The sequence below is a fragment of the Nicotiana sylvestris genome, chromosome 1, assembly GCF_000393655.2.
Source record: "Nicotiana sylvestris chromosome 1, ASM39365v2, whole genome shotgun sequence".
NCBI lineage: Eukaryota > Viridiplantae > Streptophyta > Magnoliopsida > Solanales > Solanaceae > Nicotiana > Nicotiana sylvestris.
This window is the reverse complement of record NC_091057.1, coordinates 183,968,807-184,040,895: the sequence shown is the minus strand read 5'-3', so window position 1 is coordinate 184,040,895 and position 72,089 is coordinate 183,968,807. Positions and strand designations below refer to the sequence as shown.

Sequence of the window (72,089 nt, the reverse complement as noted above, 5' to 3'; positions counted from 1 at the left end):
CACAAATACGCATAAATACAACGACGTTAAACTTACAGCTCGAACCAATAATCGAAAATACAACGGAATTTTTTTTTAAATACATGCAAACCTGATAGCATTAGACCTATCAACCCGAAATTGAAACCTGTGAGCTATAGCATAATTCTCCATCACCCCTTTCAATGTAGCCTTATCCTTATAAACTTGTCCAGCCATAACCTCCTTTTGATTAGTTTTTGAAATTATCAAATCCTTGTGGAGTTCGAACACTCCAATCGCTTCTCCTGAATTGACAAAATCTAGAGCCAGTGTATCATTTGTATCGGAATCGTACCTTTGAACTCCTTCGTCTATTTGTACAATGTCGCCTTGATTTAAACTACCTCCGGATATAAGATGTTTTTCAATAGTTGTTATGCACAAAGGATACATCCCAAATTCTCTGTTCTCTTTTTTCAATTCTATATACACTCTGTAACCCATATCATTGTGTATTTCCATTGGCGTGCAATTTCCTTCTACTTTGTATTAATTGGAGCTCAAATCTATACCCAGTTGATTAGAAATTGAAGCAACTAGATCATTAAAGGAGGCACACTCCTTTATCAGTATTCCCTCAATTGAAAAATTGATGTATGCCCTCATCGTTCCACTTGCCAGAATGACGCAACAAAACTATTAAACTTGCCATATGTATAGAGGATGAATACCTTATTTTGTATATAATTTGTATCAATCAAAAGAAAGGAGAAGAGAATGGAAGAAGTTCGATCAGATGTTGCTCTGTTTTTTCGCTGTATTCATGTTTCTGAGTTGCTTTCTTTGAGTAGAATACAGATTAATGCGTACTAGTTTTAGTTCGTTGAGTTAATTTAGGAGAATATCATGTGATTTGATTTCCTTCCGTTTTTAACCAGTTTAACCTTCCAGATTTTGCGCAGATACATTACTATATTTCATGTTATGCCGCTTAAATACAGCTAAATACATATCAGACTTAGCTGGAATTCCCCTTTTTACGCCTATTTTTTTTGTTGTATTAATGAATACAACATCTTAAATACTTGAAATACATTGTATAAAAATATAAAAGGTAACTATAACATGTAATATAGTAAAGTGTATCTATAAATGGCTAATTAGACCTAAAAGATGGTTCTTTATGAAAAATTCTCAAAAAAAAATCCAAGTATATAGGTATCCAACCGTGGCCCAATTAACAAACAACGACTAAATTGATAACAAGGCCCAAATAACATGAAACCCAATAGATCCTTGCCCTAAAGATTGGTCGAGGTATTGGAAAAAATGCTAAATTGTGATCTTTGCTAGTACTTAGTTATTATTTTGCATATTCGTTTCGTGTGCTCTTTTCCGTTATATCGTAGTATAGTTCTATTGCTATTTTATGGTACAGGTTTTATCCGTGAGTATCTTTTAATTAAAAAGCCTCTTCACTATTTCGACGAGGTTAGACAAGATACTTACTGGGTACATGGGGTCGATTGTACTTATACTACACTTCTGCACCTTGCATGCAGATTTTTGGAGCGGAGCTGACTCTGAATATGTTCGTGCATTTCGGAATAAGCTGTCATTTGTCCTTGGTAGTTTTAGATTTTGTTAATCTGTTTATGTAATTTTCAAACAGATCATGTATTATTTGTACCAGCTTTGTAATTTCTTGGTCTTAGAAGCTCATGATTCGTACTACCAGTCATTGTGTTAATATGTAAATGTTCAAATAATTCTTCACCGTTTTCAATAAATTTCATTTGGATTGTATTGACTGTTAGCTGGCTTACCTAGCAGGTCGAGTTAGGTGACATCACGACTAGTGATTTTTGGATCGTGACAGTCCTTAACTCATTATGTATACAATAACATGTGGGTCTTTTATGTGTACAATAACATAAGCGGAGATAAAGTGTTGTTGCTATTTTTGAACTTGTGAAGCACTCTCCAATATGGGAGCTTGATTGTGTTGAGCAAAGTAATATCAAGTTTGTATGTCAATCTTAAATGAAATCCACCCGAGTTACTTGAACTTGGAGGATATGTAATTCTCAATGTATTATCTGCTTATGTCCTTGAATTCTTTTCTTCTTTCTAATTTTCTTTTGTATTGAAAAACAGGTGCACCATGAACCAATTTTTTGTGTCTCCGGAAGTAGAAAAATGGGAGTGTTTGCAGGGGTTTCTGCTTTGCTTTGTATATTTCACAGACGCTCATCAAATTTTACTTTTGGTAATTGGTCGTCCTCTATTAAACTTTATGTGATGTTAGATTTTGGTGGTATCAAGCTCTTTGAAAGAGACTGCTATGTTAGGACCTCAAATCAACTTCATAATATATTGTTGGTGATATATCTTGAGTAGATAATACATGTCTTGTAAAAGATTAACTAGAAATATTTTTCCTGCACAAAAAATGAATTAGAATCATGAATCATCATCAATGTTTGCATAACCAAAAATTAGTAGTTCTTTTGCATTGCTACCAAAAAAAGGTTGTTTGCACATGCATTTTAGCAGCAATGGAATGGCTAAGACTTCAGCTACTGTTAAGCTTGGTTTTTTTAATTATGGGAAAGTTGTTGACAATTAAGGGGTTAGATCTATTGAGCTTCGTTTTTGTTGATTATGGAGAAGTGTTCAAGGGCTAGGTAGTTATTTTATGGGATACATATTTAAGGAGGAAATGATATGCAATTATTTTGGAGGTTTGAGAACTGAAGGTGTAAGAACTCTGTTAAATCTGATTTAGTTTCATATAAAGTGATTAACGATTGAACAACAATTCTACTACTGTGGTAAGAAGAAATAGCAGAAGATTCTAAAACAGAAATAGAACAAGAGTTTAAAAATCCCACAGGCTGCGTAGTACACCAAAGAATTAATAGAAGCTTCATTAGGAAAAAGGTAGAAATCAACTCATATCTCCATCATCAAACTAGGGAGAATGACTACGCCCACAACTGACTACTTATTGAAAGACCGAACAGGAAATGCATACCACTTTCCCTTTTATACAATATTATAATTAAAACAAGAGAACCTTATAAATTGACCTTTGAGTAACTAAGATAGATACTTGCTATGTTAACTTCAAACTTATTGTTAATTTTTAATTGAAATTCCCCTAGAACATGCTTTAAAGAGTTGGATGGCATTACATGGATTGTCCCTAAAGAAGATATTGATGCCTAGCTAGCGCGTGCCAGAGAAGTATCCAATTATTAGATGCTACCAATGATGATAAGAAAAGCTTGTGGCTGCAACATTCAACAATAAAGTAGCTGCCATAACTGCTGCTTCTTTGGGATGGAGTAGATAGAGGTAACTCTCATCTTTTTTGCTCACTATACTTTGACAAAATTACTAGCTTTTATATTTTTAGTTGAAGACTTATGCAAGCTTGGTTTTAGTATCTTAAACCTCAGGCATCTGTAACTGCATTTGATAAGTATCGTTGTATACTCGCTTTCTCTATTAACTTTATACTAAATTATCAAATGATCATCTGATGGAAGTACAAAAACTTTGGCTTGAAATCTCCCTTTCTTTTCAGACATTTATACATAATTTTGGATATTTGATGACAATGTTGTCAAAGGTCTATTTAAGGCGCGCTTAAGCCCTGAGCTTCAGAAAAGCTCACGGAGGTCGGAGGGTGCTTTCCTTCGCTTAATGTAACGACCCGACCGGTTGTTTTGAGCTTTTTCACTTTGCTCGCCAGTTTTTGGGCATGACAAGCCCCGCGTGGTGTATTATGACTTATGTAAATCGTTGGTTTTGATTTTCAAGGTAATCGAAATGAATTTGAAAAAACAGTTCCAATTTGAAAAGTTTGACCAAAATTTGACTTGTTGGTATATGATCTCGGATCGGAATTTTTATGATTTGGTTAGCTCCATTAGGTGATTTGGGACTTAGCAGCATGATCGGAATGCATTTTGGAAGTTCGTGGAAGGTTTAGGCTTGAATTGGCGAAATTGAGATTTTGGCGTTTTCCGGTTGATAGGTGAGATTTTGATATAGGAGTCGGAATGGAATTTCAAAAGTTGCAGTAGTTCCGTTATGTCATTTGGGATGTGTGTGTTGCAAAATTTCAGGTCATTCGGACGTGGTTTGATTGGTTTTTTGATCAAAAACGGAATTCGAAAGATTTTAGAAAGTTTGGCTTGAATCCAATGTATTTTGGATGATTGATGTTGTTTGAGGTGTTTTGAAGGTTGGGTCAAGTTTGTATAAGGTATTGGATTATGTTTGTGCTTTTGGTTGAGGTCCCGGGGGCCTCGGGGTGATTTCAGATGGTTAACAGAGATGTTGGAATCTTGTTACAATAGCTAATATTGTTGCTTCTGGTATTTTTGCACCTGCGGTTTGGGGGCCGAAGGTGCGGCGCCGCAGAAGCGGGAGAGGCTTGAGGAACAGGAAACCGCAGAAGCAGTTAATGGGATCGTATCTGCGGAATCGCAGATGCGGAGGGAGGATCGTAGATGCGGTTTGCGGCTGGTAAGTGAATTTCGCAGAAGTGGAGGATTAGACCGCATATGCGGGTTTTGGACCGCAGATGCGGAAAGGCCTAGCATTACATATAAGTCATTTCATTTCGTGAGATTTAGCTATTTCACCATTTTTGACTTCGGCTTGGGAGCTTCTTGGGCGATTTGAAAGAGGGATTTCAAGAGAACTCCATTGAGGTAAGGAATTTGGACCTAAAACTCGTTTCTATGCTATTATTTCATGGATTAGATCTAGAAATTATGGAAATCAAAGGTTAAAATTGGGAAAACTAGGGTTTGGGAACTTAGGCCTTTAATTGAGGATTTGAAGGACCATTTAGGGTCGGATTTGAGAACTTTTGATATGTATGAACTAATGGGGAGATAAGGAACCTATTGATGTAAAAATTTCTAAATTTCGAGATGTGGGCCCGGGGGCCGGGTTTGAGCAATTTCGGGATTTTTGATGTAAATTGGATATTTTCGAGTGGGTTTTGTTCCTTTAGCATATTTTAATGATTATGTACTAATTGTGGCTAGATTTGGAGCATCCGGAGGTCGATTCGTGCGGGCAAAGGCATCACGGGCTAGAGTTTGGATTGGATCGAGGTAAGTAATAATTGTAAATACTGTCCTGAGGGTTTGAAACCCCGGATTACACATCATAATGTTACTTTGAGGTGACGCACACGCTAGATGACGAGCGTAGAATTGAGCACCGTTGGGGATTGTGACTTCGTCCGTCCCGTACGACTGTTAAGTCGCGTATTTTATTTGAAATCTTATGATATTCCATGTTCTAGAGATTTATATTATATTTTGGGCTATATGCCATGTTTGGGGCCTTGTGCCGACCTGCTGAGACCCTTAGAGGCATTTTCACTATTTTTTCTCACTCTATTTGTTTTGAAAGTATATCCTCAGTCATGTTTTACCTGTTATTGTTTAAATTTGGTTTTATGACTTTACTTCTTAAAATGTGAAAACTGTTTGGGCTGAGTTTCCTATTTTACTGATTGTTCGAGTGATTGTGAGGTTGATGACTGAGATAGACCGAGGGTCTGATTGCGAGGGTATTGACTGAGATAGATCGAGGGTTTGATTGTGAGGTTAATGACTGAGATAGACCAAGGGTCTGATATAATGATTGAGAGAGGCCTAGGGCCTGGTTGTGAGGATTATATATTTATGGATCAGGCTGCACGCTACAGCGATATGTTGGATCGAGCTGCATGCCGCAGCGATATAGCGCTTGGGCTGTAGGAGCCCCTCCAGAGTCTGCACACCCCCAGTGAGCGCCGTCGATGAGATATATGAATCGGGTTGCACGTCGCATCGATATATGGATCGGGTTGCACGCCACAGCGGTTACTATATGGTACCTATTGAGTGTGAGTGCTAAGTGTGAACGTTGATTGGTAAGAGTCGAGTCACGAGTGACTGAGAGGCTTGCCCGAGGGGCTACATAAATATACATGTACATGAGTGATGCTTTTCTTGAGGGGCTGGTCTATGAACTTACTGATTTCACTCCTCTTTAAAGTGAGTTTCTATTGAACATGTTGATTTGATTACTGCTTTCACTCATCTTTAAACCGAGCCTCTATTGAAAATATTGAACAAACGTTTTAAATAATCTCCCAGTTAAACTAAAGTTTCTAAGTTATAAAAAGGGTTGTGAAATTTCTGTTTTACCCGAGGGACTGTATTCGAACTATGTTTTGCCTGAGGGGCCAATTATGGTTTTCATCTCTTTTATTATAAATGATACTGAACCCCTACTGAAACTGTTGGAAAGCATTTCCAAATGATTTTTACCAAAAGCTGGATTTTAAATGAGACGATTGATTCGTATACCGATTTGAAAGTCTGTTGTGCTTTATTGAGTTTATCATAAATATGGATTCACCGTTTCCTACTGCTCAATCTTTATTTACTCTTATTACTTACTGAGTTGGAGTACTCACATTACTCCTTGCACCTCCTGTGCAGATTCAGGTATTTCAGAACCCAGTAGCGGGTGTTGATTGCTCAGACGCGGAGTCATCAGAGTTAGCAAGGTGGCTGCACGACGTTTGCAGCACTGCTTCCATCCTCTCATTTTTATCACTGTATTTAGTACATTTTTAGACTCTTGTTGTATTCAGACCTTGGTAGATGCTCATGACTAGTGACACCCCGATGTCGGGCTTGTGTAATTATTCCGCATTTTTCTTTTAAATATTCATTATGAGTATATTGGTTTATAAATGGTATAAAAATAACTTTTATTGAAAAATTTTGTTGATTTGGGAATTGTGTCGGGTGACCTTGTCTTCACGAGAGGCGCCATCACGATCGGATCCGGTGTGGGGTCGTGACACTTAAGCTGTGGTTTAGTGAATGCAAGGCACTAAGGCGTGAATACTCATTTTTCATGAATTCTATCTTGAATCGAACAGTACTAAACAATAAATATAATTGGCAAATAAGTGTATTAGTTATTAAGGAAAACATTATGAATGAATTTGTTATTTTTTCCTTAAATTACATATATATTTTTATTTTTCTTCTTCATTCCGCTTTTTTCTTACTAAAACGCACATTTAAATTGCGCTTTGTGCGTGAAGCCCCAATACACATAGAACGCTTTTTAGAACTTTTCGCCTTTGACAACACTATTTGATGAATGCAAATCTTATTTTGGGCAATCAAACATAATACCCTTTTCCTCTTCATTTTTTGGGGATTTCACTTCTCCGTTTTTCTGAATTTATATTCACTTTATTCCTTCCGCATTTTTCTATTTTTATCTAAATTTTGATTAACATATGAAGGTTACGATTGTTTTTAAAATATGATATGTGCTCAGGGTAATATATCGTATGCATGAAATAATGTATATCCTCAAACTGATTTTTACCCCCCCCCTCCTCCCAAGAGTTCTCCAAGTCATTTAGCGGTTCGTAGAGTATGTTGGCACATTAAGCAGCAGTAAAAGAGTCCTAAAAGATCATAGAGTCAAATTCAGATATGTTGAAAAAGTAACCATTTGAGGTATACCACATGCAACCAAAAACCCTATCCTATCCGAAGTTTTAAAAAAGGAAATGGCATGACTATTCAAACTCTATGTGTGTGTGTGTCTTGTTAAGGAATATGATTATACTTCAAATTTGGTGTTTCCTCTTTTGTTCACTTTTATTATTTTCCTTTGGGCTTCATTATTGATTTGTCTTCTATTTGGAGTTTTTTGTGCAGGAATATGCAAAAAGGGCATATTGATTTATTTTTTCTTCCAGATATATTGTGGTAAAGTATATAATTTATTGACAGAAAATTGCATTATCCTGTATCATCTTATGATTTTATATTAAATTTTGTAATCCACTTCATGTGCGTCAAATATCTAAACATACATGTCATAGACAATACCCGTTCCGAAACGAATGATGAATTTTCTTATTTAGCACATACACAGTGAAAAAACAAAAAGTAATCCTCAGAACATAGTAGTTCTTAGCGGACAAAGGGCCTCTACAAGGACATAAAGTACCCTCTGCAAGGGAAATAAAGAGAAAACAAAATGAGAACTACATATTGAGAATTACCCCTCATTGCAAGATTTGGAATTGCACCAGCTGCTATTCAGCGAATAGTTTCATCCTCTGAACTAAGACCATCAGTTTCAACTATCTTTTCCTGATTCATTTCTGCTGGTATATTGGAAGCAGGATAAAAAATGTACCAAACCTACGTCTAGGCTCTCAAACTTCCCTTTCCGATAGTTTTTTCCTATATTGATTATCTAATCAAATCTTCTCAAACTTCTCTTCTGATTTTTTCCCTAATCACATCCATCCAATTATTAAGTCTTTCCATATCTTCATGATTAATAGAAACTCTATTATTTTTCCTTCTTAAATATGGTTTTTTTTTTTTTTTTGCTTATTGTAGCTTAACGGACTTTCATGCTCAGTTAACACAGAGTTAAAGTGATTTCCTTTTTGCAAGACTTAGAGATAGTTTGTTTTTGCGAAGACTGTCTACCTTCTGGAATCAACGGCAAGTAAGAAAGCAAGGTAGTTTTTAATTCAAATTCAGTGCTAGATTTACTTTCCGGTTGGTCATTCTTAAATTGCCTCTTTTGCGACGCATTCGAAGCTCTTTATCCATCTAAAATCTATAGGAATCGAGAGGCGATGTAAAATAGTTAGATTTATAGGCCTTATTTCATTCATGTTAAAGCTATAGAATCTGGGAAGTGCTTGCTGTCGTAAATCGAACATCTATCCATTTTTCCTTTTTTAACCAAATGAATTTCTAATTGTATCATTGTTGCAGTGAGCTGTGAGCTATTTATATGCCTAAATCAATTAATTTCAGAGTACATATCTATTTAGAAATTTTAATAAGCATGAATGTTTGTTATATCTCTCAAGCATATAGTCTAATTTGCCCTCTTAGTAATAAGGAACACTTGAAATTAAGGGTGTACTCATGGTTGGTTTCTGATCAAAATAGGTTCGCTTGACAAAACACCTCCATTATTAAAAACTTCTTAATGTGCCAATCAGAAAATTATTTACTTCAATATGCTGACTAAATAACTAAGGAATTTTTTTTCTAAACTTTTTTCATGAAGACAATGACGTGCCAGGCTCCTCCTTCAAAATACAGAGGATTTTTCATCTTAATATCTCTTCTAAGTTGCAATCTACCTAGATGTTGTCATTCTCGGTGGAGACCATAAAAATAAGAAATACAACCGATGTTCTTCAGCAACACGTTCTCTTGTTACTATGTCTGAATAATATGACCCCCATAGAAGGGGAATTCAAAAGTATGCTAATGATGTCAGTTTAAATTTTATAGTTACGTTCATTCATGTAATATTAAAAAGTAATCGAAGTTCAAAAATTCAAATATTCTCAAATTGTTCATCGCATCTTTTAGTAACAATTTTATATGATTGGTTTTTCCTTTTTCGAATGATTAATTTTTACTTTTTAAATTACATATTTTATAGTAGTACAATATATATATATATATAGTACTTTTATAATATTGGGCACGAACCTCCTAGTTTCGTAGAAGAGCATCATTGGTGTTATAAGTAACAAGCAAATATTTCATTCTTATGCATATGTAATAAAAAAAATTCCCGTTTTACATTGATGGAATTATACATAAACATACAATTTTTTGAAGTATGGAATCATACTTTAGTTTCGACGTAAAGTCAATAGTCAAAAGAAAATTACAATTAAAAATTTAAAGCTCTCAAAATGAACAAACCAAGGGTTAAAGTGTGCATACGATGATCCTCAGCGTAAATTAAGTGGGCATTTGGACATAAGAATTGTAAAATTCCAAAAAAGGGTGAAAAAAATTTTCATGTAAAAATGGTATTTGAAATTTTGGTTGTCTTTGGATATGAATATAATTTTGGGTTGTTTTTTAAGTTTTGTGAGTGATTTGAGTCAAAAATTTCAAAAACAGATTTTTGGAGTTTTTAAATTTTCAAAATGAATTTTCATGTGAAAATTAGAAATTTTATGTACAAACGCTGATTTCAGAAAAAAGTAAAAAAAATTTAGAAAAAAAGAAAAATTTTCTTATGTCCAAACAGGCTCTAAGAATAATACAAGGTGTGAAGTGTGCACGAGACATTCTTCACCCATTGAGGCATTAACTTCAAGAGACGTAAGCATGTATTAGAGTCTTGAACATTCTGAAATGAGATGGATGTTGTTTGACCAAAAAGTATGAGACATTTTGTTAAACTAATTAAAAAAGAAGATAGAGGGTAAATTCTAGCCAAAGATAATTAACTTTAGATCAATGAATGCTAAGTAAAAAAAGTTGGGTAAGGTTAAGCTCATGAACTCATTAAGACAATGGAAAAAATCCAATGTATATGATGAGCTTACATTCATTTTCGACATTGTTACTCTACAATGTAAAATAAAGAAGAAAGAAAGGATTCACCATTAATAACCACGGGGTACCTCTCTATTTATTCCATAACGATGGCTACAGAAAATGAATAGCAAGGTTCTGAACCTTCTCTCATCAGTCAAGAAGTGTGTGATTTGTGAAAATCCCTTTTTCTTCGTTCTCTCACCTAGTATATATACTAGGTATTCTCATTTACACAACAGTCCTTAGCTAGAGTACCTAAGTCATTTAATTATTTTACAGATTGACCCTCCGAAATGCCGTAATATCCAATTCACCGTACAAGCATTCTGAGTACACGACCTAGGTCGTGGCCGAGGTGCTCGTCGCTATAGCGTTGTATGAATACGACTTCGGCCCAAGTGACTTTGTCGTTCCTCTTCACACAGATTCTTGTTTGGTCAGATTTCGACCCATACAATTAGTCCATCCGCCTATTGGGGTCGTCTTTTGGCGAATTCGATGGGCGAACTCTGTCGATTCGAAAGTTGTGATCTGAGCACGTTGGTCAATGGGCGAGTACCTCGTGGCGAGGTAGCGACGTGACATTTTGAGAGTTGCATCAGACCATTATGTCAGTTCAGAATGTCATTAAAACTCTTCATATATCATTATGGCGCACGTTTCTATGCATTGCGTCGTTTTCCATGCCCTTTCCATTTTCAAAATGGCGTCGTTTGGTTTTCCCCCTCAAGGTATTTATATCCCTATAAATAGGGGAAAATCTTACATTTGAATGTTGTGCTTCCTAATCACTCAAGAGAGACTTTCGCAGCTTTTCTTCTTCTCCTTCAGTTTCTCACATTTCCCTTTCTGTTTAAAATTCTTGTGGCCGCTACCTCTTTCCCTTATCATTACCGATTTTCACAACCAAAGAAGAGATGGCTAGTGCATCCTCCAACCCTGATAGAGCCGTTGGTGCCCCGGTACCAAAAAATGATATACCCCCACTCGAAGAGGGAGTGGCTATATGGTGGAGGATGAAAGTTTTGTGACGGTGGATAAAGTGGTCCCCCGCCCACGGAAGGCAAGGACTGACTTCAAGAGCCCTGCTGAGGATGAGTTTGAACCTGTTATTTCTACGATGGATGCCGCAGCGCTCACAATGTTTAAATCCAAATGGAGAATCCCTGATCACATTGAACTGGTTCCGGCGGGTCTAACATAGTGCATATACACCGCTTGGGCTACTGCGAGTTTTATGCATACCCATTTGTCATCGGATACACGCTTCCCTTCCTTCCTTGGCGCTGGACTTCTTCCGCTTCTACGAGGTCCGCACCCCCTCTTCGGCTAATGAAAGGTTGAAGGGCGTAGTGGTAGATGATTATGAATCTGATTCTGATATCGATCCTGAGGATATGAGGATGTTCGAGGAAGGTTTTACCTGGTTGATATGAGGGCGGAAGGCCCTTATCGTGTGTTCGAAATTCCGTACTTTAACCTGTTAGAGGACACTGTGGACTTGGTGCCCCAATTCGACCTTCTGTGCTCCGCCGCCAAAAAGAGGTCTCTTCGGAAGATCAGTGATTCTGGTTTGTCATGCAGTGTGGGTAGGTTGGCCTTGAGGGTGAGTTTCCTTTTTTTTTCTTTGTTTTGTGCTATTTGCTTTCGCTTATTCTTCCTTTTTTTCCTCCTCAGACTTACATGTTAGAGTTAGAGAGTGTTGTCAGGCTGAGACACGGGCCAATGTCTTTCTGAAAATGGCCACGAAGTATCGCCGGTATCACGACAGGTGCCGTGAGATGGACGCGCAGCTTAGGGCGGATAGTAATACTCAATCCCTTAGGGAGGAGTTAGAGAAGAGGAACGAGGATCTGATGCAGTCTATCCGCAGATATAGCGAGCTTGAGGGGTTGCTTAGGGTCAAAGACGAGGAGCTCGAGGTTGGCAAAGGGGTTGCGGCAGAATGCGAGGATCTTCAGACGAAAGTGTTGTCTTTGCGAGCCGAGCTTGAGTAGAATGCCACTAGAGTTTCCAACCTAAGTGCAGAGTGGACGGAAAAGGTGACTGAGTTAGAAAGGAAGGTGTATGAGTTAGAGAGGGACGAGGGAGACCGAGTGGCGGCTTTGGCGAGGGCAGCAACGCTGGAAGACACTATCTGCATCCTCAAGTCTGAGCGGGAGGCCGAAAGGGCGACGTCCGCACTGAGGGAAGCAAGGCTCGAGGAGCAAATCGGTGAGCTCGAGCGGGATGCCTCGAGCCTAGGAGACCAAGTTGTGGCTCTCGAGGCCGAGAAGGTGCAACTGTTGGCTCAGGACCCCCCAAGAATTTGCCTCTGTTGCTGTCTCCCGTCATTTGTATGAGATATGGGTCCATGCTGAGGCCCAATGAGATATATATAAGGATTTGTGGGCGGCAGAAAGCGATCCTGAGGTCGTTTTTTAAGACACTTGGGTTAAGGCACGCGAGGCTCATCTTGCCTGTGGTTATGACCCTACGACACCGGAGGCCAGTGGGGGCGCTGAGATCGGAGATGGGCTTCCTTCTTATGATGAAAATGCTGGCAAGGACGGTGGTGGAGATGAGGCCGAGTGAAGTTTTTGTAGCTTTTTGTACTTAGCTTTTTTTTTTGTTCTATTGTTGTTGCTTGTTTTTCCTTTTACGGGGGCCTGCTTTTGGCCTTTTGCAAGACGTTGTTGCGTATGTATATCTTCTGAATAAGATAGTTGGTTTGCCTTTGATTGCATATCTCTGACTTTCTTTCATCATTTTTTATTTTCATTTTTCATTTTTTTTTTGAAAAAGATCTTCAGATTTTCCCGTGATGAGTCCCTGATTTTTAGTTGGGAATTCGAATGAGGTCGAATTTAACTCGCTGATTCGAGCAAGGCCGGATCTTATCTCGTTAGTTTGAATGGGGTCGAACCTTACTTTGTTAGTTCGAACGAGGTCAAACCTTACTTTGTTAGTTCGAGCGAGGTCGAACCTTGATTTGTTAGTTCGAGCGAGGTCAAACTTTATTAACTTGAATGAAAGTCGAATTTTACTTTCTTTGGCGATGGCCGGGGGCCGTATGGGTGTGAATTCAAGCGAAGTCGACTTGTAACCCATTATGAGTTCGATCGAGGTCGAAATTTTGCATATTGATTAGAACAAGGTCGAATTTTACTTTCGCTTGGCGATGGTCGGGGGCCGTAAAGGTGTAAATTCGAGCGAGGTCGAATTGTAACCTGTTATGAGTTCGAGCGAGGTCGAATTTTACTTTCGCTCGGTGGCCTGGGGCCGTAAGGGTGTAAATTCGAGCGAGGTCGAATTGTAACCCGTTATGAGTTCGAGCGAGGTCGAACTTTATTAACTTGTTAATTCCAACGAGGTCGAATTTTACTTTTGCTTGGCGATAGCCAGAGGCCGTAGGGGTGCAAATTCGAGCGAGGTCGAATTGTAACACGTTATGAGTTCGAGCAAGGTTGAACTTTGGCTTGTTAATTCGAACGAGGTCAAATTTTACTTCCGCCTGGTGATGTGCGGGCTCGGTGGAGTGGTAAGAATGTTGTATGCTGCCTTGCTTTTATTGGAGAATATTACTCGTTGTTATATCATTTATGCATACGTCGGGGTGAGTCCCAGTTTATCTAATCTTGCTTTCATTGGAGAATATCATGCGTTGCTGCATAGTTTATGTATGCGTCGGGGTGAGTCCCAGTTTACCTAGTCCCTTCATTGCTCAGCCTAGAGAGACCGTTGTCGGGATGAGTGATGAATTTATTGCTTGGGCTTCTGGGCACCCTGGGATTCGACTAATTCGGAGTTCAGAAGTGATTCGTAGTATTTAGTCGGTTAAATTGGCATAGCATCGCCATGGCGAGCATACGGGCAAGCTTTTTGTGTTCATGTTCTGTCTGTGTTAGGGAGACTGTACGTTCCATGGTCTCACCACCCAGTCCCAGGTAATGGAAATTGTTTCTTAATGATATCGGCTTGTTCTGAGCCGTTCGTCTGTTATTCGTAGTATGGTACGGTGTGAGGGGTTTTCCTAATTTGCCATTTGCCACAGGGAGGAACTTGGAGCCTGTATGTCGGCTAGCCTTTGTTCGTGTATTTGGGAGGACGTCCCTGTTCTCTGTTTCACTTTTCTTTTCTTTTTTAAAGAAGGAATAACGGGTTAGAAGTACATGGAATCATTTGTTACCTTGGTCGGCTGTTTAGCTGATGAATGAGGGGAATGGCCATGTTTCCCTCAACGGTTGCGCTCTTTGGACCTGGGAAGCTCCCTCGCTTGGCAATGAACTAGGGATCGCACCGCAGGGCGGCTCGCCTTGTTCTGTATTCTGGTACTAGTTTCTGGCATGATGTCAGCTCCGATTTTGCGCTCAGCCTCGTCACTAGTTGAGCTTTGGAATCTCGTGAGTGGACGGTCCACTCCCACCCCCATTAGGGTCTCGAGTTCGAGTCCTAGTTTGTCTCAGTCCCAAGCGCGCAAAGATGGCAGAAATGTAAGTCATACCACAAACATACGGACGAGGAGTATTTTAGTTAGTAAATTACACAACAAGCATCGTCTCATATAGTAGGAGGGAAGGCGATATGCGCAGGATATAGGAGGTGTTGGGTACTAACCTGGAAATGGGATTACGGACGCGTTTGGTGTGCGTAGTTGTAGCCTCACTATGATGGCTCATGTTCACAATGCATCAGGGTTGCTGATGTGGCGCAGTACCATACACAACGGTCCTTAGCCATAGTACCTAAGTCATTTAACTATTTTACAGATTGACCCTCTAAAATGTCGTAACATCCAATTCACCGTACAAGCATTCTGAGTAGCTATAGCGTTGTATCTTTGCACAATAGATACATCCGAATATATATATATATATATTATACAAATTTATTTTTAAAAATATTAAATATGAAATCATAATTTTAATAGTAGAAGTCGTCCGAGATAGTAGAGTAGCTAACATGGTAAATGAGCCCAAATTTCAATAACCGGATAAGAAGATAATTGCACTTAATTCCAGAAACACTAAACGGATATTCTAAATAAACCGGTTCCTCTCAGCTGGGTCATCTCTACAACCCGATTACCCGAAAAAGCTCTGTAATGCAGCACCTCGTAATCCAAATTCCACGTTTACGTCCTCTCCCGCCGTCCACACAATGCTTCTTTCCGGCAACAGTGAGTTCGTCTCCGTCGGTTTTCACGGCGAAGCCTCTCAGTCTCCGGCAATTCAACTCGCCAGAGCTAATAACCAACAACAAGAGTGTAAAACTTCGGTTCATTAGATGTATGGCGAATCCTCGGAGAGTTAAAATGGTGGCTAAACAGATACAAAGAGAGCTCTCCGACATGTTGCTTACGGATAAGGTGTTACAGTACGCTGTTCTACCTGAAGCTGCTCTTGGTGCGGATCGATACCTTTCTTCGCTTACTACTATCAGTGATGTTGAAGTTTCAACGGATTTGCAGGTTCCTTAATTTTGAATAATTTTAGCTTAATTTTTGCTCGAATTTGCGAAATCTTTTAATTTAGGAAGAAGGTTAGTTACCTGTGATATTGCAGTAGTTGCATTTGCGTTTCGTTAGCCGTAGGTGAATTTTTTTGAGAAAGTGTAGCCATATGATAATTGATTACAACATCCTCTTAAGTTTTATGCATTCTGCCAGTGGAAATATTTCTTACACTATCACATCGGTTATAAGGTAATAGGCCACTTATAAGGTAATTACATGTAAATCTCTTATAAACATTACATGATAAGTTGGTAAGTATAGTAACTAACTAGCTATTAAAGTTTAAAAATTAAAATCCACTGATAGTGTATATATACACAATGAAATAAGGAGAAAAAGGCATATGAGAGGTTATTGTTGAAAGGAATTTGTGATAAGCTTCTTTTTATCGTGTTAAATCCTGTTTAGTTAATGCCAAACTTAGAATATTATATGTTTTTCGCTTAACTGATAGTGTATATATACATAATGGAATAAGGAGAAAAAGGCATATGAAAGGTTTTTGTTGAAAGGAATTTGTGATAAGCTTCTTTTTTTCGTGTTAAATCCTGTTTAGTTAATGCCAAACTTAGAATATTGTATGTTCTTCGCTTAACTGAGTCGATTTATCGGTTGAAGAGAAAGTGAAAAGCTTCATTTTTGGCTGGTTGAAACAAGCCATAGTCTTTTATCATATTGTGAAATCTATGCATAAGATTTTCTTGCTCTGAGCTTAATCCTTGCAGTAACTGTACTTGTTTAACCTGTTCTTATAATATTATTATAATTCTGTTCCTTCTCAATTGCTTAACGAACCGAAGTAGAGAAAGCACTGCTATCTGAAAGTTTTTCTCAATTTACTAGGCAAGGAAGGATTAGGTAGATCTGTTTATATACTTAATATACTAGGGATAATGGGAATCATTATCTCCGTTATGAAGAGATCTTATTTGGTAGTATTTGATAGGCTTTGCTATGCCACTACATTCTGCCTCAGTGCACCACTTTTTTTGTCCTTCTTTGACTGAGTGCATATATAGCATCTGGTTGTTTTGAAGAGGTGATCTTAATCAGTTCATTTTAATCAAACATGTAGGAGTAAAATAAAGTTGGTATAGAGTTTTGTCCATATATCCTAGTAAAGTTGGTATAGAGTTTTGACCATATATCCCAGAGCCAATAAGCATATTTTAAGCATATTTGCGCCTCATATGCACTGGAACACAGACGATCAGCCTCCTTTTGTAGAATGTTACTACTGATATTAAGTTGTGGTTGTCTCCCGCTACTGATCCTAATATCTGGATTGACATGGATGTACTGTTTACAGATCAAATGCTTTTTCAACGTTATATCTAAAACTTTCAGTTGCTGAAGGTGACTTCTTCAGAACTCCTGGTTTAATTGAGTTTTCCTATAATTTCAAAATTTAATTAGCCTAAGGGCGTTGCTTTTAAACAGACTACATAGTATGTTAAGGATGGTCTTATGGTTGAAACTAGAGGTGACTGTTAAGAAACAAGAAAACATCCAAATATTGAATAAGATATGTATGGCAATCCTTGGCAGGACAAGGCTGTGGTTACCTTCTCCCCTAGGGTAAAATTTACTCCATTTGATTTTGAGGGTACGATTTGCTGAAGAAGTGATCAAACCCCTATCACCATCCACTAGCAACTTACAAGAAGACCCCAATCTAAAATTTCATCTTTCTCAGAATAAAGTTGTCATTTGTGCCTCTAATGTATGTGACTATGTAAAGTGATGTCTGCTGTCGAGGCAAGCAAAAATGAGAAACTAAGAAAGAAAATTTTTAGGTGTGTGTGTGTGTGTGTGTGTGTGTGTGAGAGAGAGAGAGAGAGATGTTTTCCATTATTAATAAATTGCATCCAACTTAGTACAAGACAACAAAGAAAATGATTCCTATCACTCTTATAAATGACAAGCTTCTCTCCTCTGATCACTAGGATGATGCATGCGATTTATCATATTCTAATTTGGAGGCTCAAAAAATATTTTTTGCTACTGTAGGTTGTAAAGGTCTATGTCTCTGTGTTTGGAGATGAAAGAGGTAAAGAAGTGGCTTTGTCTGGCTTGAAGTCAAAAGCAAAATATGTAAGGAGTGAGCTAGGGAGGCGAATGAAGTTGCGACTGACTCCCGAGATTCGTTTCATTGAAGATGAGTCCATTGAACGGGGAAGCAGAGTGAGTAATTCTAATCTATTTTCTTGTTAGAAAATTGATTGGTTTTGGGGGATCTTTAATGTTATTTATATCTCCAACAGCGTTACGCTCTTTGCATTTTCTTTTGAGTTTTCTCTCTTATTTTACAAGTCTGTTTTTGTTTCCTGGCTACTAAGCCTTCTATATTTTTGCTTCCATAATTTCTTAATATTGAGGTTAACCTTTGTCTTTGACTTTCCCCTACTTAAATGATGGCCAAGTTCATTGACAACTCACCAAACTGACTTGGATTTTGAACGTATCAGATGCCTGTTAAACACTTCTCAGAAATTTGTCACTAATTTAGGAAGAGTGAAGTTATTAGCCTCAACGCCCGTTTTTATCGTCAGTGATCTCTCAAATAATCCACGGCTCAAACTGATTCTTGCATTTCCAAGTTGATCCAGTAATTCTTTTGCTTAATCAACATGACTTTTTGGTTAGGTTCTTGCTTAATCAACATTACTTTCTATCCAAGTAAAAAATGACTTATATGGCTTTTGGCACTAAAATTTATTCTTGAGACCAATTTAACCATAACCTCTTTTTGGAATGATGCAGTGAATAGGCTTTGTGTCTTCTTTTGCTAGCATTAGTACTGAACTTGGAGTAGATTATAACTATATGATCGATGTGCATTTTCTGGCAGATCACTACCTTAATGTCCCTTAATGCCCTTCAGTCATACTTATTGTTGAACCAAATCTTGCAGGTACTTGCTATATTGGACAGGATTAAGGATGAGAACGAGAACAAGAATGCACCATCTGGAGCTTCTGATAACAATGACCAAAGCGATGATGATGGGGATTGGGAGGGCGACGACCCTGATGAGGAAGGCATTATTTATGTGAAATAGCTCTCACTACTGCTCTCTAAAATACACCGACTTTGGACTAGTCAAAAGATGCGTTGCGTCGTGGTAAGTTTTGCATGTTCGTAAAGTTTAACACATTTCTGAGTGAGCACAACACTAGGGATGTGCACGGATCGGATCGGATCGGATCGGATTTAGCATATTTCGGATTCGAATTTCGGATTTCGGATTCTAGAAAATGCAATCCGAATCCGATTCGAATTATATCGGATCGGGTCGGATTTTAAAGTTTGGATCGGATATCGGATATCGGATCGTATTATTATGTCTCAAAGTTAAACTAATATGTATATTTTCTTTGTAAAAGAGGCAATACATTAAGAAAAATTCATGTTTGACAAGAGAGGTTACTCTGATGGTAAGCAACCCCCACTTCCAACCGAGAGGTTGTGAGTTCGAGTCTCCCCAAGAGCAAGGTGAGAAGTTCTTGGAGGGAAGGATGTCTCGGATCGTATTATTATGCCTCAAAGTTAAACTAATATGTATATTTTCTTTGTAAAAGAGGCAATACATTAAGAAAAATTCATGTTTATGCAATTATGAGAGTACTATGGTGCCAATATAGCTAAATCTAGCAATTGTAAAGGTAATAACTTGGAGGTTGATGTAAATTAAAGTGTAGTATTTATACATGTCCTAATAATTTCGGATTTCGGATTGGATTGGATTAAAATATACCAATCCGAAATCCGAAATTTTAATAAACATAATCCGAAATCCGATCCAATCCGAAATACGAAATTGAATGGATCGGTTCGGATTTCGGATATCCGATCCGAATGAACAGCCCTACACAACACTGGGTTCCCTGAAATTTGTGTTGGTTAGGCTACATTGATTGTGCCTTTGTATTACCAGAGAATAGAAATGTTGTGCTTTTCAGCTCACATTAGCACCTGAACTGACCTTTCCATCGCTAACACTCATATAAAGCTTAGCCTTCGCAATCTTCATAGGAACTGCGAGTAAACTTCAGTAGAACTTTAACATCACTGACCAGAAATCATCCATACCCATTTATCTCCATTGTGTTGCGTTGAGTGAGCTTATTATCACATTCTATTTTAAAAGAATCTAATGATTGCCATTACGTTTACAGGGTGGAGGAGTTTCCTCAGCGATGCAAAGAACATTTGCGCAGGTTCCAAATTGTGGAAACCTTATTGAACTATGTTCAGAACTTTCTAGCTAGTTTCTTTTCTTGTTTCAGGTATAATTCATGTCTGATAATACGAATCAGTTAAGTAGTATTACTTGGCCTTTCCATGCACGAGCTCTGCCTTTGCCTCTCCATTTCAACTTAAGCAAGTTTACTAGCTGGTTTAGTCTGTGTTTTGTTCTGGGGAAGAAATTGAAACAAAAAGGTAACCTATACCAATAGTAATTAAAGACTAGAAATTTTCGTGTAAAAGTTTTTCTGGATATTTTAACTTTTACATGAGTGATGCGGATCCACAAATTAAAGTTCATAGAAACTTACACCTGCATATATTTGTGTTGATTATGTTTCCAAGTTGTATTGCTCTCGCATAATGATAGTATATAAGGCATTACTTGGCCTTTCCACGATAGATTACACTGGCTGAAAACCATTATAGTATATTAAATCAAACACAAGATAGAAGAGATCCATTTCGCATAATTATGTGTTCAATCAATATTTTACCGCGGTAAATGAACCACCTTAGAAAGCTCATCAAGAAAGGAAGTCAACATATCTTCATCATTGATGGAATAACCACAAACTAAATTAGCTTTTTCCCTGGATGACTTGATGTAACAAGATTATTGTGCTAGCAGATCTATGGCCAACTTTTCCCCTGTTTGTCCAATGCAGTCCTCAAAATTGGACCACTATGATACCAAATGAACCATAAAAATATCTAATAACTCTCAAACACAAAATTGAACAGTTACAAGTCGAAAATGATGGTCCTAAGCAACAGGCCAGAATGAAAATTGATATTATATGATTGTCATATATTATTTTTATCAAACAGCAAATGCAGCATACTGCTCTCTATCAGTGATGTGCCTTAGCTTCAGCCTTCTGGTGAGACTTGGCCTTAGCCTGAAATAAATAAGACGGAAAGTTGGCAATAAACATTAGTCTATGCAGATTGAAAGGCAAATTAGCTAGTATTAAAAAGAATTGTAAACATCCTTTGGTTGAAAGAAAACCAAATATTTACAGCTGATACAAGGAGATTCACAAAACAATCAACAAGGGAAAAAGAAAAAATACGACTGTAGAAATTTGTTGAACACATCAACTTCCAAGCAATATTCACACAAATTTTAAAAAGGCATTACAAATTACGCGGACAAGTGATGGAAAATAAAATTCCAAACACATCCTGTCTCTCATTTCTCAATGTGGATGGAGGCAGGATTTCAGGGTGCTCATGAACCGTGAAAAGGTCCATCGCTATGCGCAAAGTGCACATTGCGTCTAAGTTGGACAAGTCATGAATATTATTTCCCGTAGAAAATGATAAATAGGATCTAGGAGCTATATGCTTGGAGAGGTAGAAACTATTTTAATCATTCAGTTCTTACAACACATTGCAGTAACACAAGTGTACACTATAGTCTTTCTTTGTGACAAAGTCAAACACACTCGTTGAGCCCCAAGAACAGCATCCTAAACCAACAAACTGATCAATGAGCTTTTAATCATTGGGCACCTTCCCTCCACTCTTAAACTGGACATTGGAGGAAGCACGTTGTCGACATGTTCATAGCTAAGTATGAGACTATGTTGCTCGGACTCTCCAAAAATGTTGCCGCACCCATGTTGGATCCTTCAAGAATGCACTACTTTTGGAGGATCCGACACGGACCCGACGGCATTTTTTATGAGTCCGAGCAACATAGGTATCAGATGCATAACATTCACAAAATGATATACTTACCTTCCATATTAAAGAATAAGATTATGAATTTCTGCTTGTATTTTCCGTTTGTATCACCATTCTACAGGCTATGAGAATATAAAATTTATGTATCTTCTTTCTGCTTCAGAATCCAAATTAATTTCATGGAAGTAGATCAGGTGGTCTCGAAGAAATAAAGCTGTGCCGCGTACGGGTACTTAAACATGCGGTAATTTGTCATGTCTTCTAATCACCTCATTGAATAATATCTGCATTTTGTTCCCTTCACATTGAGCTTGTTGTCAAATAGATCTACCATCTATTAGGGCATTCTTTTATCTGATTTAATTTTGCAATTCAGCTTCAAGACAATTAGATAGAATAATATCAGAAATTCAAGCTGCAACCTAAAAATCTGACAGTTAACAATCGAGTGTAGAAAATTTCACAGTTTAAAGACGTTGAAGAAACATCAAACCACACAGAAAAAATCAACAAAAAGCAAAATTTTCCTTCTTATCTAAAAATATCAATAAATAGTGAGGAGAGAAACAAAGCAAATACCCTGAGATACTTGAGCTTCATGCTACCATAAACAAGTCCGAATGTGAATGCCGAGGTACGAGCCACCTGTCCCCAAACAATTAAATTGATTAATTAACCAATCACCTAAAGCATCAATCTAAATCTGTTCGCTCTAGTCAGATCCATTTCACTATAATACTCAACAATATGATTTTTCAGTCAATTAAAAGCATTTCAAAATCAATGATTGACGGGTACATTAGATCAAAGAATAGAAAGAGAGAGAAAAATGGATTACCAGAGCAAGGGTGCTGGTACCAGAGTAAGGTCCGGGAAGAGGCGCCATTGTTGACTTGCAAAGTAGAGCTTCTTCGAGATCTCTTTTTAAGCCCTAGATTTTTCACAAACCCTGAAAGGCCTGAGCCTACAAACGACGGTGGGCTTATATATTGGGAGCTGTGATCTGCTGTGCGCCCCCTTAGTTAAAACCTCTGAGGGTTTTTCTTCTTTCTTTTTTTTTTCCTTTTCATTTTGTGGTTTTTGCTTCTTTTTTTTTGTTTTTTTTTGTTTTGGTTAAATATTCATGATGTATATTTCCCCTTGTAGCCTTACACGAAAGCCTTGTTATAATTTATTTATTAACAATAATTAATTGAACTTCATTATTAGTCAAAATAGCTCTTTATAAAAGTGAAATTAAGAATGAAATAGTATGATTTAGCAAATAATCTGTTAATATTTTTTTTTACATAAGTATGTCTTGATAAATATGCTTGCATGACCTGGTCGCATTTTTTTTTCTTTACATCCTGATATCACGGATTTATTTCAATTTATTCAATTTAACTATATTAATTAATTAATTAACTAAAAACATCATGCGTATCCAGTAATTGCACAATGAATTAATATTCATCACTTTGACAAAGCTGATTAATTCCTCTGGTCCATAATGAGTGATTTTTTTTTCATACAAATTAAGAAATTCACATTTTAATATTAATTAGTAATGAAATTGACCACATTAACCTTTACTATATCTTCACAAAAATACTCCTAACACATACGCTAATACTATTTACTCAAAAGGCAATGTAGGACAAAAAAAAAATCAATTCATTATTGAAATCTGAAAAAGTCCGTAAAAACAAAAAATTGCTTATTGTTGAGGAAGTAAAATTTATTAAGATCTAATGATCACTTGTAAACAATGACTCGTAACATAGTAAAACTCCCAAGTCAAAAAAACTACTCAAATATAAGCAAAATTATACTTCCTCCGATCCATTTTAAGTAATTTTGTGGCCTTTTTGTGAACCACAATATTTAATTTTTTCACATATGAAAAAGAAATTAACTTATTCTTTCAAAATTGTCCTTGGATTAAAGAGCATATGAGTGGTTTGTTATATTTTCAATGAGCAAATTAAAATTAATAAGGTTAATTTTATTATTAATTAATACTAAAAGGTAAATTTCTTAATATGTGTGAAGAGAGTCAAAAATCACTTAGCTTTGTGTATGTATGCATTAGCTTTGTGTATTTGTAATGCTTTGTTTGGTACACGTTTTCCACCTATGTATAACTAATACACTCTATTTGGTATTATCCTATGTATAGCTAATGCATAGAAAACCATGACATTAGCTATACAAATGCTATTAATGCATGCATTAGCATGGTTAAAAATAAAATTATCCTTAAGTCCCTTAAGTTAAAGAATATGGAGAGCATTTTTGTAAACAATTAAATTTCTTAAAAATTATGCAATGCATTTTAATTTTTAATACATCACACCAAACAATGCATAAGAAATAATCTCTGTATAACTAATTCATGCATTACTAACCCCTGCATTACTAATGTACCTTATTTAGCATTATTCTTATACGTCATACCAAACGACCCCTTAATGTGTAGCCGAGGGAGTATTAATTTATCGTAATTAGTGATAATAATGAATTAAGAATATACTTTATACAAAACGATTTATTTATTGGAGCTGGTGTAAATATGGAGTAATTTTTTCCCAGAGACTACAGAACTACACAAAACAGCTACTAGTAATAAAGCGGATACCGGCGGCGATAGTGTGTGTTAATCTTGTAGGAGAAGAAAGAGGATAAAAATGGCGTCGAACCAAGTGAGGGCATCGCACATACTGATAAAACACGAGGGGTCAAGACGCAAAGCATCATGGAAAGATCCAGAAGGTCGCGTTATCTCTAACACTACCAGAGACGCCGCCGTTACCCAGCTCAAAGCCTTTCGGGATGACATCATCTCCGGCAAATCTAAGTTCGAAGATGTTGCTTCTCGCTTCTCTGATTGCAGCTCCGCCAAACGCGGTGGCGATCTCGGTAATAACTTATGTGTTTGTTAGGAGTCTTTTTTATTTTTGGTTCTAGATTTGTATGGCTTTTCTAGGGATTAAGATCTGAGATTTAAAGAACTTTCTAGTTTTAGAAAATTGTTAATTTGCTTTAAAATACATGCATGTACCTAATTGCAATTAATTTGAGATTGAGGTGCGTAGTTAATTGATTGATATTGGAAGATGACTATGCTGGGTTTTGATCGGTTATTAGTAGTAATTAGCTTTGATGTTAGTCTGCTAAAATCAAAACGTATTGAATTTTAGCTAGTCCTTCACTCATTTGGGGGTAAAATTCAATTTATGTTTCTTATTAGCTATACTGAGAAAGAAATAGGAAAGGAAGTGAAGAATTAATGTTTAGGGAACTGGACATTTGTTATTGAATAAGCATAATTTCTTACTACTATTTTGAGACAGCTTCACTGAATAAAGACATGTATAATTGGTAAATTGCTGTTAGTGGAATAGAATTTTATATTTGATTGATAGTACAACCACGTTTTTGCTACATTTCTCAAGCAAACAATGTCTACCGATATTGTTCAAATTGCACATGCCATCTCCCCTCCACCTCTTTATGTGCATCTACTAATTGGTTAAAACTTTTGCCCTCTATATCGCAAATCTTTAGTATAGCACCCTTTCTATAATGGCCAGTAAGCAAGTATTGAAGAAGAAAAGTGCTAGTTGCTATGAGTGAGTTCGCCAAATCATAAGTCTTTTGTTTGTTTGTAAGTCGACGGGAAGCGCTAGTTTTTATTCTTTGGAAATTCAAAACGGAATTTTAGCAGGTATCCCATAGAATTAGTCGAGGTGCGTGCAAGCTGGCCTGGACACCACGTTATCAAAAAAAGTAAAATAAAAAAGGAACTGCTTTGTAGGTGAAAAGTATGATATAAATTATGAGGACTTTTCTACCATGAGAAAGATTTCTGTCCACATCTTCTTGCAGCTTGAGGTCATTTGGTACTATTCAGCAATAGAAGCAGACAGATTATTGCTTATACCGTACATGTGTGGATAAAGTTATAAGCCTTCAGCAGTGTGATATTCGGCTGCTATTCTCTTAGATTAGGAAACTGGACAGCCAGTGCACCGTATGTGATACTAATCTAATTTCTTTTCTTCTTTGTCTGTTGGGTATTGTTGACACTAATTAACAATGGCTATAGGTTGGAGATGCAACCCCCTCTCAGATAAAGCAAGTGAATCATTTTGGATAAAATGTGGTGATCTAGATCATTCACTAAAAAGGAAAAGTGTGATCCCTAAACCTACTCAATCTTGTTCAAACCTTTTCTGCACATTCCTGTAGTTCTCCACTTGGCAATAGCTGATTGAGTTCTTAGTTATCAGATTAAAGAGGTAAGGACATTAAGAAAGCAATATATCCTATAAGCTTGTTTCGGAAGTAAGATTGCAAAAGTAATTTTTAGCATTATTATAAGTAACTTGTTCTATTCTCAAGCTGCTCCTCTGACAAGATTTCTGATATTCAAATGTAAAGGTTATTTTATCAAAAAAGATATTCAAATGTAAAGCCAGATCATTTTCTGTATCTTGTATGATTTTTATGAGTCTATCACTTGTGGCTAGTCGAAAGTAACTAAAATTCCTATAGCTACATATAATTGCTATTTTTGGTGCTCTTCTTGCACTGGCTTCCACAATTGTTGGTTTCACTGTGGTGGTTGGCCAATGTTCTAAAAATTCTGCGTTTGTATTCTACTTTGTTTGATGCCTAGCTTCACTTCTGTTCAGGCTCTACTTAGTTTGACAGTCGAATAATGTTATTTGGCTACATAAGTTTACTATTCAAAGATCTTTGCTATTTGCTTTTAAAATTTTAATATTATAAAATGTTTTGTTTTGTAAATCATTATACTCTTTACAACATTATATGCTTAGCTGTCACATTCATTCATCCTATGAATCATTTCAGTTTGTAATATCTGATTCTTCTAAAGCTTTTGAAGGCTAAAATTGTCATTCAGTATATACTTCTGGTCAGAAACTGCTTTTTGTTATAATAATGGTCATGTTGGGTGTTGTTGTCAATCTTCTGGCTTGCTCTCAGCTTGTCAAGGTTTGTAGTCTCTTACCATAGAAATCGCTGCATTAAGTAATTGCTTGATGCCGCATAACATTTTTGTTAACCGAGGCGGGTTAAAAAGGTTTTGTCAGGTTTCTAAGTTTTCTAAATGCATAAAATTTAACAGAGGCAAGGTGGCAAATGTGCAATCACAAACCCAATATAGAGCACTGCTCCTTAACCCTTAGTTTTTCTGTGTTTTTCTTGTATGCCCCTTTCTGTAAATGTCAACTAAGTCTTTATCTCTGGTAAAGGGCAAAAAGCCCAAATAATGAATCTAAAATACACCCCTAGCCAGCTGCTATCGAAAACAAAACATGAAGGTAGGGGTTATCTCTACTGTTTTCCACTAAAGAAGGTGATTGCAACTGGAATAATATACCATTGACACTGCAAAGTGCCAAGATAGAAATATATCTTTGTGGATATAATAGAGTTTGTCAGCTTGCTTAATGGCCTTCTGATGTCATTTCTGCATCCCCAAAGGTGAACTGGTGAATGCTTATGAAGTTCATTTTATGTACAGGTCCATTTGGCCGAGGGCAGATGCAGAAACCATTTGAAGATACAACTTTTGCACTGAAGGTTGGTGAGATCAGTGACATCATTGATACTGACAGTGGTGTTCACATTATTCTGAGAACTGGTTAGTTTACCAGAAGAAGTATCCATAGATTCAAGAGCAATTGCAAGTTGTAACGCGTCTTTTCTTTCTATTTTGTGTCTCAAAGACTACCCTTCCCACTCTTGCGTCTTATGGCCGCAACAAACTTATAAAATTTGATTGGATTATCAGTCAAATACGTCTCCAAATGCTTGACTAGTAATTTGATGTTTATAAACGTTTTTAGCCATATGTTTGAGAGTTTCTTGACTTGTGGCACGCTTAAGAAACTTTTTGATGCAGCGCGCTCACTTTTTGTGGTTTTTATTGGTGGTACTCAATGTACTGAAAAGTCATCCTGGGAAGTTCTTCTATGTCATTTAATACAGCAATTTTCATGATTAGATTCATTTTGTCGTTTGAGTGATTAAAAGGCAATCTCTATGAACTGCATTGTGATAAGGTCTTCTTAACGAGGAATTTTTGTGGTAAATCGTGGAGATTTAGGGTTCAAATTTTAGTAGAGATAAAAAAACAGTTTTTTTTCTCCAAGTGCTTAAGCATTGGTGGGCAGTTATTGAGTGTTTGTCCTAGTAGGAGGTAGCAGATATTTATGAACTACTATAAGTTATGTGCGAATTTGTTCCAATATCATCTTTATTCAAGAAAAGAAAAGAAAAAGGAATGTTTGTGGACCAATTTCGGTGGGGCGTATGGGGGTTGGCTTTTTTCCTTGTCCATATGTTTGTAAGCCAATTTCATTGGTGCTAAATGGCTCTCAACTTGATGAATTGCGTCTTGTAATGTCGATTGAGTACTTTGTTCTGTTATCCCTGGTTGGAAGTTTTTTAACGACGTGTGGACTGCCTACTTCGTTCTTATCCCAACTTGCGAGTTTGACCAAAATTGCCAAATTTTGAGAGTGATTTTTCCTTTGTTATTTTCTATTGGATGCTGCCCCAAAAGCACAGAAAAACATTCTTCATATAACACTTCTTTCGTGATGATAAGAATTTAAATAACCTTTAGAAACCATACTTGATAAAAGATTTGAACACCAAACTCATGATGTGTGAGATTTGGTTTTATATGCAAAATTAAGAAGTTTTGTTTTTTCAATTACATGCGGATTTAACAGTAGTACTACTAGATTTTAAATCTTGGTGGTTATACATACAGTCATATTATTTAATCATGAATTACCCCCAATACAATTTATGATTTAACCATAACATATTATATAATATAGTACAAATATCGAGTGTGAGTAAGTTTTCTCCCGACTCATGCCAATCCCCTCTTTTCTTCTCGTTTATCTTTTCAAGGATACAGAAGCATTCTAATATCATATTGTACAATGACTGTACTTTGAGAAGGATAGGTGACTAATCTCAAATCTTGTCATTTGTCATGCCTTTTTAAAAGAAAAAAAAATTACTTTGATAAATTCAAGTCAACCAAAGTAGTATTCGGCTTCTGAAAATTTACAAGTATTGGTCCAATAAGTAATTTAGGAATCAAACAGAATGAATGGACAAGTCAATGTTTATCGCTTGCTTTCTTTGTAACTTAGATAGATTATGTGTACGAGAGTGCAAGTTGATAAAAACAAAAGTAGAATCAAGTTTATTCTGAATAAGCTTTGTGGCTATGAACATTGCTTATATCTCTTTCTTTCATCCAAAAGGAATCAAACATGTTAATCTTAACAAGAAAGAGAAGCTTGGTGTAAATTGCTACAATTCCAAATCCCCACCAAAATTTTCCCTCTCTTCCTTTTCAACGATTTTACTTTTACAATATAGAACAAACGATATTTCTCAAAAGTGTTCCACAAGAATGTGTACAATTACTACAATCATTTTGATTTTCCACCCTTTCCTTGTACTTGCCAACCTAGACATCTAAAGAATTAAATTGAAATAAAAAGAAAAGAATATTAAATATCTATAGTTGGAAGCAGAGGCGGAACCAAGATTTTAAATTTATGGGTTCGTGATTCTACTCGTTTTAAGTTACTGGATTCTAAATAAATAATTTATATATAATCAATAATTTTTCAAAGATAAATACAAGGTTCGAATCAAAGTTGCTGAATTTGGCCGAACTCACTCCCAGCACCCGGGTTGGAAGTACAATGTAATTTTTAACAGAAAGTTAGAGAAACAAATAATTTTAACTAATTAAAAAAGTCTCACAAACATATTTTCAGGACAAAAGTTGGAAATTAGTTTTGGTCCATTGACGCACCCTTGTGAGGGAAATATCAAAGGTATTATCAATATTAGTTCGCGTCAGAAATTATTTATATTCGGTAATCGAAAAAATATATAAAGTTTTATATATATATATATATATATTCGACTATTATTTTGAGAGCGACTATACAATCATTTTTTCAAATATTATACTATCAAGTATCAACCAAATTTGCGGGACCCTTTAGCATAAGCAAAAGTCACATGGCCATCTCGAGAATCTAAATTGTGTGAGTATATGTTATTTTGACCCAAAAAATCGCCGAAAGCTAATAACGGGTCAATTTTCTTTTTATTAATTAAAATAATACAGTAGTATTATGTATTACTAAGGGATCGTTTGGTATTAGGTATAAGGTATAAGAATGGTATAAAAATTTAATATCACCTTAATATTCTGTTTGGTTCGCAAATCAGGTATAAGATATTTCGGTGTTAATTTTAACATTGGGATAACTTATACCTTATAGAAGGTGGGGTAATTAGCACCCGTATAACTTATATTTTTTCTTAAAAATTATGCAATTGTCATTCTTAATACAATATACCAATCAATGAATAAACAACAATCCCAGCATAACTTATCTCAATATAATTTATACTGGCATAACTTATACCGGTATAAATCCGATTCCAACCAAACGACCCCTAAAGTTTTAACAATTTTATTCTGTGGTGACCCAAATCCTTCTATCACTATCACCATAAGCTAAAAAAAGTTAACCAATTAGATTCTGCAGTGAGAGAGCCCACTCTCACCACACGTCGGTTTTGCCCTACGGCATTTTCACTCCACACACAAACCCCATATAACCACCAAAACCTAGCTCAGCCTCTTTGGCTATTCACATAGCCCCCCACTTGCTTTTCCTTCTGTCCTCATTTTTCCCACCACCCATGGCCGCCACCGTCTCCACCGCCTCTGCCGCCGCCACCAACAAATCTCCTCTTTCACAGCCCCTTGACAAACCCTTTTGCTCCCTATCTCAAAAGCTCTTATCTTTATCCCCTAAAACCCATCCTAAACCCTACAGAACTCTCATCACCGCCTCTTCCAAAAACCCCTTAAACGACGTCATTTCGTTTAAGAAATCAGCTGACAATACCTTGGACTCCTATTTTGACGATGACGATAAACCCCGTGAAGAGTGCGGCGTTGTGGGCATCTATGGCGACTCAGAAGCTTCACGCCTTTGCTATTTAGCACTTCACGCGCTTCAACACCGTGGCCAAGAAGGCGCCGGCATTGTCGCCGTTAACGACGACGTTCTTAAGTCAATTACAGGTGTTGGGTTAGTATCCGACGTGTTCAATGAGTCAAAGCTTGACCAACTCCCTGGTGACATGGCAATTGGCCACGTAAGGTACTCTACTGCTGGCTCTTCTATGTTAAAAAATGTTCAGCCTTTTGTTGCTAGTTATAAATTTGGGTCAGTTGGTGTTGCCCATAATGGTAATTTAGTGAATTATAAGTTACTGCGTAGTGAACTAGAGGAAAATGGGTCAATTTTTAATACAAGTTCTGATACTGAGGTTGTACTTCACCTTATTGCTATATCTAAAGCTAGGCCATTTTTATTGAGGATTGTTGAGGCTTGTGAAAAAATTGAAGGTGCTTATTCTATGGTGTTTGTTACTGAGGATAAGTTGGTTGCCGTAAGGGATCCTCATGGGTTTAGGCCATTGGTTATGGGTAGGAGAAGTAATGGTGCTGTTGTTTTCGCGTCTGAGACGTGTGCTTTGGATTTGATTGAGGCTACTTATGAGAGGGAGGTGAATCCTGGTGAGGTTGTTGTTGTGGATAAAGATGGGGTTCAGTCTATTTGTTTGATGCCTCATCCCGAGCGTAAATCTTGTATCTTTGAGCATATTTACTTTGCTCTGCCTAATTCGGTCGTGTTTGGGAGGTCTGTGTACGAGTCTAGGCGTGCTTTCGGGGAGATTCTTGCTACTGAAGCTCCCGTGGAATGTGATGTTGTGATAGCAGTTCCTGACTCGGGTGTCGTGGCTGCGCTCGGTTATGCTGCTAAAGCAGGGGTACCGTTTCAACAAGGTTTGATTAGGTCGCATTATGTTGGTAGGACGTTCATCGAGCCATCGCAGAAGATAAGGGATTTCGGGGTGAAGCTTAAGCTGTCGCCGGTTAGGGCGGTGTTGGAGGGAAAAAGAGTTGTGGTCGTGGATGATTCGATCGTTAGAGGAACGACCTCGTCCAAGATTGTGAGGCTGTTAAAGGAGGCGGGTGCGAAAGAGGTTCATATGAGGATTGCAAGCCCACCAATTATAGCTTCTTGTTATTATGGAGTGGATACTCCTAGTTCAGATGAGTTGATATCAAATAGGATGAGTGTGGAGGAGATTAAGGAGTTCATTGGATCGGATTCGCTTGCTTTTCTGCCAATGGATAGCTTGAATAAGCTCTTAGGCAATGATTCTAAAAGCTTTTGCTATGCTTGCTTTTCGGGCAATTACCCAGTCGAGCCGACGGGTAAGGTTAAAAGGATAGGGGATTTCATGGATGATGGATTAAGTGGAGATATGGATTCCATTGATGGTGGATGGCTACCAGGAAGTAGTAGGGTTCAAAAGACTATCTTGAATGAAGTTAGAACCAGCTAAACTTTCTTTTCCATGTTTGCTTTAGTTTTTGCTTTGGATTTCTAATGCTTGACCATAGAAATTATAAGTTTCAATGAAGTCTCTTTTTCTATTTGGAATGCCACATGATTCTACTGATCTATTTTTCCTTTTTCTCTTTGTCTTTCGTCTATTTGTTTATCCCAATAATTGGCCTCTGAGAAGTTTTACGTCTTAGACGATGGTTAATGATTTAGTAGTTGATATGCCAAAAAACAACATTATTGAGTTTGTCCACCAGGCATAAAGTGTTAATATAACAGGATTATAGCAATAGCTGACCAATCTCATTGTCCAGTCAAGTTACTGCTTCCCACTGCTATTTGAAGGTTGTCATTGCATCAGCAACAGCATTTTCCAACTTAACTGCCCAAATTTTAAAGCAAAATTACTTGTGATACTGATTTAGATAAAATTTAAAATGAACAAATCCAAGAATGCACCTTTATCTCCAGTAGGAGCTTGTGCCAACTCTGTTTTAACATATGTATACCTCCATTTTGGCCATTGAACAAATTTATTTGCTCAATTTTCCCATCTCAATCCTTGTGACCTTCCAACTCTTTTGCTGGCTACGTTCTTCCACCAAAAGTCAGTAAGTTCAATCTACAACCATTTGCCAATATTGTTCTTCGCGATGCAACTGAAACAAACTACTTCCATTGATAGTCCAAACATAAAAATTGCATACAGTCTCGATCCAATATTTTCAAGAAGATGACAAAACGAGGAGGAAAAATTAGATACAACCATCTTAGACAAATTAATTGAGATGGAAAAAACTAGCAGATGCAAAGAATGAATTCAAAATATCGAAGCAAGCTTCATTCATCGAGGAGAAGCCACTATCCATAATTCGAGGAGCCTCGAACGCAATCCTATACAATACATCAACTTGAAATATTCTATATAGAACATATGCTATCATTGATATTTGTAGAATAATTCTTCAATGAGAATTAACTTAAATAGTCACCCGCTGATAGATGTATATATTATAAATAATTAGTGTATAATATATGTATATTGACTAGTACCTGAAAATATTTTTGGTTGAGCTAAAAACTGTGATTCATTAGCACATGTTACACTAATACTGTATTCTAAAATTGCAAAACTGATCCAATATAGGACTTACGTTCTGTGCTTACTCTATAATAACTATTAACTATCTAATGTATCATGGTTGGAAGTACTGCTAAATGAAAATATAAAAAAATACTTCTACTAAAAGCAATATAAAGCAAGTACCTCAAGTCTTCTACAAATAACAAAAAAGACAGTTTAATACCACATTCATCTATAATTATCTCAACCAAATCCCTGAAAATGGTATAAAGTAAGAATTATGTGATTAATTATTGGTAACCAGCGGACAACAAATGGTTAAAGAAATTTACTTATCATGAACAAAAACTGTAATAATTATTTGAATTACATATTTTATACTATCAAATAGAAATAATTTTAGGGGCCTTGATTTTTTGGGGCCTAAAGCAAGAGCTTTATTGGGCCTACGGGTGGAGCCGTCCTTGCTGAGGTGCAGCAAAAATTAGTATCAGACCAATAGCAACAGCGACAAAATGATATTAGCCATTCTCTGCTCTGTCATAAGCATTGGACTTGTGCTTTGGTGCAAACGAAAAGCCAGCAGGAACCTTGCCTAGTAACATTTCGGATATCCTTATCTGTCGAGGGAATATATAGCACGTTAAATTGAAAGAATAGTATGTGTTTTACACACCTAACAATTTGCTATCTACGAAAGGTAAATTACGTACCCAGTCTGCAGCAGAATCAGAGGCCATTAGTGTCTCGAGGTCATCCCTACCGTAGTATGAGGGTGGTCGCCAATTTATTCTTTGTGGGATAATTTCTAACAGGCCAACTGGAACATACCGACATGTGTAACTAAGCCACTCCAACAAAAAGTGTCTGGTCGTCTCCACTCCTGTGCTCATTTAGGGCAAACATCAGGTATGGCCAATCATAACATTAATTCTCTTCAAGATCTTTCCAGTAGAAGAATATAGCAAAGAAAGCAAATCACCAGCAAATGAGAATAAAATCTAGAGAGAGAAACCCCATTTTTTCAAGACACATATGGAAAGCTTCTATTAACATACTCGTAGATCCTGCCAATTACGCCTTTACAGAGATTCAAGAAAACCTCGGGTGAATGAACAACCATAGAATGTATAGGATACATAAGTCATTGCTAGTGTAAAATGGATAACAAAGAAAATAAGAAGACATCATTGCTCACATATACAATGGTCTAATCTAATGTGGAACTTCCCTAATATATTGACAAGTCAACCTGACAGAAGCATACTATATTCTTAAGGATATAGGCAGTGAACAGTATCGATTGCATCTATTCTGCTATGAAAGGCCAGATATAGAGCAGAGTTTAGAAGCCTGCACAAACTCTTTGCATTGATGTAGTTATTCCCAAGCTATCTCAATTTCTTATATATCTGATGAAAGAACCAAACATGATCACGAGATGTAGATTAGGAGATGTAAAGGTTAAGGCACTCAGTTTCATGAAGAGTAAACATGGATGCAAATATAAGTATATAACATGATAGATCATCTTTAAGGCATGTTTCCAATAGGTTGCAGCAATTAATATCTTGGTAGATTTACCAGACAAACTTCTTACTGATCCATAATATTTATGAACATAACTATATACCTTTTGAATCAGAACCCCAGTGTTCAAGGCCAAATCGTGCGTAATCCTTCAAGATATCTAGCCGCTCCCCAGATGTAATGTCCCAGTGCCTCTGTTCCTTGATTTCGGTAAATATCCACGGCTGCAAAATTAGGAAGTGCTGCTTAGTGCAGATAGACCCTCAGAGGCACAAATAGAATGAACATGCAACCGTAACAAGTTTTACACAACGGAAATAGGGAGCAGAAAAGATCTTACTACAAACCTTTATCAATGCACCTCGGGCGATCATACATGTGGAAAGCTCAGGGGAGTCAGTTTTGTGCTTGTTCCAGTCTAAATAAGAAAATACATCACCGTTTCCAAGGACTTGTAAAGACTTGGGGGCTCTTTGTACACATTGGTATATGTAATCCCAGTCAGCAAGTTTACTATAGCGCTGTTGACGTGATCTACCATGTATGGTAACTGCAGTTGCACCCCAATTACCAATATCTGCTATGAGAGAATCAATGCGATTCTTTCCCTCAAAATAAGCAGTTCTTACCTAAAGCAGGAAAAAGTTACATTGTCAAGCATCTCTGCACATCTCTTTAAGAACCACGGGCACGTGGGAACCAGATCTTTGAACAAGACAAACATAGAAAAGCAATAGCCTACACTAGGGTGGGAACTGGGAATTGTATCATAATGCCAAATACCTACGCCGTGAAAGGTTGGTCTCCAATAATACAAAACAAAAGGCAAAGCAGATCATCCTACCTTGATAGTTATTGGTATATCAACTGTTGCTGAAGCAGCTTCTACTACACTCTTCATCCGCATTGGTTTTGTAAGAAGAGCTGATCCAGCACCCTTGTTAACTACAATATCAATCGGGCATCCCATGTTAATATCAATGAAATCCACAGAGCATTCTTGTTCTATAAGCTCAACTGTCTTTGTAACAGTGTCTGGATAAGCTCCACAAATCTGAACACCAAACAAATTCTCGGAAGAATGCCGTCTCAGCAGTGCCCACTCAGATGCTTGCCCCTACATTAGCCATAAGGCGCGAGTTAATTGGTACTTAAGTTCAAGAATGTTACCCAAGTGAATGAAAAGTCTTTAGATGGAAAATGGTAAGACAGGGATGAGAGGCAAAGATTATTAATTCTCAAAGAAGCCAAAAGTTACATGTCCATAAACTGAACAAGTTATGTACCCCTGTACAAAATCATTCCAGGCGGTTCTCTTAACTTGAGGATGAGGCAGGGAAGATGTTATTTATTTCTTATAGAAGGCCAAGTATGACACACCCACATCCAAACCAGTTGCATCTCCACGATTTTTATTTTTTTTGATAAGGTAAAATTTTATTAAATAAAAAAGGTAGCAAGATGGTACAAATACAATAGGCCAGCAACTAACACAAAACTGATCTCCTACATATCGCACATCTCCACGAATTTATGTGTCAAAAGTTAACAAAGAAATATATGCAAATTTGACCTTCTCAACAAAATATATACAAATTCTACAATAGCATTTCTCAGCTAGTACTTACAAGTTATGGCATTTCATCCCCCTAACCATTAAACAATCACCACCGCAAAAGCTTTTCACCAGTCTCACTCTCATTCTGATTCTATTTTGAGGCATTCATGAATAGATTTAATGATAACTTATGTTTATCCCATCCACAATTAGCAGTGACTGACCTGCAAAAGATTTGTGCACATTGCCATCTCACCAGATGTTACATCAGCTCCTAGTACCTTGCAAACTCTCCGAAAAGGCAGATTCCCAACTGTGGTCAAAGGCGCAAGATAGAGCTTATCCCGAAAATCAATAAGCTTTTTTTCACGGGGGTGCAATTTTAGGCTTTTATCAGAATCGGTAACCATGTCAGCAGTTGGGTCTGATTTATTCACGTCACAATTGCTGTCAAGAACTTCCCCCTGGACACTTGAACCTGTCAAAGTACATAAGATCAGCTACACGAGGTTTCACCTCTCTATAAAACAACCTGAATGCTCATAAAGGAATAAAGCATCTATTAACCATTGCTAGCTTGGGAGGAACAAATTTCATCGATTGATGATTTTGCCTTTTTTAAAGGTCTAATATCATCAGCCAAATTATTTTCAACTACATCATCTTCTGGTGAAATGGAAGGAGTGATCTCCACTTTATTAGAGCAGTCACTAGCAGCTTCATTGCTGTCTGTTTTGGTATCAGTGGCTGGCTCTTTTAGCACAACTTCGCCATTTTCCTCTTTATCAACCAATATTTTATCTTTCGGATGGCCCTGCGATAAGAAATTCAAATGAACATGAGAAATAATCCAGAGACAGAAAAACATAGAGGTATGATACTGCTTCCTAATGGTCACACATCTTGTACATTAAGCTAAAATTTGAAGCTTGTCTAATAAAGAATCACCTTTTTCCCCTAAAACTGATATTGAAGAATGGAAGAAAAAAAGGTGGGAGGCACAAACCTTAAGTCCAAGAAGTTTGAGAGTGGCTTCAGCCTTCGGAAACTTCATTTTGTTTTTCCACAGAAGTTTCTGAGTGTCCTTATTAAAAAAATTTAGTTCAGAACTCTTCCTAGATATCTTCTCAGTTTGAGTTGAAACATCATCTTCGTGGGTCCCTGCAAACCTACAAGCCAATCCATAAGGGCATGGCCCTTCATAAACTAGAAAAGGGCAACTACCCTCTATATCAGCTGGTTTCTGCATTCAAAACAACAGCAAAGATTGTAATTTTACGGGATCACATAACAGCATCATAACGATAACTATGATATTATTTCTTAATTTACCTCAGCTTTAAAAGCTTCCAAGTCATGACTAAACCGACATTTGTCACTATAGGGGCACGCACTAACTTTTCCAGTTTTGGCCACCTCGGGACAGATATGCAATGGTGATTTTTGTTCCTGCAATCATTTCAAGCATTTCATTTACTATAAAATAACCACACCAACCACAATCTCTTTTTTCTATTTCTTATGAGTGATTATACCAACCAAAATCTTAAAATGCACAATCACAACAGTAAATATTTACTCGACCAGTGTTTACAGCAAGCCAAACAACTTAACCTAGCAGTTAAAAATTAAAGTAAAGATATATATCATCTAATCATGGTTAAGTGATAACTGTCGGTATGAAAGAATACTTACCACACCCAGTGTTTCACCAAACCAAGCAATTAATCCTTAGCTGTTAAAATCGAAGTAAAAATACATATCATTGAACCATGGTTTGATAAATGTGTGTATGAAGGGTACATGTCCTATATTCACCAGATGCCGGTGCGGGTAATGTTTTGACAATCACACAAATATAACAACAACAACCCAGTAAAATCCCGACAGTGGGGTCTTGTACGCAGCAGACCTTACCCCTACCCCTACCCCAGAGGGGGAGAGGCTGTTTCCGGGAAAACAATCACACAAATATCAGTTATAAAATTATCTTCAGCTAAAATGGAACTTTTTGAAGAGAAAATTTCAATTCCACACTCTATACGTATCCTCTATATGCATTCCATTCTATTTAGGATACTTCATTCCAATAAAGACAAATAGTTTGACTTTTAAATTCGTCAAAAATAAGCTTTTTAAATAATTAGAATCACCTGACGGCGTTCACGTTTAATTTGGCGTTTGGATTTCTTCTCCTTAAGAATAGGAGCGCTTTTGGCCTCAGCTGCATCGTCGTTTTCGACTCCGACGGTGCTGTTGTTGCTGTCTTTGTTGTTTGAAGGTCTAGATGGTGGAGGGCGAAGATACTCCCTCTTCACAGGAGCTATGGCTTTAGCTACTAACTCTTCTGGAGTTCTAAATGGTTGACTTACTCCTCCGTCATCGGTGTTCGATGAAGGTTGTTGTACTGGAGCTTCCGGATGCTCCGTCGTAGTCGCCGCCGGCGACGAGTCCGTTAGGGTTTCGTTTTCCATGGAGTGTGGAGGTTGTGGTTAGGGTTTAGGTGAACCAGTGGAGATTATAGACGAGGGGTTTAGCTGCAGAACAACGACGTCGTATGGAACATTAGGATATAGTACCTTTCATCCCTAACCATTGTTTGGGTTTTTTTAACGTTTCCAAGGTGCGTAAATGACAATTAAGTATATGCTGTTTATATAAAATTTAAAAATGTAATATTTGTAGTTAAAAATTAAAACAAGAATATATTTTACGTAATTAAGTGGTAATTATATGTATGAAAACTTAACTTTTTTGAATTCATATAAACTAGTATACGTACCCGCGCTGCGCGAATTGTAAAAAAAATATATTAGCATAATAATATTGCTCTTAATTATTTGCTCATTTGAATTCTATTTAAAGTATGGTATGACACTACTAGCTTTCTTGAAATGAGATATAAATTGTGAAATATTCCAAGAGTTAAAAGTGATAATATCATTCATAGGTGTACTCTAGCCAGTAAAAATATATACTACAAATGCAAGAATGCAATATGAACAGAAATTAAACAGTAATGTTACAACTAATTTGTATGCTTCATTCTTATCATGGTATATTCAGCTAACTGAAAACTCAAATCTTTCGTGTATTATTACACAACTGTTAAACTATTCCAATTGTATCCAAAGATGGAGCTAACACTCTCAAGATTGTATATGATTGTGGTTTCTTACATCTCTACTTCAATGGATATAGAAATGAACGAAGTGACCTCAATGAATGACTATGAGCAAAGAAATGTTGTCTTTTGACTCCAAGCTTGGATACGAAAGTGAGGCAGCACTATGGAAAATATAATAAATATCACTGTTAGATCGTGCTAGAGAGCACAAATGCGGATTAGGGGTGACTATGACTATCTAATATTGATATGGCCAAGCTGTATATATATATATATATATATATATATATATATTTGGACTTATCGATCATGTGCCCTCTGCTCTGCTTCTTATTTCATGGAGTAGTTTTCTATAAATTTGCTTGCATTTTGTCCTCAACTTAGAAGCTTCAATATCTTGGGTAGGCTAAACAAATTAAATAAATATTTCATCACACCAAGATATACATAATGAAACATCACCATTTCCCTGGTGGATTAAGCAATAGCCAAAAATTCTCCCATGATGCAAATGCTAAATTATAAGAAAGTTATTCACCAAATGTTTTGTTTTTTGTTAGCTTGTGTATTCTCAACAACTTCCACAAAAATTAGTCTTCCATCAACAATCTGCAACCGGTAGATTATTTCAATGACAAAACAGAAAAACGGAAAGCAGCAAGACTCTTCGGACAGCCAACGTTCGATATTTCACCAGGAGGTAAAAATGAAACAAAATTAAATACACTTTATAATGTTGGAAAACAAATCCCCTTGTGGATGTAAAAGAGCTTTCTGCAAAGACATAATGCCACTTAAAGTTGAGGATTTCTTAATTTTAGCCGAGCAGAATCTTTTCCTGGCCCTTATAGTTGATTATCTTTTTTTCGCGACAATCTCACAAAGCCAAGATTTAGAACAACAAAAAACAATCAAAACAGTATCCCTCTCTCTCAAAAAAGCCATCTACTTTAAATTTCTAAAATGATCCATAAAATCAAGACTCTATTTTAAATTACTTTAGATTTGGAACTTTATTTATTTGTGTTGTAGTTGATTGACAAGGTTATTCATAATCATGTAAAGTTTATCATGTGATCACTGAGATGCAGTAAATTGTACTTTTCCGCTTTATTCAGACAAATAGTAGTACTTTTTCACCCATCTTTTTATAATTTCTCTTACTTGAGTTATAGATTCTCTTATTCAAGGCATTTGACTATATAGAACATAATATTTTTCAAAAAAAAAAGAATATGATTTAAAATAAACAGCAAGAGTAAGCTTGGAATCATGTAAGCCTAATAAACGCTAAATGACATACATCATAGAGTGCAATGAAAGAAAAGCAGCACCAAACCAGAACAGATAACACAATTATGAATCAGTTCTACAACCTTATACATAGGAAATCAAATACTGCTAGCATTAAAATTAAGAGATATTTTATGGATAATTGTCCTACCTCATGTGCTTTTACTTCTTCAACTCATCTCCAAAATAGCTCTAAGGCCTTAACTGGAACATTCATAGTATACCCATCAATTGTAGGTGCATAGGCTATCATCAAGACTTTATGATTTATCTTCATCTTTCTCGGTTTAATGAACAAATAAAATCGAGGTTATTTTAATCAACGGGTAGATCAATATAATTTGTTCTAAAGCATAGGTCCAAAAAACTAAATTTATACATATCCAATTGTTGGTCCATTTGTTTTAGCTGAAGTGGAATTCCAGAAAAGATATACAATTCATTAGTAAACCTTGCAATTAAACACCAAAATAAGTTATCAAAAAAAAGAATTCCATTAATTGTTTCGGTGGTCGTTTATGTCAGGAAAGAAGGAGACTTCAATATAAACAGTAGTTGAGAAACAAAAATATCCCCGGAATTAGAATAAATCAAATCAACTCCTCTACTAGCTACACAATGCAGTAGTATAACACGTCATTGTCCTGTGTTTTATATGGCTCTAAATTTAGTTATAAGCTATTCTTCTTGAGCCATTCATTACCATCTTTAGATGAAAAAGAAGACAGATGCTCAATTGTGTAGCAACTTCTATAAAATCGGCAAACAAAACATGGGGAGGTTTATGGCTTATGAACCACAGTTTTTCCAAACTAAAAGAAACCACAAAAAGGTTGAATGTCCAATTTGAGAGTATTGAACCTATCAATTGCCTAAAGATTGGGCCTTCAGAGTAACTTCATCCTAAACAACTGTACAAAAAAATTCTCTATTATTTCCTGAACATCAAGTCCACCTCATTACCTGCAGAAAACTGAAATTGTAGATCATAAGCAAAAAGATAAAGTTTTGAAACAGTAAATTCGCAGCAGAAAGGAGAAAAAAATACAATCTTGCAACAAACATCACTTATATGGGTAACCAAGATGAAATTAAGAATCAAAAATCCTAAAATATCCCTTAATTTTTATTTATTTCCACGAAATCCATCACTTAGACCGAAAGAACGTCTTCTTTTTCCTGTAATTTTCAGTATAAGAAAGAATAACAGAGATATCCAAAGCTATTTCTCCTGAAATGGTAATGTTTTATATCACCCAAGACATACAGATACATTACTACTTCCAGAGCTAAAATCAGGTCGCACTTGTTTATTTTCTTCTCCTTTTTTGGATAAGTACCCAGGTTCACTTGTTATAGGAAATTCTCATATTTTATATGATTATTATTATTCATCTACAACTACTATACAATGAAAATATAATCAACAGTAATATTTACTCAAAAGTTAAAGCAATTATAGAAATCAGAAAAATATATTGTAAATACTTGATAACTCCATCATAGATTCATCTCAAACTAAATTACGGAAAACTTCTTTATACACCACATTTCTTGATTCATTTATTATTTGGCCATCATCATCATAAACTAAAATCTTCAACCCTTTTCTACTCGTCACGCGTGAAAGAGCAACATACAGTTGTCCATGAGTAAATATTGACTTCTTCAAAAATAATCCCACATGAGACAATCACTGGTCTTGAATTTTATTAATTGTCATGGCAAAATATACAACAATTGGAAATTATCTTCGCTGGAACTTAAAAGGTATTCTTGCATCTGATGGCATCAACGTCATTCTCGAGATAAACACTTTTTGTCCAGCAATATTACTCGATAAAACCTTGGATTCAATAACCTGATTTTCAAGTCTTGTGATGATCAACCTCGTGCCATTACACAATCCTGATGACTGGTCTATATTTCTTTGCAATATCACAGGAACACCAACCTTCAAAGTAATAGAGTGATTTGGAATTCCAGAACATTTAATATTGTTTAGGAATTCGGGTGTATGTACGTGCTCCAAAGCTTAAAAAGAATGATCAGACATACAAACTATATCAGAACTCAAATATGTCTTCTCGGGACTTTGATTGAGTGAAACCATATATTCATTGATCGACTCCACCATATCAACAGTCGGAGCAAGAATTGCTCTTTGCTGGAGGTAATCAAAGTCACTGGAATGGTTAAAGAAATCTGGATATGTACTTTCAACAATTGTCGATATTGGATCATCACAATTATTTATGAGAAGATCATTCGGGATTTGGCCTTTCTCAATGCCATCAATGAAACTCCCAATCCTTCCATCACCGATTGCTAAAATCCATTAAGAATTGTTTTTTAACTCATCCAAATGTGTATCTAACTAATCTCTTTGTAACCTAATATTTTTTGTTAGATTTAAGACTTCACAGTGGGTCCACAAATACGACGAATTAAGAGTAGCGTTAACAATATCTTGCCAAATCCTTTTGCAGTGATATTGCAAAATTTGTCTGAAGTCGCAACCAAGAACAACCGTTTTACCTCCTAAAGGTTTATCAGCACTGAATGTGTCTTTAAATCTAAGAATATCTCTAAGAGTTTGATCAAGAGCTTTAAAATAATATTTATGCATCATCGGTGTCTCATCCCAAATAATCAACTTTGTCTTTATAATCAAATTTGCTAGAGGACTACCTTGTTTTATATTGCACGTTGAATCTTCAGTTGGATTGAGAGCGATTGCAAATCTCGAATGATCTGTTCTACCACCTGGTAACAAAAGAGATGCAATTCCACTATATGCAACAGTTAACACGATGTCTCCTCTAGATCGTATGCCATAAGACTGAGTCTTCCAAATAAAAGTGATGGTTTTTCAATGTCTTTGTCTTATGCTTCTTATGTTTTGATGATCTAACAGACTTATTGCAAAGATCCAAACAGAGAACCTGACCCACATGGTATACATTTCAAATGAATAATGTCCAGTATGATCTTTAGCAAATGAATGAACAACCTCAGGGAGGAACGCAACAGGGACCTGGTGACCTGGTCCCTTAGGGTTCTCCGACATAAGTACAAGTCGGTGACTGTACGCAAATATTATAAAGAGGAACACAACAGGGATCTAGTCCCTTGGGGTTCTCTGACAGAAGTACAAGTCAATTGCACAGCTAGAACATAACAACAAAAAGTGACTATCTCGCAACTGTTATAAAAGAGGAACACAACTAGGACCTGGTACCTTAGTGTTCTCTAACAGAAATACAAGTCAACTATACAGCTGGAACGCAACTGCACAAAAGTGACTGTGCAGCAGACAATGCAGCAGTCACTTTTCATTGGGAAGAAGCGTGTACCAAGAATTGATATCACTATCTATTGTGATATAACAACTTGGTACAAGGCACAACACTTCACTTATGCATTCAGTGATATTCTCTCAAGCATAACAGTATTCATCCGGCATTGAAGTCACTGGTGTGTCAAGAAAAAGAAGACAACTCCACTAAGGATCAGTTTCATAATTAGTTTATGTATATCCGTAGTTGAGTTGTAATCTTGTTATTTGTTCTTCATTGTATCTCCTATTTTGCTTTCTTAGAAGCTTTGTCTTAGGAAAACCAAAATCCGTAAACTTGCGAGTTTATGTTGTGACTAGGATTAGTCATAAGTTTAAAGTCTTTGTAATTAGAAGAGTCACAAAGTGGCTTGCGGTGAGAGCATCGCAAGTTAGTTGAAGTCTTTGTAATATGGTTATTACAAAGTGGCTTGTAATAGAGAGATTGCAAGTTATTGAAGTTAAAAACCTATAAGTGTAGGTCGTGGTTTTTTGATCCCCTTGTGTGGACTTTTTCCACGTAAAAATTCCTTCTCTTCTTTACTTACAGTTTTATCAGCATTCTCAGCTTAATCTCATAGAGGACCAGGTACTCTACTGTTTGGTGGACTCATACAAACTAACCAAAAATCTTTCCAGTTCCTCCATAACTATACAAAAAGAAGAATCCACTTTTGGCTTCAGTCATTACCCTCATAATTTTGTCATAAATCGACTTTTCTTCAACTGTAAAATTCATTAAGAACTATATATGCAATCCCATTACTAAATTAAATCCTTTATTATTCGAGGTATCTCCATCTAGATCATAAAAATTAAAATTGTATTTGATTAAATACATGCGTAACCTAATGAATTTCATGGTACAAAGCAGAAGATGGAGATTGTAGTCAAATTGATTGAAAAAATAAATGCAACTAAAAAAGAATGCATTTTTTCTTCTTGAATAATTATTTCAAGGGAGACGGTGTTGTCTGGTTTGTCGCTGTCATGATCCGTATTTCCTACCCTCGGGAGTTGTGATGGCGCCTACTCGTAGAAGCTAAGCAAGCCATGAACTTAGAAATCATTAACTCCTTTATTTTAAAACTTCTTACCAATTATATTAACAAGAGAATAAACAGTTAAATAACAGCGGAATATGAAATTTAGCGGAAGTCTTAAATAATAGGAAACGAAAATGTCTCACAGACCATCACGTGCCTCTAACCAGAACCTGGTGTCACAACATCCACGGACTACTAAGAGTACTAAATTCAACCGTTTGAAAGAAATATAACACTGTTTGTCTCGAATACATGAGATAGAGGAGACGCCGGGCCTGCGGACGCCTGCAAGGCTACCTCGGTGTCTCGGTGGACTGAAGGCTGGCTCTCGAGCTACTGCTACTGACCAAAGGCTACTCCGGTATCTGCATAGAATACAGAGTGTAGTATCAGCACAACCGACCCCATGTGCTGGTAAGTGCCAGACCTAACCCCGGCGAGGTAGTGACGAGTCTAGGACCATACTCCAGATAAACTTGTGCAGTTATATAATATACAGCAAAAATATAAATAGGTAATAACAGTTTTAAAAGGGAGGGGAAAACATGCTTCGGGGAAACATATCAATTCTATCAGAAACTTAATAAAGTATGAAAGAACACTCGATTTCTACAATAAATACAACGACAAGATAAGACTCACGGTCATGTTTGACACCAACATATATATACTCATCACCATGCCTATACGTTGTACTCGACAAAAAGCAAATAGCAAATAGGACACAACTTTTAATCCCTCAAGCTAAGGTTAGACCAAACACTTACCTCGATGCCACGAACACAACTCAAGCTTCAATTATAGCTCTACCCCTCGATTCCTCCGCCAATTCGCTCGTATCTAGCCACAAGTTACTTAATTATATCAATAAATGCTAAATGAATCAATTTGAATGCATGAAAATGAGTTTTCCAAAGTTTTACCCAAAAAGTCAAAATCGCCCCGGGTCCACGTGGTCAAAACCCGATTACCCATTCCCCTAAGAGCCCAAATATGTAATTTGTTTTGAAATTGGACCTCAAATCGAGGTCCAAATCCCCAATTTTTGAAAAACCTAGGTTCTACCCAAAACACCCAATTTCCCCCATGAAAATTATTGATTTGAAGTTGAAATCATGTTAAAAGATGTTAATGATTGAATAAAACTAATTAAAAGTGACTTACAATTGATTTGGAAAAGAAAGGTTGTTTGAAAAATCGCCTCTTATGTTTTTGGAGTTTTGAAAAAAATGAAAAATGGTTGAAAATCCCGCCTATTTATACTCCTCTCAGACCCTCTCCGCGGACCGCATAAAAAGGACTGCGGCCGCGGAGCTCCACCGCGGACCGCATAAAAGGGACTGCGGCCGCGGAGCTCCACCGTGGACCGCAAGAAATCGAGCGCGGCCGCAGAGGCTTGGCCTTGCTCACCGCGGACCGCACACATCCTACCGCGGCCGCGAAGTTTCCACTGCGGACCGCGAGACCTGGGTTCAGAGGCCTGCAACTTCTCTAAATCTACAACTTTTTCCTAAGTCCAAAACTTGCCGAAACACATCCGAAACACACTCGACCCCTCGGGGCTCCTAACTAAACACACGTACTAACTCAACAACATCATACAAACTTATCCGTGCGATCAAATCGCCAAAATAACCTCAATAACAATGAATCAAACCTCAAAATCAAGAACTTTTTTTTATTCTCAAACTTCATCAAGTATCAAATTTAGTAATTTAGGTCCGAATCACGTCAAACGACGTCCTTTTCAACCAAACTCTACAGAAATGACTTAACCCATATATAAGACCTGTACCGGGAGCGGGAACCAAAATATGGGCCCGGTACCATCATGTTCTAATCAAATTTCATTTCAAATTTCTTTAAATAGTTTCAGGAAAAAATTTCTTTGAAATTCATTTTTCCGGCTCGGGACCTCGGAATTCGATTCCGGGCATACGCCCAAGTCCCATATTTTCCTATGGACCCTCTAGGATCATCAAATCACGAGTCCAAGTCCGTTTACCCAAAACGTTGAACGAAGTCAAATTAGCTCATTTTATAATCAAAACTTATCATTTTTCACATATTATCGTATTTAAGCTTTCCGGCTACGCGGCCGGGCTGTGTACGCAAATCGAGGTGACTCTAAATGAGGGTTTCAAGGCCTCGGAACACAAAAGTTTCGTTTTAAAACAAGTGATGACCTAATCACCACATTCTCCACATCTAAAACAACCGTTCGTCCTCGAACGGACAGAAGAAGGAAGTACCTGAGTCGGGGAAAAAATGGGGATAACGGCTCCGCATATCGGACTCAGACTCCCAAGTCGATGCCTGAGGAGGCTGACCTCTCCACTGAACACGAACAGAAGGAAAACTCTTCGACCTCAACTGACGAACCTGTCGGTCTAGAATAGCTACCGGCTCCTCCTCATAAGACAAGTCCTTGTCCAACTGGACAGTGCTGAAATCTAACACATGGGATGGATCGCCGTGATATTTTCGAAGCATGGACATATGAAACACTGGATGTACGGCTGATAAGCTCGGCGGCAATGCAAGTCTATAGGCCATCTCTTCCACTCGATCAAGAATTTCAAACGGACCAATGAACCTAGGGCTAAGCTTGACCTTCTTCCCAAATCTCATCACACCCTTCATAGGCGACACTCGGAGCAACACCCGCTCACCAACCATAAAAGCCACATCTCGAACCTTGTGGTCTGCATAACTCTTTTGCCTGGACTGAGCTGTACGAAGCCTATCTTGAATAATCCTGACCTTGTCCAAGGCCTCCTAAACCAAATTCGTACCCAATAACCGAGCCTCCCCCGGTTCAAACCATCCAACAGGAGATCGACACCGCCTACCATATAAAGCCTCATAAGGAGCCATCTGGATACACGACTAGTAGCTGTTGTTGTAGATAAACTCTGCTAAAGGCAAGAACTGATCCCACGAACCTCCAAAATTGATGACATAAGCTCGGAGCATATCCTCCAAAATCTGAATAGTTCGCTCGGACTGCCCGTCCGTCTGAGGATGAAATGCTATACTCAACTCAACTTGGGTGCCCAACTCTCGCTGAACTACTCTCCAGAAACGCGAGGTAAACTGCGTACCTCGGTCCGAAATGATAGATACAGGCACACCATGAAGACGAACAATCTCCCGGATATAGATCTCAGCTAACCTCTTGGATGAATAGGAGACTGCCACAGGAATGAACTTGGTCAGCCTATCAATAATGACCCATACTGCATCAAACTTCCTCCAAGTCTGCGGGAGTCCAACAACGAAATCTATAGTGATCCGCTCCCACTTCCACTCGGGAAACTCAATCCTCTGAAATAAACCACCAGGCCTCTGATGCTCGTACTTAACCTGCTGGCAATTCAAATACCGAGCTACATATGAAACGATATCCTTCTTCATTCTCCGCCACTAATAATGTTGTCGGAAATCCTGATACATCTTCATGGTGCCCGGATGAATAGAGTACCGGGAGCTATGGGCCTCCTCTAAAATCAACTCTCGTAGCCCATCCACATTTGGCACACACACTTGACCCTGCAATCTCAAAACTCCATCATCATCTAGGGTAACCTGCTTGGCACCTCCGCGTTGCACCGTGTCTCTAAGGATGCACAAATGGGGATCATCATACTGCCGATCACGGATATGCTCCAATAAAGAAGAACGAGTGACCATGCAAGATAATACCCGACTAGGCTCAGAAATATCCAGCCTCACGAATCGATTGGCCAAGGCCTGAACATCCAAAGCAAGCGACCTCTCACCGACCGAAATATAAGCAAGGCTGCCCATACTGGCTGACTTCCTACTCAAGGCATCGACCACCACATTGGCCTTTCCCGGGGTGATATAAGATAGTGACATCATAATCCTTCAACAACTCCAACCACATTATTTGCCTCAAATTCAACTCCTTTTGCTTGAACAAATACTGAAGACTCTTGTGATCCGTGAACACCTTACATGCCACGCCATAGAGATAATGCCTCCAAATCTTCAATGCGTGAACTATGGCTGCCAACTCTAAATCATGAATTGGATAGTTCCTCTCATGAATCTTCAACTATCGCGAAGCATAGGCAATGTGTAACACGAGAAGCATCAACACGAGAACCTTGCCATCCTGCATCAACACTACACCAAGCCCAACACGAGAAGCATCACAATAAACTAGATAAGGCCCTGAACCTGTGGGCAAAACCAACACCGGTGTCATAGTTAGAGCTGTTTTGAGCTTCTAAAAGCTCACCTCACAATCATCCAACTATCTGAATTGGGTACCCTTCTAGGTCAACCTGGTCATCGGGGCTGCGATAGATGAAAACCCCTCCACAAATCGGCGATAGTAACCTGCCAATCCCAAGAAACTCCGAATCTCTGTAGCTGATGCTGGTCTAGGCCAGTTCTTGACTGCCTCAATTTTCTTCGGATCCACCTGAACACCCTCTACTGATACAACATGACCCAAGAATGCAACTGAACTCAACCAGAACTCACACTTCGAGAATTTAGCATATAAGTGACTATCCCTCAAGGTCTAAAGAACCACTCTAAGATGCTGCTCGTGCTCCTCCCGACTGCAGGAATATATCAAAATATCATCAATAAAGACTATCATGAATGAATCCAAATAAGGTCTGAACACCCGGTTCATCAAATCCATAAAAGTTGTTGGGGCATTTGTCAACCCGAACGACATAACCAAGAACTCATAATGCCTGTACCGAGTGCAGAAAGCTGTCTTAGGGACATCGGATGCCCTGATCCTCAACTAATGGTAGCCAGATCTCAAATCAATCTTTGAAAACACCTAGGCACCCTGAAGCTGATCAAACAAATCATCAATCCTCGGCAATAGATACTTATTCTTGATTGTAACCTTGTTCAGCTGCCGGTAATCAATACACATTCTCATCGATCCGTCCTTCGTCTTAACAAACAACACTAGCGCACCCCAAGGCGAAACACTGGGCCTAATGAAGCCCTTCTCAAGCAAGTCTTGCAATTGCTCCTTCAACTCTTTCAACTCAGGCGGGGCCATACGATATGGTGGGATAGAAATGGGCTGAGTAGGGTTGTGCATGGATCGGATCGGATCAGATTTAGCACATTTCGGATTGAAATTTCGAATTTCGAATTCCACAAAATGCAATCCGAATCCGATCCAAATTATATCGGATTGGATCGGATTACATAATTTCGGATCGGTTTGGTGATCGGATTCAACAGTTCATAACAGAACAAAATTAACATAAACAACAGTTCAATTCAACATAGTTCTAATTCTTATGAACATCATTCCTAATCCACATAGTTTTTGACTTCTTGGTCATCTCTATAGTTCTAATTCTTGTGAACAAAGTTCTCGAACATCAGTCCTAATTGACATACACTTAGTTAATAATTATAATTCAACAAGAAAATGAAAGCTGCAAATCCTAATTCTTGTGATAGAATCCATTACATAAACAAAAAACAATCTTCATAACAAAACAAAATATACTGAAATCTCAAATATATGTCTAATGAACTGAAATCATCAACCAAAATTCCTTAATAGACTACACAAAAGAGTTCCAAGTTCCAACTTCTATGGCCATCTCACTCAATCCTGATTCCTGGCACGCTTTCAAGTTCTGCAACACTGCACTTGTAAAAAATGAGAGGATTAGTAAATCACAGCCCTAAGTAAATGAGAGAAACAGTGGTACAAGCAATTTCCACGCATCAACCATTCAGCCTAATACTGGGCAGAACATTTCTCAAACTTCAAACACACTACAATTGTACAATAGAACAAAATATGCAAGCATGTTGCAATATCCACTTCAACAGAACAAAGTATCAATTTGGAAGAAATACCTTAGCAAATGACATATTAGCAAATGCCTCTTTTGGCTACTTTTGCTCTAGCATTTCAAATACTTGGATAAAAGCAGAATTACTAAAGTCTGGGAAATGAAATCCTACCTTCTACATGTCGACGATGCAAGGCTCTCTTCCGGTATTAATAAAGTCTGTAGAATAAGATAGTAATAGAATAAATTAGTTTAAAAATAATCTAAAGAAACATAACATAAGTATACCTTAAACACAAGCAAAGTAATTGAAGAAATAAATAGTCTTACCCGCTTCAAGTTGTTCAAGATTATTTAAATCTTCTTCAATTTTAACCGGAGTTGTTGATTCGTTTCGAAGCCAATCTTGGGCACACACAAGAGCTTGAACCAATCTAGGAGTCAATGAACTCCTAAATGGATCAAGTATGCGTCCACCGGTACTAAAGGCTGATTCTGAAGCAACACTAGAAATAGGAATGGCTAGCACATCACGTGCCATCTCATCAAGTGCGGGAAATCTGGGTGAATTCAACTTCCACCACCCCAGAATTTTAAAATTTTCAAAGTCTTCCTCAACATCTTCACCCAAATATTTATCTAACTCTGTTTTAGAATCAATTCCTTCACCCTTCTTATGCTTCTTTAAATCTAACATGAATTTTGAAAGCGGTGATGAAGAAGTAGATGAAGTTGGAGAAAATGGACATGAACCAGGGGAAGATGGAGAAGATGGAGATGAACCAGAACCACCATTCTTATTTGCATACACATTGAACAAAGATTCCATGTATGTCTTCACCTCAATTTGTATTTTCACACCTATTATATCTCCAAACATGGCAGCAAGAGCAAACAAAAGAGATTGAAACTTGTGGCGTGGATCGAACACACATGAAATAAAAATCATTTTGTTCATATTTTGTGGATCCCCCCAATACTTATAAAACTTCTCTTTCATATTATTTGCCATTTATTTCAAGGTAGCATCTTCACTTTGCATCAACTCTTTCAAAGAAGAACCAACAACACATATCTCAAGAAAGTGCACATTAGATGTAATATAAAGTGTACCTGATACCTTCAAGGTGAGTTCATAAAATATTTCAAGAAACTTCACAATACGTCTTACACTATCCCAATCATTACTTAAAAGTGGACCTGCAGGCTGTCCATCCTCACAAATACAGTTAGAAATACATGACATCAAACCATAATAAATATCACAATATTTTGTAAAGGCTTCCTCATAAACTGTAGCAACCTTCAACATCAAATATGTGGAGTTCCACCTAGTAGGAACATCCAAGCACAATGATTTTTTAGAAGTTATCCTATCTAGATCACAACATTCTTTAAACTTCTTCCATCTTGCTGGAGATTGTCTAATGTACCTAACAGCTTGTCTTATTCGTTCCACAGACACACTCCATTCTCTCAACCCATCTTGAACAACTAGATTGATGATGTGAGCCATACATCTAACATGAACATGCTTACCTTCCATCAAGTTAGTGTTCCATCTAGTAAATTGTTTGGATAATTCTTTAACCATGACATCGTTAGAACTTGCATTATCAACTGTCACAGTAAATACTTTATCCACTCCCCATTCAAGTAAACACTTAGCAACACCACTAGCTAAATCTTGACCTTTGTGACTAGTAATTGGACAAAAATTTAATATCTTTTTAAGCAAATTCCAATTCTTGTCAATGTAATGTGTTGTAACACACATATAGTTAATTCTTTGAATTGATGTCCATGTATCAGTCGTAATACAAATTCTCTGTTTTGATTCTTTAAAAATTGACTTCAAAGCAAGTCTTTCATCATGGTAAATCTCAAAACAATCTCTAGTCATAGTAGTACGAGATGGAATATGAAATAAAGGTTGAAGAGCTCTCACGAAGTCTCTAAATCCATCATTTTCAACAGAAATGAAGGGTTGTTCATCTATAATTATCATACGAGCTAAAGCCCTCCTACATGCCTCTTGATCAAATTTCCAAGGGATAAGTGAGACATCACCTGTTTGACCTTTCGGTTGAAAAGCTAATTTTGTCTGGCTTGTCTCCGGCTTGTGGGGATTGTTCGGACACTTGAGAAGATGTGATAGCAAATTGCTTGTACCACTGTTTTTGGTGTTAGCTACATATTCTTTTGGACAGTACTTGCATTTCGCTTTTTTAACACCCTCATCATCAGTGAACTTACTGAAGTGTCGCCAAGCCACTGATCTTTCTTTCATGATTTTTCTTTTCTTCGAACCAGATTCAGATTCGACGTTGCGTGTGGAATCATTTGAAGCACCACTTTCACCACATTTTACAAGAGCTTGAACTTTATTCACCATCTCTACCTCATCTTCCATCTACGAAACAAAACAACAAATTAAAAGTAAAATCGAATTCAAAATAGTAGTATAGTATGGTCTATTTCTGTTTAAGAAAGTCAAGAGTGAAACCCCCAATTTATTTCATCAATTTTATCCAAGAAATAAAAGAGAACAAACACTTCCTTTAAGCTCTAAGAAAGGGGGAGAAAGAAAGAGAGAGAACGAGAGAGAAGGAGTGAGTCTTAGTGTCTTACCAGTGCGGTCGCCGGTCGCCGGAACACAGAGAAGAGATAGAGGAAGCGACGAGCAGGAGCAGCTTGAGCCTTGAGGCGTGAAGTGAGCAACAGCCAGCAGTCTCTACCTCTTTGGGTGTGAGGCGTGAAGTGAGGGAGCAGCAGAATGAATCAATGAAATAAGACCTAACCGGCTAACCCTAACAATAAAATTAGTATTTATACTTCCCTTAATAAATTCGGATTTCGGATCGGATCGGGGTCAAACTATACAAATCCGAATCCAATCCGAAAATCCAAAATTTTAATAAATCAAATCCGAATCCGATCCAAATATCCGAAATCCGAAATTCGAAATCCGAAATCCGAAATTGAGCGGATCGGATCAGATTTCGGATATCCGATCCAAATGCACAGCCCTAGGGCTGAGTGCCCGGATCCAAATCAATGCAAAAATCAATATCCATGTCGGGTGGAATACCCGGCAGGTCTGAAGGGAAATATCAGGAAACTCTCGAACAACGGGCACAGAATCAATAGAGGGAACCTCGGCACTAGAATCACGAACATATGCCAAATAGGCCACACACCCCTTCTCAACTATGCGCCGAGCCTTCACCTAAGAGATAATACTACGGGTAGAATGACCAGGAGTCCCTCTCCACTCTAAACGAGGCATGCCCGATAAGGCTAAGGTCACAGTCTTGGCGTGACAATCCAAGATAGCGTGGTAAGGTGATAACCAGTCCATCCCCAATATAATATCAAAATCGACCATATCTAAAAGCAACAAATCTACACGAGTCTCAAGACCCCCAATCACCACAATACAAGAACGATGGACTCAATCAACTATAATAGAATCACCCACCGGTATAGACACATAAACGGGAACACTCAATGAATCACTGGGCATAACTAGGTACGGTGCATAATAAGATGACACATACGAGTAGGTGGACCCTGGATCAAATAACACTGAAGCATCTCTATCACAAACTAGAATAGTACCTGTGATAACCGCATCTGAAGCCACATCCTCGGGCCTGGATAGAAGAGCATAACATCGGGGCTGGGCCCCACCACCCTGGGCTCCATCTCTGGGACGGCCTGCAGCTGGCTGGCCTCCACCTCTAGCGGTCTAAGCTCCACCTCTAAATCTTCTACCTCCACCTCTAGCACCTCTACCCCTACCCCTAGCTGGCTGGGCGGTCTGTGGAACACCTGGTGCCTGGACAATAGCACGGGAACCCTGCTGCTGCGACTAATTACCCACCAACCTCGGACAAGTTCTCCTTATATGACCATACTCACCACACTCAAAACATCCACCTGAGTGTTGTGGCTGAGGAAACTAAGACTGACTCTGGCAACTCGAATGACCACCACAAAAACTCTGGAGCGGCGGTGCACTGATAGGAGCTGGTGGTACACTGTAGGACTACTGATCGGAATACCGCATCTGCGGATCACGGCTACCTGAAGCGCCGTGAGAGACCTGAAGAGCTAACTGAAAGGGAATAGGAGGACGGCCTTTACCATATGAATCCCTGCCTCCAGACGAGGCACCACTGAATTTACCTAAATGACGGGGCCTCTTATCTGACCTATGACTACCTCCTTATGACATGACCATCTCCACTCTACGGAACACATTGGCTGCCTCCTGAAAAGTGATCTCACTCCCAGCCTCCCTATCCATCTGAAGGCGAATCAGCTGAATAAGACCATCAATAAACCTCCTCACCCTCTCTCTCTCTCTCGGTCGGAAGTATGACAAGAGCATGGCAAGCTAAGTCGATGAACTTGGTCTCATACTGGGTAACTGTCATGGAACCCTACTAGAGGCACTCAAACTGCCTCCAATAAGCCTCTCGCTGAGTAATGGGTAGAAACTTCTCCAGAAATAGCTGTGTGAACTGCTCCCAAGTCAAGGCTGGCGATCCGACTGGTCTAGATAAACAATAATCCCTCCACCAAGTCTTGGCGGATCCAGACAGGCGAAATGTAGCAAAATCGACCCCATTGGTCTTGACAATACCCATGTTCCTGAGAACCTCGTGGCAGCTGTGTGGATAATCCTGGGGATCCTCAGTAGATGCACCACTGAAAGTGGAAGTGAAGAGCTTGGTGAACCTATCCAGCCTCCACAAAGCATCGGCAGACATAGCCGCCCCATCACCGGTCTGAGCTACCACACCCGGCTGAACTGCTCCAACTGGCTGAATCGCTGGAGTCTGAATCTGAGGAGCTACCTGCTCCGGAGTGCGAGTAGCAGGAGTTTGGGCCCCTACTCTAGCCTGAGAGATGACTGGTGTCTCAAGAAGCAAGCCTGCTTGGGTGACACTCTCCATGAGGCCCACTAATCGGACAAGAGCATCCTGAAGGATTGGGGTAGCAATAAACCCCTCTGGGACCTGAGCTGGGCCCACCAGAGCTGCTGGAGCCGGAACCTCGTCATCAAAGTCAACCTGAGTCTCCGCTACTGGGGCTGCTGCTCGGGGCTGAGCTCTACCCCTACCTCGGCCTATGGCACTGCCTCGGCCTCGGCCTGTGCCCCTCGTGGGAGCTACTGTTGGGGGCTCGGGTTGCTGAGCGATATATGAGGAAGCGCGTGTTCTCGCCATCTGCGAAAGAACAGAATAGAAGTTCAATTAGCATCGAGAAACAAAACCACACGACGAGAAAGAACAAATGTGAAGTTTTCCTAACTCTGTAGCCTATGGGGATAAATACAGACGCCTCCGTATCGATCCCTCAGACTCTACTGAGCTTGTCCGTGAATTGTGAGACCTATGTAACCTAGAGCTCTGATACCAACTTGTCACGATCCGGAATTTCCACCCTCGGGAGTCGTGATGGCGCCTACTCGTAGAAGCTAGGCAAGCCATGAACTTAGAAATCATTAACTCCTTTATTTTAAAATTTCTTACCAATTATATTAACAAGGGAATAAATAGTTAAATAACAGCGGAATATAAAATTTAGCGGAAGTCTTAAATAATAGGAAATGAAAACGTCTCATAGACCATCACGTGCCTCTAACCAGAACCTGGTGTCACAACATCCACAAACTACTAAGAGTACTAAATTCAACCGTTTGAAAGAAATATAACACTGTTGTGAGCACGTGATTTTTGCCCTATGAGAACTACCCCTAAAAATTCAAAATAAAATGGTTTTTGTGTTGTTTGTGATTTATTTGTATTTTTGTCTGTGCATGGTTATTTCTACTTTAATTAAGAAAAATACAAAAATATGTGTTGCATGGGCATTTAGGATTTAATTTTACAATTTAGGATTAATTAAACAATAATTTTGTTTTACGAAAATGAAAAAATCAAAAAATAACGTACTTCGCATTTTTAGGGTTTAATGTCAAAATTATGTGATTATATTTGTATTTAATTTTGTGTGATAATTATTATTAAGGGTTAATTAGTATTCTTTAAAGTTAATTTTGAGTTTTGGTAATTAGAAATCAAAAAGAAAATAAAAGAAGAAAGAAGGATCAAGAGAAGAAGAGTTAAACATCGGACTGGGCTGGTTTTTAAAAAAAAAAAAGTTTCAAGCCCAATGTCACACCCCAACCCAGGCCCAGACCGGCTGGTTTCAGAGACAAATCAAACGATGTCGTTTAGTAACGCTCAATCTAGGCCGTTGATCTCAGCTGATCAAATGGTCCCAAAGCCTTAACCCAAGCCGACCCCGACCCGTCACTCCAATACCCGGTCTAACCCGATCCCCTCACAAAAACCAAACGACACCGTCTTTTTTAAGTGAGTTGATCCAAGCTGTTGATCTCAATTGATCTAACGGCTAGGATCAAATAGCTTGCCCCCATATATAAGTCCAAACCATACCCCCGCCCCCCCAAACCAAACCCCCCTCACCCCATCATCTCTCTCAAACCCTTCAGAGATGCCCCCCCTAAACCCTAGCCGCCCTTGTTCCCTTCGCCTGAAAACCCGGCGGCGCCGGCTCCGATGGCCGTGAAATTCACACCACTGAAGCTCCTAACCACCCTCAACACAGATCCCTACCCCTTTAACCTCGAATCATCCCGGTTTGTCTCGAATCTTCAATCGAAGATTCGAGCAAAACCCTAAACCTACCCAACCAGTCCCAAAATCACACCCCACAACCACCTTGACCTCCTCATATACCATCCATCATTGTTTTCCCTCGAATATTACTATGTTCATTCGAATCTTAAATCTGAGTCTGAGCCTTAAAGTTTCAAAATCGGTTCTCGATGAGTTGTTGGCATACGTCGACTCAGGACTGTGTTCCCGTAACAAGAAGATTCGACTCACTGCAGGAACTGATGCTGGTTATTTGTTCTTAACAAGAACAAATGATTAGCCTTAGTTCCCTGCGAGTCAAGATGCCAAGTGAGTTCAAAGTTGAATCGGTGAGCCCCTGTGGCACTTTCTTCCTATTTTACTCGATTCACCTCTGCTTCTCCCTCTTTTCTTCTGCATGTATTTGATTGGTTCATTTTTCTGGTTAAAATTGCAATTTACTTCGAACCACATTTCTTTGCTTTAGATTAGCTTAGCCGTTCGTATTTTTGTTAATTTTAGTTTTCCTGTCCAATTTATTTGTTTTTGTTAGTTCTTATTTTCTGATTTTGGATATGTTAATCAACCCCTGTATTTAATTGCTGATGTTTGCACCTGCCATATGAATCACTAGATTTCTAGTTTTTCATTTTCACGGTTTATACAAATCAGTTAACTTGTGTTTTAATCAGCATGTTCGTGTCTCGTGGTGTTCCGATTCTTCGTTTGAAATAATTATATTAATTGTTTCGGAAGTCGAATATCAAATAGGTTTGTTTATTGAATGTTTCTTGCTAATGTCATGACAAGTATGTTTTAAAGAATCGTTTGTCCTGGTTATAATAATTCAAAGCTTTATGGGGCTTTAGGGGTTTTTTAATTAAGAATTGAAAAGGCAGTAGAGCTGACACCCTGTCTAGCACCTTTAGAGAGTGGAAATCAGAGAATAACATGGGATTATGATTAAAAAACTGAAAAGGAAATACAACTGAACCATGCCTAGTGCCTTTAAGGGTGGAAAATCAGAATAGCATGAGGATAATGATAAAAATTGAGGGATACATGTGCAAGAGTAGGTACAACTTGGAAAGTTGAAGGATAGATGTAAAAGGGATTAAAATATACTTCAAAAGAGGATCCGCAACAGGATAAATAGGACCTTAAGGAGAGAATTTAAGGGGAGGGAGAAGAACAATATTTGGGAGCTTTGAAAGTGATCAGTTTATTTTAAAGAGTGTTGGAGAATTTAAGAACATAAATCAAAAGAAAGATACTGTTTCATTGCATCCGTAGATGTAATTCGAATTCTGGACAGTGATTCTCATTCCTTTTGATTGCTTAAGTGGTTCAGTGGTCTACTGATTCAGTTTTGGGTTTAATACAAGCTTGGTTGAGTCTGTTTGTCTTGGTATTTGTTGTTGCTGTTAGTTTACAACCTTTCTGGTTTTTTGGAGTATTGATTGAGTTGCTGTTGCTGGTGTATTGTTGTTGTATTGACTGCTGCTAGCCTGCTGCTGACTATTCTTTCTCCTCTTCCTGTGTTTCATTTCTCCAGGTACATATTTGAACCTGTTTTGATGTAGTTTCTTCAGTGGAATGGAAAAGCAATTGTTGTTTGACATCCATTAAAGCTTTACTGTTTTTTTTTAATTTATTATGATACAATTAGCTTTAAGATTTGTATGATAAATTTGTGCATTAATGCGCCTGTAAGGGACTAGTTGGATTATTAACATGCTATGTACTGTTTTATAACTTGTGGACAATAGGCACCTGTATAATTAAGATTGTTGTTTAACCGATTTGAGTTGTTTTGAATTGTGATGGACTGTTAATTCTAATATGTAGCTCATTTCTGTTGAAATCAAGTCCATAGTGTCAAATAGTTTCATTGTTCGGGTTAATTGCTCGCCACACTAAAAATCAAAGGCAAATCACAGCAAATAGGTGCATATTCACGTTAGTCCAGGTCACGTATGTTTAGTTTCGAATTTGAAATTATCCATGACTCCATGTGTGATTTAAATCATTGTTGGATAAGTGATTCGTTAGAGTAAGTTATAGGTAATACCATTTCTACTCTAATAGGGATGAGCAAACAATTGTGAGTTATGTGCTAAACAAAAATGAGAATTGAGTTGTGTGTTAAAATCAGTGCTACAATAGCTTAAAATGATGTCAAGCTCGAGTGCAAAAATTAAAAATTATGAGTTTGATGCAAGTATGATTAATTCTGCAAATTAGCTCCCCTCTACAACCATTGATCAAGTTGGATTGTCATGATCCCTGAGGCCTAAATAATTCCTGCCCTGGCTATGAAAGTTCCATTGATAGGATACTAGGTGTATGAGCCGTTGTGGGATCAGGTGGCCCATTTTCTGTGAAATGAAACTTTAGTCGTGTACTGGAAATGTCCCGCTCTCTTCGTTCAACTCTGGGGCTTAACTGTTTGAAATCGAGTTATGTAATTTCGGATCTTTCACGCACATTAATTAACTAGGACTGCTTTCATTTTAGAGACGAATTAAATAGAAAATTATAGATTGTTTTAGGTTGGACCTTTAAAATAATAAAATAAGGCGAGCCTCCCCTTAATGCATAAATTGCGGGGCCCTCGATAGATGTATATATTTAAATCCTTAGATTTCAGGAACGGGTCGTTTAGTGAATTTCACTGTCTTCCCCAAAATAATAACGCGTTAGTCTCTTTAGGCGCGTATTTTAATAACGTTACCTCCCTAAACTCGGGTGCACATTTATGTGACCCAAATCCAAATCTCAACAAAGTCGGAATGTGTCAAAAACGACGGGTGCATTTATGTGGCGCAGTTCGAGACACATTTTCATGACGTTGCAATTCTCTTTTAAAATAAAAATGAATAAAAGCGGTTAAGGTTAAAATTTGCACGTAGATTCATAATTGTTAAAATCAGATAATTTAAGCCAAATATAACAGTTGAGCAACCATGCTAGAGTCACGGAACTCGGGAATGTCTAACACCTTCTCCCGGGTTAACAAAATTCCTTACTCAGATTTCGGGTTCGTGGATTGTAATACAGAGTCAATCTTTTCCTCGATTCAGGATTCAATCGGTGACTTGAGACACCGTAAATCTCCCAAGTGGCAACTCTGAATTAAATAAATAAATCCCGTTTCGATTGTCCTTTAATTGGAAAAACTCCCCTACGCCCCTGCGGGCGCAGGTGAAAAAGGAGGTGTGACAGCTCTAGCGACTCTGCTAGGGAACGAACCCAGAATCTCTGGTTCAGGGTTCAGAATTCGAGCTTTAAATAATTGTTATAATTGGCTTGTTTTATCTGATTTTTTACATGTTTGGGCCTAATGTGCTAAATGTTGCTTTTACCGCTTTGATATTATCTGAACTGTATATAAACTGCTACAAACCCCTTCTCTTCTCACCTTTGGGGATGTGCTCACTGGTCGAGACTCTCTATTCTGTTAGTGTCATACCTTGAAATAAGAAAGAGGCCGGACAAGTTACTAAGCCGGATGGCCTTTTGGTTCACGGTACGTAGCCCCCTCCTCGACTCGAGTTGTCCGCTCGGGTACACAGTCTAGAATAAATACCCATGTTATGAACCTAGAATAACTCGGCTTCATGCCGGATCTCTAGTAGGAACGTTTGTTTGCATCACGTGCATTTAACTTCGGAGGCTCAACACAGGGGTTGGGTCTGTCTAGGACAGGTGTACCAAGAATGAAACAGACCATCCTGATGCATCTTACTTGCTACTTGTGCATTTATTTGCTTCGGACTTGCATGCTGACAGACTTTTGAATATTTTGAGGAAAGAGAAATAGCAGTATGAGGGTTAAAGAGAGTTAATCGCCTGTGCTGAAAAAAACCAATGTCCAAATAGTGTCGAAACTCTGCCGAGTTTTTGAGAAAATGAAAAAAAAAGGAAAAAAAATATAGTTTTATTTGCCAATGAAAAGAGTCTAGTTTTCAAAAGAAGTTTGTTTTATCGGCCCGAACTACGCCAGTTTGATTTTCACAGGGTGTGAGATACGTATGCAACCCCCCATCGGGTACAACTTCGCTTTTTGAAAAATTAGTCAAATTTTATTTGAAAATAATTAGGGTGTTGCCATTCTTGCTAAAAATAGCCGAATGTTCCCAAAAGGGCGCCGGAAGGCTATTTTTGCAAAAACAGCCGCCTGTGATCATTTTTAGGCTTTCACCGATTAGCCGACACATCCTTAAAATCTTCGACCCCGAGGTGTTGAAAGGCCGTATTGGCAATGTAAGCACGTGATTTTTGACCCTCCCCGAGAATTTTCACATTTTTAGCGTGAATATGTGAAATTGGGTCTAGTATAGCTATTTTAACTATTTTTACTTTATTTCGTTGCAAAAAGAAAAATTTCAAAAATATATATATAAATTTTAGTTTATGTATCTCTCATAAACTTGAAAAATACAAAAATTGTACTTTATTTTTGTACTTTATATAATTCCGAAAATTACAAAAAAAATAGTTCTATTAAGGTTTTATAGTCATTTTTAACTTTGAAAATACAAAAATATTACCTCATATTTTATCTTAATATTTAAAAACGAAAATTACAAAAAAATAGTTTTATTAATATTTTGTAGCTATTTTAAATCTTGAAAAAATATTTAAAAAAATATATAGTTTTGTTTGAATACCAGTCTTATTTTTGGTAGTTATTTTGCTTACATAGGACTAGTTAAGCAACGTTTTCCTATTTCTCGGGTTCGGGCAAAAGAATAATATTCGGGTTCAAACTACCCGGTTTTAGGCCTAATTTCGGACCTAGCCCATAATAAACCGTGTCCAGGACACATGGGGAACCCCACCACGCGTGGGGGACATATGCCTTGAACCCCACCACGCGTGGGCTCATTTTTCTGGGCAAAGCCATGTCAAATACACGGATGAAACACGGACAGGGGGGATTTTAAAAAATGGAGTAGAAGATACTGTTGATCTTCTTCTTCTTCAAAGAGAAGAAGAAAGAACCCTACGCAGGGGAGCCCCCAAAAACGAGTCGAAACCATTTCCCTCCGTCACTTTCACCAACGTCTGAAACCACCCTTGTCGCCTAGAACCTTCACTCCCTCACGTCCGAAACAGAAAACAAAAGATCACCATCGTTTTCCTCCCTTCCTCAAGACCGAAAAAACCTAAGCAAAACCCTACTGTCATTCACCGGCGAACACCACCGGACAACCCCGACCGTAGTTGATTCACCATTTTCAGTCCAACGAAGCAGCTGTTGCTGCGTGCCAAGCAGTTGTGGCTGCGTTTCCGAGCAGTTTGTCGCTGCGCGTCTTAGCCTTCGTCGTTAATGGTCTATCGTCCACTGTCCGTCGACCACAAGTAACGACCCAGTTCGTTCACCATCACCGTCACCTTCCCCATCACCCACTGTCGTAACCAACAAGTCAGTCCCACCCCCCGTCGCAGCCCCAGTCCCGTCGACCTCAACCAAAAACCCAGCAACACCCATCAACCACCCGTCAAGTAGCAGCCATCGCTGCTGCGTCGTCCAACCACCCCCTTCGTCAACTGCCCAAACGACCCCTCCAACTGCGGTTTCACGTACACAGGTGTCGCGCCGAAAAAATACAGCAGCAACCAAACAATCCCTGGTCGTTGACAGTTGTGGGTCCGAGCTTTCTGTTCGTCGAGGTCCGGTACGTCGAGGTGTTTGTCCGAGGTTTCGTCGTTGTTCCTCGTCCAGTGAGGTCCGGCTTGAGTTCCGTTGGGGTCGTGTTTGTCGTCCTGAGTTTGCCGAGGTTCAAAGGTTAGTAAACCTCAAGTATTAGATAAGGAAATGTTACGTTAAATGTTCGAAGATGCATTATAGAAATTGGTATGATAATTTTCTGCTTATGTTTTCACCGTATGCATTTTTGCTCATTTTGCGTTATGTGATTCTTGTTTATTTGATGTCATTTAATTAAGTTTGACTAGTTGTTCTATGACACAAGTTTGACGTTAATTTGTTCGTCCTTTCCTTCGCTTAGTTCATTCAAAATTTTTTTTATTATTAGTACATGTTATTACTACTCCCGAAATACTCATTCGCTAAAACTCTTTTTATTAAACTTCTAACAAGTTATGAGATTTTAGTTGTAAAGAAGCTGTAAGGTTTAGTATGGTTAAAAGCGTAAAAATGGCATCCCTTTAAAAATATAAAAAATAAATAATAAATAATAATAATAAAAAATAAAATGAGACGAGCCTCGCCAAATAAAAGGGACAAATTGCGGGGCCCTCACAAAATATATGTATTAAATACTTAGATTCCGGGATGGGTCGTTTAGCAAATTTCACGGCCCTACCCAAAAATAATAATGCGCTAGTTGCTTTAGGCGCGCCTTTAATAATGTTATCTCCCTAAACTCGGGTGCACATTTATGTGACCCAAATCCAAATCTCAACGGAGTCGAAATATGTCTCTAGTCACGGGCACATTGATTGTGACGTGGCCCGAGACGCATTTCCACGTCGTTGCAAATTCCTTCAAAAAAATAAGAATGAGATGAGCCTCGCCGAATAAAAATACAAATTGTGGGGCCCTCAGTAAATACTTGTTTTAAATTACTTAGAATTCAGGAGGGCCGTTTAGCGAATTTCACGGCCTTCCCAAAATAATAACACGATAGTCTCTTTAGGCGCGTGTTTAATAATCTATTTTCTTAAACTTGGGTGTGCATTTCATGTGACCCAAATCCAAATCTCAAAACATCAAATAAAATGCGTTCCGGATTGTGGGTGCATTTCATGTGACGCAATCCAAAGACGTGTTTTAAGCGATGTTCACATTCTTTTGAAATAACAATAATAAAGCGGTAAAAAGTTAAAATTGGCACATTGGTTCATAATTGTATTTAAAATCAGATAAATAAGCCGAATATAACAGTTGAGCGACCGTGCTAGAACCACGGAACTCGGGAATGCCTAACACCTTCTCCCGGGTTAACAGAATTCCTTATCCGGATTTCTGGTACGCAGACTGTAATATAGAGTCATTCTTTTCCTCGATTCGGGATTAAAATTGGTGACTTGGGACACCCTAAATTTCCAAAGTGGCGACTCTGAAATAATTAAACCAATCCCGTTTCGATTGTCCTTTAATTGGAAAAAACTCCCCCTGCGCCCCCCGGGTACGGAAAAAGGAGGTGTGACAGGCAAAACCGGGTTTTATATTAAATGAAAAAAAACGTAACAATTGAATCGTGATTTTTACTTAACCACCCTAATAAATGTGCAGAATGAGCACAAGTCAGAATTTACATGTAACAATTGTGAACAAGATCCCTTTGGAGTTGCCCATGTGGTGGGATGACTTGGGCGAATCAGGGCGCGACACAATCAATCTATACCTGGGAGGCCTTACTGGGTTGTTGAAGATTAATCCTAGGGGGGATATCATAAAGGTCTTGGTCGCATTCTGGGACCCGGCTCACAACGTATTTCACTTCTCGGATTTTGAACTTACCCCAACATTGGAAGAAATAGCCGGATACATCGGGGGTCCCAAGGTTCCTCTGAGACACCAGTATCTGATCGCTCCAAGGGTCGTAGCCGTACACAGATTCCTAGACTCTTTGAAAATAAGCAGTGGGGTCCACAATCCAGACTTGACAACTGGTTTTTGTACTTTGTGGTTTATATACAACAGATATAGTCATATAGGGGGGTTCAACAAACCGGAAAACAAAATCTGTAGCAAGGGAAACCGCCTTAAGTGGGAAGAACATAGGTGTTTTGCATTCATGGTAGCCTTTTTGGGACTCCTGGTGTTTCCTATAAAAGACGGGAACATTGACATGCGAGTATCTGGGGTTGTCAGCACTTTACTTACTCAGGCCAACAGCACCCTCGCACCCATGATAGTAGCTGAAATCTTTCGCGCTCTCACAGCCTGTAAAGCCGGGGGGAACTTTTTTGAGGGGTGCAACGCGTTGCTGCAGATGTGGATGATCGAGCACCTATGTCATCACCCTCAATTTATGAGTTATGGGTCGACGAAGAAAACGTGCATAGAGGAATTTCCTACGAGGGTTGACGGAATCAGCTTGCCGGAAGGGGTCACAGAGTGGACAGCGCACCTCTGTTCTGTCACTGCGGGCCAAATAGAATGGACATTTGGATGGTTGACTGTGTATAAAATCATATATATGCCAGCCACTGGACCCCATTTCCTTTTGATGGGACTCAGGAGTATTCAGCCCTATGCCCCATATCGAGTATTGAGACAGTTGGGGAGATGCCAAATAGTTCCGAAATATGAAGATCTTAGTTGCCAAGTAGTCGATATCGGGCCCAACGGACAGTTACCTGAAGCAGCAGTCCGACAAATTTGGAGCGAGTGTCAATACTTAACGGCAAATACGTGTGTACGTGATCAGTCCAAAGGTGAAGTTTCGTCGGGATACCTTGCTTGGTATAAGAGAGAAATCGAGCTTGGGAGGCCAGCCAAGAGACCCCATCTCCAAGAGTTCGTCGAGGCATCGCAAGAACAGTGGGATTGGTTGGCTAAAGAAGAGAGTTACAGGGCAGAAATAGGCAAGCTGAAGCGACAAATTAGAGACCTGGAATTTGAAAATAGTCTACAAGTTGATGCCGATCGGGGAGAAAAGAACAAATTGGCCCAAGAAAATGAGGCGCTGAAAGCCCAAATCCGACAAATAAGGATATATGCTAACAACCAACAAAGGAGTCGGTCGGATGAGCGGTTAATAAAAGGGTTGAAAAAAGAAATCAGTGAGCGCCGGAATGATTTGAAGAAATCTGAGGGTACCATAGCACAGCTCCAGGCACAATGGGCAAAAAGAACAAAAGAGCGCACACAGTACTTACAACAAGCGAGGAAAGATTATGAAAAGACCGTTGCCAGTCTAAAAGGGAAGGTGACCACCCTAGAGAGCAAGGCGACTAAACAAGCCAAGGCTTTTGAAACTGAAAGTAAACACTGCTATAATCTAATGGCCTCGATGGAAGATGAAATACAACAGAACGGAAACAACATCTGCATGATTCTCGGGTTTTGAAGGCTAGAGGGGATCAGATAGAACGCCTACTCCTAGAGAAAGACCGAACCAGGGACAAGATTCTGACTATTACTCATGCTATTACCAGGAAATGCCGGGTGTGTGAAAGCATGACCCGCACTACTTTCTTCTTGGCGGTGATGATATTTGTGAAGCAAATCATGTATGAATTGGAACAGCTGGAAAGGGACCTTACACCTAGACCCGCGGCGAGGCCGAATGACGCCTTGCGGGCACCCAAATTTAAAACTTTAATGTGTTCATAGTTCGAATCTGCATTTTCCTTTTCTTAGAGTCTGTTGTCTGTTAGAGTCTATTTTTTCCTTCGCATCAGAGTCTGTCCGAAGTCATTAAGTTCGTACTTGGTTTGGTTTCGAGGTTGTTATTTTCCTTTCCACAAGTGTCTGATTTGTAATAGAATGTTTATTAATGAAAAATCGAAAATTTCCAAAAATTGTCTCTTTGCTTTTGCACTTATATGGGGCAGAACTACGCACGGTCTGATTTATGCGGGGACATGATACGTAGGCAATCTCTATAGGATTCGACCACCACTAAAAAAGAAAAAAAGGGGAAAATGAAAAATAAATAAAGAAGGATAGAATAAAGGAAGCTTAAAAAGGGGCACAATTATGAGAGGCCGGAATGACGCACGCAACCGAAGCAAATGCATGATAGAAAGGGTTAATTACCTAGGTGCATTGTATCCCAACGTGTAATTGCATATGTGTTAAACTCTAAAAACTAACAAGTTTGTTGATTTCCAGAGAATTCAAGCAGTTAGTTTGTTTAGAGGATACTGGCACATTATCATTACCAAACCAGATCAAAGGGACCAATACCGGAAATCATGTCTATCCCAGATGTCGACACTAGTGTTGAGGTAGAGGAGGTGGACGTTTATAAAATGAAAGAGGAGATGCTCAAGCTTAAGCATCAGATGGCCGAAATGTACCAGGCCTGGTCCAAAGGGCAATCACCGCCAGCTTACCCTGCTAACCCTTCTTTTTCCCCACTATTAGCTCAGTCTCAAGATCATCCCACCACCGATCCAGGTTTTCCCATTTATCAGCACTACCATGGCACTACTTCTCATACGCCACAAGCTCCACCACCAAAATCAATTCCATACCCTCATCCGCCAACCACCCCTATCTTTGTGGCATCTCCACCAGCTGCACTCCATAAATCCCTGAGTGAACCTGTGTTCCAAGCGCAGGATAACCAGTATTATCCCCCGGATCTTACCTTCAAAGCGCCTGAAGCCTATCCACATGATCCACATTCTGACCTACCAGGGAAAGCAGAAAAACTGGCCAGAAATCCTGAACAGGAAGAGATGTTCAGAAAAATGAAAAGCATAGAACAATACTTCAGGGATATGAGAGGGCTAGGAGGTAAGGTAAGCGTGGCTTACAAAGATCTATGTTTATTCCCAAATGTACAACTACCGGCAGGGTTCAAAATGCACAAATTCGACTTGTACAATGGACACGGTGATCCTGTGGCTCATCTGAGAGGTTTTTGCAGTAAGATGAGGGAAGCCGGAGGAAAGGATGAATTGCTAATGGCTTACTTCAGTCAGAGTTTGAGAGGAGCAGCATTGGAGTGGTACACCCGCCAAGATCACGGAAGATGGTACACATGGGATGATCTGGCACATGCATTCGCTTGTCACTTTTAGTATAATCTTGAGATCATTCCAGACCGACTATCTTTGACTAAACTAGAGAAGAAGCACAGTGAAATATTTAGAGAATATGGTTTCCGGTGGAGGGAGCAAGCAGCAAGGGTGGATCCCCCAATGAAGGAGAACGAGATGGTTGATTACTTTTTGCAGGCTTTGGAGCCGACCTACTTCGGTCATCTGGTGTCCGCAATTGGCAAATCTTTTAATGAGGTTGTAAAAATGGGAGGCATGGTCGAGGAAGGGCTTAAGTCCAACAAAATCATGAGTTATTCAGCGATCAAGGCCACCACCCAGGCCATTCAAAGCGGCACTGGGGGTGTGCTCGGAAAAAAAAAAAAGATGTCACGACTGTTGAGTCCGGGGCCTGGTTCGGATCTAGAGGCCCGTCACCCTACTATAGCCAATCACGACCCTACCACCAAAATTACCCCCATACTCTATATAACCCTCCACAACATTACTACCCACCGCCAGATCCCCATTTTTCCGTCCATCATGCACAAACCTATACCCAAACTCTGGCACACACGCAATGGCGTGCGCCGGCTCTACAAAATCCATACCTAGCTCCACAAAACACATATCTACCCCCAATGGCCTACAGAAATACCCCCGGGACAGGTTTTCGACCAAACCAAGCCCTCAAGAATGAGACGTCACAGAAGAAAAAGACTTTCACTCCATAGGGGGAATCTTATACCAGTCTTTTCCACAGGTTGAGGCAGTTGGGCATGTTGAATCCAATTGAGCCTAAAATGCCAAATCCTCCCCTAGAAATCTTGACCACTCGGTGAGTTGTGAGTACTGTTCAGGGGCACGTGGGCATGATACAGAGAAGTGTTGGAAACTAAAAACAGCTGTGCAAGAGCTTATCGATACTCATCGGATCGAGGTTCAAGCCCTAGAAGCACCAAATATTAATCAGAATCCACTGCCAGCTCACCATGAGACACACATGATTGAGTTGATACACAAATAGGGGGAGCCCAGGAAGCCCTCACAGATGGTAATGATGATCCGTTCCAGCGAAATCAGCTCAAAGGAAAAAGTAACCAGTGGGAAATCAGTGGTCCAGTTGAGAGGGGTAGATGATAAGCCAGCGGTGGTAGCCGAGTGAGGGTCGTCAAGCATCGTTGCAGTGAAACTAGAGAAAGTTAAAATGGTAGTGCCGGGGGTCGCAAGAAAACCTGTTGTAGTCGTGAAGGGTGCTCGCACAGAGCCTGTTATTATAAAACCGGTAACTCAGCTTCCAGTGATCAACAACAAGGTTGTTCCTTGAAATTATGAACTGGTGACGGTGATTTACAAAGGGAAAGAAGTCAAAAGAGAAGTGTGTGAAGCCCAAGGTCTAACTCGTTCGGGAAGGTGTTTTGCTCCCGCAGAGTTAAGAAGGGCCAATCTAGTAGCAACGAAGAATCCAGTTACCGAGGAAGAGGCAGAAGAATTTTTAAAGAAAATGAAGGCGCAAGATTACTCCATTATGGAGCAGTTGAGGAAGACCCCGGTACAGATCTCATTGTTATCCTTGTTGATCAATTCAGACGAGCACCGCCGGGTATTGATGAAAATCCTGAACGAAGCCCACGTTCCGTATAAGATCTCTGTGAACCATCTGGAGAAAATAGCAAACAAGATTTTCAAGGTCAACAGGGTCACTTTTTCAGACGATGAGTTACCCATGGAGGGTACAGAACATAACAGAGCCCTCTATTTGACCGTGAAGTGTGAAGACTCGGTAGTCACTCGAGTACTGATTGATAATGGGTCCAGTGCCAATATTTGTCCTTTGACCATATTGAACAAACTGAAGGTCGATGGTGACAGAATTCACAAGAACAATATCTATGTTCGAGGGTTTGATGGAGGTGGTACAGACATAATGGGTGACATCATACTTGAATTAACAATTGGTTCGGTCGAGTTCACCATGGAGTTTCAAGTGTTGGACGTGGCAGTGTCATATAGTCTTCTGTTGGGGCGACCCTGGATCCACACCGCCAAAGCAGTGCCTTCCACATTACATCAGATGGTCAAATTCGAGTGGGATAGGCAAGAGATCGTAGTACATGGGGAAGACAATGCAAGCACCGTAAGTGATGCCATCGTACCCTTCATAGAAGCTGACGATGACAAGGGGGCCTGGGTTTACCAGGTTTTCGATACGGTTTCAGTGGACAAAGTTCCCGAGGATGAAAGCATCCCACTTCCCAAAATAGCAGCTGCAACTGTCATGGTAGCCTCGGAAATGTTGAAGAACGGGTTTGTGCCAGGCAAAGGTTAGGGGCTGATCTTCAGGGTATTGTCCAACCGGTTTCTTTGCCCAAAAATCTGGATACCTTTGGGCTGGGGTTCAATCCTACAGTGGCGGATGTGAGACGGGCCCGCAAGTTGAAGAAAAGAGTCTGAGTCCTTCCCAAGCCTATCCCGCACCTGTCCAGATCTTTTGTCAGGCCGAGCATCAAAAAGCAATGGATGTCCAAGGTTACAGGGCCATTGATTGGTGTAGATGGAGACTTAAATGAAGGTTTTGAAAGATTATTCACCGAAATCAACATGGTAGAAGTTGGGGAGGGGTCCAACAAGGCGGATGTGCAGTTTGTGGGGCCAAAGGCAAAAATCAACAATTGGATGGCTACTCCTTTTCCCATTCGGAGGGAGTCTTGGTAGTTGGCTCTGATTTTCCTTCCTGTTTTTTGGATTATTTCAGGGTTGTAGTCCAGATTTCTTTTATTTTTGTTGTGTTCATCAAAGTGTGAAACCTTGTTATCTCGTAATTCAATAAAATAAAATAAAAAAAAATTCTTCTTCATTCCTTATTTTATTTTAATTTTGTTTTCTTCTTTTCTTTTTCTGTACAGTTCCTTTTATACTGGTCTTAATGACATGGCGTGCATAAGGAATCCTCAGCCCAGTCTTAAAAATCAATCTGATTCTGAAATGATAGTTCAAGAAGTAGATTGTGATTACGAATCAGAATATGATGATGAGAATGAAGCCTTCGAAGAAATTAGTAAGGAGTTAATTCACTTCGAAGAAAAATCCAAACCCAATTTGAATGACACAGAAGCCGTCAATTTAAGGGACACAGACAATGTCCGAGAAACTAAAATAAGTGTCCATCTCGAGCCAAAAAGCTGGGAGGAGTTAATCAAAGCACTCATTGAGTACAAAGATGTTTTTGCATGGTCATATGATGACATACCAAGTTTAAGCACTGATTTAGTGGTCCACAAATTGCCTACTGATCCAGCGTTCCCACCCGTCAAGCAAAAGTTGAGGAAATTCAAAACTGATATGAGTGTGAAAATTAAAGAAGAGGTTACCAAGCAGTTGGATGCAAAGGTTATTCGGGTCACTCGATATCCTGTCTGGTGGGCTAATGTCGTGCCTATACCGAAGAAGGAAGGCAAGATCAGAGTATGCGTCGATTACCGCAATCTCAACAAAGCAAGTCCGAAAGATAACTTCCCACTACCCAATATCCACATTTTGATCGATAATTGTGCCAAGCGTGAGATCGGATCTTTTGTGGATTGTTATGCCGGGTATCATCAGATTCTAAT

General features: G+C 38.6%; 4 protein-coding genes and 1 pseudogene across 4 annotated transcripts; 3 read left to right on the top strand and 2 right to left on the bottom strand.

Moving 5' to 3' along the window:
- The first annotated feature begins 15,335 nt into the window (after window positions 1–15,335).
- LOC104226424 (probable ribosome-binding factor A, chloroplastic) lies at window positions 15,336–20,237 on the top strand. The gene is made up of 4 exons (XM_070172105.1): window positions 15,336–15,843; window positions 17,899–18,072; window positions 18,803–19,012; window positions 20,067–20,237. Exons 1-3 carry the CDS (start codon window positions 15,478–15,480, stop codon window positions 18,947–18,949), a joined length of 687 nt encoding a protein of 228 aa, XP_070028206.1. The 5' UTR covers window positions 15,336–15,477; the 3' UTR covers window positions 18,950–19,012; window positions 20,067–20,237.
- A 4,096-nt stretch (window positions 20,238–24,333) lies between these two features.
- Window positions 24,334–27,846, top strand: LOC104219350 (peptidyl-prolyl cis-trans isomerase Pin1). The gene is made up of 2 exons (XM_009770024.2): window positions 24,334–24,729; window positions 27,365–27,846. Exons 1-2 carry the CDS (start codon window positions 24,498–24,500, stop codon window positions 27,487–27,489), a joined length of 357 nt encoding a protein of 118 aa, XP_009768326.1. The 5' UTR covers window positions 24,334–24,497; the 3' UTR covers window positions 27,490–27,846.
- A 2,675-nt stretch (window positions 27,847–30,521) lies between these two features.
- LOC104219351 (amidophosphoribosyltransferase, chloroplastic-like) lies at window positions 30,522–32,422 on the top strand. The gene has a single exon (XM_009770025.2). It carries the CDS (start codon window positions 30,598–30,600, stop codon window positions 32,317–32,319), a length of 1,722 nt encoding a protein of 573 aa, XP_009768327.1. The 5' UTR covers window positions 30,522–30,597; the 3' UTR covers window positions 32,320–32,422.
- Window positions 32,423–33,667: 1,245 nt separating this feature from the next.
- LOC104219352 (tRNA-dihydrouridine(47) synthase [NAD(P)(+)]-like) lies at window positions 33,668–39,049 on the bottom strand. The gene is made up of 10 exons (XM_009770026.2): window positions 38,647–39,049; window positions 37,826–37,942; window positions 37,500–37,736; window positions 37,061–37,307; window positions 36,718–36,971; window positions 35,780–36,052; window positions 35,283–35,564; window positions 35,039–35,159; window positions 34,119–34,288; window positions 33,668–34,025 (listed from the first exon to the last, which is right to left on the bottom strand). The coding sequence occupies exons 1-10, from the start codon at window positions 38,965–38,967 to the stop codon at window positions 33,927–33,929; spliced, it is 2,121 nt and encodes a 706-aa protein (XP_009768328.1). The 5' UTR covers window positions 38,968–39,049; the 3' UTR covers window positions 33,668–33,926.
- A 3,377-nt stretch (window positions 39,050–42,426) lies between these two features.
- LOC104219353 (uncharacterized) lies at window positions 42,427–43,983 on the bottom strand (annotated as a pseudogene).
- Between the last annotated feature and the right edge of the window lie 28,106 nt (window positions 43,984–72,089).

What these genes read in the sequence shown, in the direction of transcription:
- LOC104219350 (XM_009770024.2), top strand. Translation starts at nt 24,498, where the DNA reads ATGGCGTCGAACCAAGTGAGGGCATCGCACATACTGATAAAACACGAG. An exon ending in CAAACGCGGTGGCGATCTCG is followed by an intron (nt 24,730 to 27,364) that starts GTAATAACTTAT and finishes TTTTATGTACAG; the next exon opens with GTCCATTTGGCCGAGGGCAG.
- LOC104219352 (XM_009770026.2), bottom strand. Translation starts at nt 38,967, where the DNA reads ATGGAAAACGAAACCCTAACGGACTCGTCGCCGGCGGCGACTACGACG. An exon ending in TTAAACGTGAACGCCGTCAG is followed by an intron (nt 37,943 to 38,646) that starts GTGATTCTAATT and finishes AAATGATTGCAG; the next exon opens with GAACAAAAATCACCATTGCA. An exon ending in TTCCTCCCAAGCTAGCAATG is followed by an intron (nt 36,972 to 37,060) that starts GTTAATAGATGC and finishes GTACTTTGACAG; the next exon opens with GTTCAAGTGTCCAGGGGGAA.
- LOC104226424 (XM_070172105.1), top strand. Translation starts at nt 15,478, where the DNA reads ATGCAGCACCTCGTAATCCAAATTCCACGTTTACGTCCTCTCCCGCCG. An exon ending in AAGTTTCAACGGATTTGCAG is followed by an intron (nt 15,844 to 17,898) that starts GTTCCTTAATTT and finishes TTGCTACTGTAG; the next exon opens with GTTGTAAAGGTCTATGTCTC. An exon ending in CCATTGAACGGGGAAGCAGA is followed by an intron (nt 18,073 to 18,802) that starts GTGAGTAATTCT and finishes CAAATCTTGCAG; the next exon opens with GTACTTGCTATATTGGACAG.
- LOC104219351 (XM_009770025.2), top strand. Translation starts at nt 30,598, where the DNA reads ATGGCCGCCACCGTCTCCACCGCCTCTGCCGCCGCCACCAACAAATCT.